This window comes from Zea mays, chromosome 9, assembly GCF_902167145.1.
Source record: "Zea mays cultivar B73 chromosome 9, Zm-B73-REFERENCE-NAM-5.0, whole genome shotgun sequence".
NCBI classification, from domain to species: Eukaryota; Viridiplantae; Streptophyta; class Magnoliopsida; order Poales; family Poaceae; genus Zea; species Zea mays.
Window position 1 is genome coordinate 121,153,143 of NC_050104.1, and position 72,089 is coordinate 121,225,231.

General features: G+C 44.4%; 3 protein-coding genes across 3 annotated transcripts; all 3 read left to right on the plus strand.

Moving 5' to 3' along the window:
- The first annotated feature begins 15,406 nt into the window (after positions 1-15,406).
- On the plus strand, positions 15,407-17,206 carry LOC100281278 (uncharacterized). The gene is made up of 2 exons (NM_001154197.3): positions 15,407-16,049; positions 16,235-17,206. The coding sequence occupies exons 1-2, from the start codon at positions 15,660-15,662 to the stop codon at positions 16,964-16,966; spliced, it is 1,122 nt and encodes a 373-aa protein (NP_001147669.1). The 5' UTR covers positions 15,407-15,659; the 3' UTR covers positions 16,967-17,206.
- Positions 17,207-28,079: 10,873 nt separating this feature from the next.
- Positions 28,080-42,063, plus strand: LOC103640234 (uncharacterized). The gene is made up of 7 exons (XM_008662855.2): positions 28,080-28,485; positions 28,877-29,001; positions 29,082-29,196; positions 29,547-29,629; positions 29,734-29,794; positions 31,600-31,685; positions 41,869-42,063. Exons 1-7 carry the CDS (start codon positions 28,080-28,082, stop codon positions 42,061-42,063), a joined length of 1,071 nt encoding a protein of 356 aa, XP_008661077.2.
- Positions 42,064-42,518: 455 nt separating this feature from the next.
- LOC103638939 (glycine cleavage system H protein 2, mitochondrial) lies at positions 42,519-43,705 on the plus strand. The gene is made up of 3 exons (XM_008661731.3): positions 42,519-42,623; positions 43,080-43,250; positions 43,338-43,705. Exons 1-3 carry the CDS (start codon positions 42,534-42,536, stop codon positions 43,455-43,457), a joined length of 381 nt encoding a protein of 126 aa, XP_008659953.2. The 5' UTR covers positions 42,519-42,533; the 3' UTR covers positions 43,458-43,705.
- The last annotated feature ends 28,384 nt before the right edge of the window (positions 43,706-72,089 follow it).

Genomic DNA, 72,089 nt, shown 5'->3' on the forward strand with positions numbered 1-72,089 from the left:
AACACAACAAAACTCTCTCTTCTAGTCACTAATGCTTTGAGTGGAATTGGGACTTGGAGAGATTTTGATTCACTCTATTTGTGTCTTGTATTGAATGCACTAGCTCTTGTATTGAATGTGTTGGCTGAAAACTTGGATGCCATGAAGTGTTAGTGGTTGGGGGTATTTATAGCCCCAACCACCAAAGTGGCCGTTGGGGAAGGCTGCAATTGAAGGGCGCATCGGACAGTCTGGTGCGCCACCGGACACTGTTCGGTGCGCCAGTCACATCACCCAACCGTTAGGGTTCGACTGTTGGAGCTTCTGACATGTGGGCCACCGGACAGTCCGGTGGTGCACCGGATAGGTCCTGTTCACTGTCCGGTGCGTCATCTGCGCCTGCTTTGACTTCTGCGCGCGCAGTCCGCACACTGTAGCTTCACTGTACACTTTTGTAGACGACCATTAGCGTTGTTAGCCGTTACTCCGCTGGCACACCGGACAGTTCGGTGCTACACCGGACAGTCTGGTGAATTATAGCGGAGAGCATTCCCAGAAACCCGAAAATGGCAAGTTCGGAGTTGATCTCCCTGGTGAACCGGACACTGTCCGGTGGCACACCGGACAGTCCGGTGCGCCAGACCAGGGCTGCCTTCGGTTGTCTTTTGCTCTTTTATTTGAACCCTTTCTTGGACTTTTTATTGGTTTGTGTTGAACCTTTGGCACCTGTAGAACTTATAATCTAGAGCAAACTAGTTAGTTCAATTATTTGTGTTGGGCAATTCAACCACCAAAATCATTTAGGAAAAGGTGTAAGCCTATTTCCCTTTCAATCTCTCTCTCTCTCTGGCTAGAACACGCATCTACACTTGATTATAGAGAGAAATACACAAGAGAGGGGTAGAGAATGAATATGCAATAGTGCTACACTTGCTTGCTGCCTTAGACAACTCCTCAGGGTTATCAGAGGCTCCTTTATATAGTCCCAAGCCCATTGTAGTAGTTGGAAACCAAACCAGGAAACTGATCTACGCAGAGGGCACTAGACCGGTTCGGTGCACCACCGGACCGAGTCCTGTATCCTTGAGCCTGGGATCCTGATTGTCAGCTTCCTCCTCTAGTGATCACGACACCGATCTGGTGCACCCTCAGACCGACGTCCACGTCAGCTAGTCATTGAGCTAGCCATCGTGCCTTGAACTAGTCGTTATTGGGCGGTCTGGTGCACCACCGAATCAACATTGTAGATGGTTTTGTGAATTATAAAATATAATTCCTAAGACAGCGAAGTTCCTCCATATAGGTGGTCCGGTGCACCCGGACCACTACTGTAGACGGTTCGGTGCACTAGGGCGCCCAACCCTCCTTCTGACTTCTCTGCAGAGCTGGTCCAGTGCTCCAAGACAAGCTGCAATGAAGTCCTTTATTCTCTATTTCTTCTCCACTCAACTTGGACTTCTTGGAGAAGTTCCCTGTGGCTTAGACACACGTGATTAGGGTATAATCCAATTGGCGAAATCACGAAAACTCATCACTTTCTTATCTCCTCCATTTCTTTGTTTCCCCACAAACATGAACCAAAATGGTACTTTTGCTACAAAACAAGTTAGAGTGCAAACCAAATTGCTAAACACATATTAAAAGGTGTATGAAATATGTTTGTATACTCAAACCTCTCATACTTAACCTTTTCTATTGTTTTGCCTTTTTGGCCTGCTTGAGCTTGGGGTTGGACTCAAAAAACCTCAAGTCGACATAACTTGATCTTATTGGGCATCTATGAGGTCCAACACCCTGCAATGGTCAACAAGAACATTTCCATACATAGGAATGACCCAAACTATAAGTCAAAGTATACTTAGCTCTTTTGGGCTCTTTCAGGTTCTAATTCTGATACTTCTGCATTTTTTGTGACCATGACTCTACTCTAGCTAGGATCTTGAGCGTTATGACTTGAACCATACAACCATAGGCATTACCTCAATGTCTCCAAGTCATGTCCTTATGTTATGATCCTCAATGCACAAAAACCTTTCTCAACTGGATCAACCTCGACTTTGCAAGAGCCTCTTCTTCACCTTGGCTATAGGTACAACATTCTCCCTTGCTCTAGTACCTCAAAGACCATCTTTGCTTGTCCTTGGTTCGACCAGCTGTCTTTAAGTCATGTACATCGAGTGCCACTTAATCAATGTCCATCCTTCACTTTGACTTGTGATATCCATAATCCATATCCAGCTCAGCTTATATGGTATTGTCTCCATGTGTTGAACCTTATAAGCTTTCACTAAGTACCTGCTCAATACTTGAAACCCTGATTAGATCTTCAATTGTGTTGTCATCTAAAACACCAAAACTCATAAGAGACCTTTCAATCTCCCCCTTTTTGGCGATTGATGGCAACACAATTAAAGCTTACAAAAGATAGAATTAAAGCACAATTTTGAATCCTAAGCTATAGAATGCTCCCCTATAAATATGCGCTTGCTCAGAAATCTCAACCTTGGCCTCAAATGCCAATTTGCACATACTTAGGCTAAAATGCAAAGCATTTTTACATCTTAGCATCCGTGGGGGTGCATAGTGTCATAAATCGAACCATGATGCTCATGACACACATATGCACACATTACAACACAAAATCAATGTTTTGCATAATAATAGAACATTACACACATTATCAAAGCTTTGCACATCATCACTTAGATACCAATTAAACAATATACACCACATAAACATGAATCAGAGCAATATCATCAAGATAAGCAAAATCAACAACATCTGATCATCATAATACCAACAAATCACTATATATCACAATATATCATCATGATTAAGCAATATTCAACATAGATACCAATTAAACATATAGATACCAATTTAAAGTGATGCTACACCATGTTAATATCAATTAAAAAAAATAGCATCACAATAACACCATTATCAACACATTCTTAGCATTATCACCACAATATCATAGTTATCCATATGATAAACAATATACACTAATTTAGCATAATATCATCCATAATTAAAGCAACCTCCCACATCTACAAGAGATCCCAAGGCAGAGCACCACTTGCACGCGGAGAGGACCAGCCCTCTTGTGAGCTTTCCTTTGAGCAGGGACACCAACGAATATTAGTAAGAACCTTAAGTCGTTCTTGATACCTTGGTAAAAATATAGGCACATCTATGATAGTTTGTTTTTCTATCACATTTAAGCTTCCACATGTATATTGCTTTCTTTGGTTGTGCACTTTACCTTTCCTAGTTTAGTTATATGTTAGTTGGTAAGACGGGAACCTAGGTTGCATAACTCTATTTTGCATAAGTGTGATGAATGGTTTGATCCTAACGGAACTTTAGTTATCATTTTTCTTATAAATACTATGCGAACTAAGTAAATTTATTGGCATGTCACAAGTTTAAATAAGAATGAAACTCATGTGAAACTTTAGTTGAGATTGGCTTAAGAAACAAAAATATGGTGCCATTTATTAGGCGAGTGTTAGATTTGAGTTTCAGTGTGTTTCAATGTAGTTACCAGTTAGTAAATTAGATTGTGGAAAAAATGGACAAAAGATTGTTCGTATGGCAGGACAAAAGTGCAGTTAGCTATGATTGTGACCCTAAAAGGAGTTCTCACCCTAGGAATAAACTATTGACAGTGTTGAGCACCATATTTGGTATCTGGGCACAATCGGATGGTCCGGCTCTATGGTCCAGACGGTCCACGCCCCCGCGATCAGATTAACACGAGCAAGAGTACTTATCCCATGTGTAGTTATCCTAACCTATCCATGGGAATCTGTTGGATCTTGACTAGGAACAGGTCCAGACCCCCTCCCTATAAATATAAAGGGTACAAATGATTGAGAACTCTAAACACATTTCAATCGAATCAATCTATTTACCTTCATTTATCATTCATGCCTTAGGAGTAGACATAGCATAGCCCTAGTCGTAGTTTTCTGTATCTCAATCTTCACCACGCTTTGACTCCATGTTGGTTGGAAACGTCTTGGGTGGCATGTCGATCCCAAGAAAACCCTAGATCCTTCCTCTCTGGTGAGGTCCCTCCCAGGGCAAGATCTAGGTTCTAGAGGAACTCATCGCAAAATTCATGATAACTATCTTTAGTTATCTGCTGGTGAATGTCTTTAGGTACATCGAGTTAGGGTCATTACCCTAGCTCTTTGCCCTGAAGGAAGTCCTCTTCCTCGACCTGATTTCTTAATCTCTAGGCAACTCTACGACGTCTGTGGTGCCCTAGGTGACCTACTGATCTCGGAGCACCCTAAGATCTCCCTCTAAGGGATAAGATCTAGATTCCCACGAGAAAGAAGAAGGCTTTGCGCCCTTCCAGACCATCCGGCCCATAGTGCATACTGTCCAGAGCGACGCAGAGAACGCCAGCATATTCAGAGGAGCCCAAAAGCAATCAAAACTGTTTCGTTCTCTCTCTTTTTTGTATGAACTCACATCATCCTGGGCAGAAAGAAAATATCCAAGTTTCCTCTCGTCCCGTTTAAATTTGTACGTACGGCGGTGGAGAGAGAGAGAGAGAGTTGCGACCACAACAGCAGTACTACCGGCCGGGCTCCATGCAGACAACGTACTGGTGGGGAGCTTGTTGCCGGGGAACAGGAGCAGGGCCACATCAACTGGAGAGGTGAGGCGGAGCGAGAGCGAAACGAGGGCAAAAACTAGGACCAGCCATCCTCGCCTGCTGGGCGCTGGCCACGTGATGGTGGCCCTACGCTCGCTGTAAGCGAGTGGAGTAATTATTGGCTGCACCTGCACTGCCCTGAAATCAACTCCTTTTCCATCCCGAATCATTCACGGCCGCCGCCAACACCAACACCAACACCAACAACCAGCGCCTGCAGAGCGAGCGGCATCATGTCAGTGCCATCAGTTGTGCAGTGCGCGGTTGTTTAATTTGCAGGGAAGGATCATGCAGGGCGCCTATCGGATTACTCCACTTTTAACCTGACCATGCAATTGCATCATATGCCGAGCTGCGCCGGGAAGCTGGTCGGCCGGGCGGGGGGATCAGTCAGGCTCACATCGACGGGAAAAAGAAGGAACTGCGTAAAGCACGATTGGGCACGTGCCGCGGGGATTCCGGCGACCCCCACCCCACCCGCCCGCGCCTCGGGATCCTCATCTCCATCACATGATTCCATCCATGTCGTCGTTGCCGTGCCGCAGCACGCCCCACGGGCACGCTCTCGCATGCTCCACCTCCACCACACACGGAGCGTCGTCTCACTCGCTGTTTGGCTCTTGCTGCTGCGACGTCGCTCGATCGCATGCGTCGCGCGCGCTGCGTGTGGCCCGGACCAATCGCTTTCCGTTGGCATCTTTGGTTGCTCGGTGGCGAGCAGCCACCAAATTTAATATTATGCATCATATGTTATGACTCCTCGAGATATTATTGCAGCATACACTACTACAATTTAGCTTTTTATCGAGTGCTAAATAATTTACGCCGAGCATTTTCTTTTGGACACTCAACAAAGAATCCTTCCAGCGTATATACTACTGTCCGTAGTCCTGTGCTGCACTGCATACAGACAAGGCCGGGCCTTAGGCACGTGCGAGCCGTGCGCTCGCACAGGGCCTCAAAAAGTTAAGGGCTCCAAAACTTAGCAGATATATATATTCTAGTTTTATGATCTTCTACACGTATTAATATGTAGCACATATTTTTCTTTCTAGCGTACTGCTGCGCTGAAGTAAAACTATCGAATGCTGCACTAAAGAATAAATCTTCGTAGAATCTTAACATATTTGTCCGCGTGAACGAAGTTCTCTAAATTAAAGCTACTAAATTCATATTTGTGTTCTACTATGATAAAAAAGACGTATTATTTAGCCACAATAACACTCGAGAGTGAAGCTTTGGAGAAGATCAAATATAAGCATATTGTACAAGATTTTCTTTAAAACCCACAGAACGATGTTATTCAAATAAAATAGAAATGTTTCTTTAGATATTAATGTAGCTTGTAAATTGTTATTACTGATTTTTAATAAAAACATACATTACACTATTTTAAATTTGGTACAGGGCCTCAAATTTCTTTGGCCCGGCCCTGCATACAGAGCCTCCTTCCAGCTTTTTATTTGTCTCCCGGTCTGCACAATATAATGCTCATTTTGTCTGACGGTGGGTGTAGGGCGCACGCAACGAGAGAGAAGGTGCACGCGGTCCTTCTAGTCGTAGTACACAAGCAAGTGAACGGAGGTGCAGTGACAGACAGACAGACAGACACAGCTACAAAGCAGCCATGCATCTAGAGTAGTAAATTTCCCGTGTCCATGACCATACCGCGTGTGGTCCTTCTTCATGTGGTCGCAAAACGGCAACCAGCAGCTAGCGCCCTCCATTATGAGCCCTGTGTATCAATGTTCTAGCTATAGCTAGTGTGCAATGCTTGGGATTCTAATTAGGTTTCCTCACATATATTCCTCATCATCATCACACGCACGGACAAAATCAGTTGTATCATTAACGACGACAGTCCTTGCGATCTCGTACACATGTTGGTTGAGATATATATAAGAGATATCCGACATGTCGCCCGTATATGCGCTAACTAACATGTCAAGACTTAATGCATGGTGCTACGCTTGTCGCTAGTACGTACTTGACACAGGGACCTCTCGCGACCACATTATATATATATATATATATATATATATATATATATATATATATATATATATATATATATATATGAAAAACTGTCACTAGTACAGATAAGCTCTATAGTAGCGGTCCTAAACATATTTACAGTGGCGTTTTTCGTAACCGCCACTAGAAATCGATTTTCACTAACGGTCGGCGTAATAAAACCGCCAGTGAAAATCGTTTCCAGGAAACATAAAACATATTTTAAAAATGATTTTATTAGGGAGACCTCGCGGCCCCCCACCCTTTTACAGGCGGGTAACTGAGAACCGCCAGTGGATCCAGGAAACATAAAATAGATTTTAAAAATATTTTTATTAGGGAGACCTCGCGGCCCCCCACCCACCTGTTCGTCTCCGTCAGGTCGCGGAATTTTTCGTGCACTACACAATTGCTAGGAATCGAACCCCTAACCTTAGCCTCACGCGTACCCTCCTCTACCACTCCGACTATGGCATACTTTGTGTTTAGTGTGTAGTTTTGTTGCCCACATATTACAATTAACTGAGTGTAAATTGCTTGTTTGAGACCGTAAACAAATTCAAATAAAACAGTTGTCAACTACAAAGCTGAATAATTTTTGAAGTTCTAAAACTTTCATTTTGACACTTTTTTCATCCGAGGTCGTTTGCAAAATTTGAATTTTAAATTTGACAAATTTAGATACAATTTTTGAGAGCCGAAATGATTTCAAATAAAAAAGTTATCAACTACAAAGTTTTATAATTTTTAGAGATCTACAACTTTTATTTTGATAGTTTCATCATACGAGGTCGTTTGAAAAACTCGAAAAATTAAGGATAAAAATGATTTCTAGTGGCGGCTTCTTAAGAAAACCGCCACTAGAAATCGTATTTCTAGAGGCGGTTCCTTATGAAAACCGCATGTAGAAATCTATGATTTCTAGTGGCGGTTTTCTTAAGAAACCGCCTGTAGAAATCGATTTCTAGTGGCGGTTTTCTTAAGGAACCGCCACTAAAAATAGCACAGACGGTTGATAACCGAATCCGCCTATAAAAATATAACGCACCGCAGGCTTTGAGTCTTTTTCTACTAGTGTGTTGTTTAGTGTATTTTGCTTTTAATTTCATATATATAGAATTTGGGTAGTGCTAATTATTTGTTTCAGCAAGGGATGCATATATAATGAGTTTTACTTGTGGAAGAAGTCCAATACGTAACTAATAGTTAGTTGGCTAAAAATTATTAGTACAATTAGCTAGCTAACAAATAACTACCCAACTATTAACTAATTTACCTAAAATAGCTAATAGTTGAACTATTAGTTAGGGTATTTGGATGTCTCAACTAATTTTAGCCACTAACTATTATCTCTAGTACATTCAAACACCCACTTATATCATCGAGTGCATGCATGCACGCACGCGATAATATATCACAATAGTAATCTTATTAATTTGCAGCACCCATAGGCCAATACGAAAACTACGCCCACAAAAAATAGCCTGTTTTTAGCATAGACAAACAAGCTAGACCCTTCGGTGTCAGTATCTCTAAGTGCTACGAATTATGGATGAGTCAAGAAACTTTACCTATTATTATAATTAGCTAAATTTGAGTTACATTACCTACAATAGTGAGATAGAGTCCAACTAAACTGATTAATATTGACTGCAATTTAAGCTAGATTATTAACTGAGTAATGCCGCTACAATAACTAAGTTTCGCTACAAAACTAGATTGATTATTTTTTTCTTAGAACTGAGCTGAGTTGGGCAATTTTGCTAAATTAAGTAGTTTAGATAGAATTGAGCTAAGTTGGCCTTTCTATATAATTAAGCTTAGTTAGCATTTTTTTATTACAGTTGAGCTACGTTTGCTAAAGATGTGATTACCTAAGGTTGAAGTATCGGTGGGGCGATGACAGCAACTGTGGCATCTAGAACATGGGAAAAGTGATGTTTATCCCCATCTGCCGCAATGCTGTCTGTGAACGAAATAGATGGAACACCATTAGTTATGTTAAAAATATGAAATGATAATAGAAGATCAGTCAAACTTAATTGAAGCATTGCCTCCTGCTATGATATGTAGTTGGAGAAATAGTCATCACGTTGTCATCAATCATAGTCCTAACGGCGCCGATCATACTCTTGACATTACATCTCTTGCTCATTGTGTTGTCTCATTGCTTCTTGAATCTGAACTAACCTCATAATCTTGCTTATCCATATTTTAAGCACTTCTTCTCATTACTACACTCCTTCGAAAATAACTTGTAATTGCGCTAGCACATATCAATCTTCTCATAATCCATACCAAGACCTAAAAGCAATTTCTTTATAGCAAGACCTAAAAGCACATTCTTTATAGCAATTTCTTGTGATTCGCTAGAAGGCCATGACTAATCAAGCTCACTAGCTCTTTATAGCAATTATTTGAGAATGCAAACTTGAACTTAATAACACATAAATTGGATCACAAAAGCAAGAATTCTAAATAACATATACCAACCAAAATAGGTGATGTATATGATTGTGAATCTATCAATATTTTACGTGCTTTTAAATTAAATTATTTTATACTACCATATTTTGTTTGAACACAGATGCTTATTACTAGTAAAATATTAAATTTACACGGTGCGGGCAAGCAGTGGTGGTGTCACCGTGAGAGGTGCGCAGAGTGAGAGGAGAGATGAGGACTAAGTCAGGGTGTAAATTATTTGTTTTCGCTGACATTTTGTTTTACGGAAGGCAGCAGAAATGACTGATTTTCGCTGGCTGCTCCGTGGCCGATGAAAATTATCCAGTTTTCGTCTATTTATTTAAAAGGCCATGGAAATTATTTTAGTCTATGGAAGTTTTTTGTTTCCCTATGGTGCATGATTATAGAAATATATTATTAACAGTTATGTCCCTAATAAATGTACTAAAAATATGTTTCACAATTCGATATCCGCAAATGTTAGTATTTTCTTTATCATCTTGGTAAAATTTAAAACTACCCGACTACTAAAAACAAAAAATATAAATATTTTTTTGGGAGGGGGGGTACGAGAGACAGAGAGTAGCACACACGCAAACCACAATGGATCAAGGACGAAGAGAGAAGAGAGAAACACGAGGTGGAAGTGGAACGGCCAAACGGTCCTTATTAGACTAGCTTCAACAAGGAGCTCTAAAGGGTCCTTTACCCTAAATTTAGAGGATGAGGACGTCCTCTATCCCTCCAGCAGCGTCCTCTAAACGGTCCTCTAAATTTAGAGGACGCTGCTGGATCCTCTATGTATAGAGTTCCTCTAAACGGTTCTTTATCTATTTGAATACTTTAAACAACCGTTTTAGTAAAACTAAAATATGTACAATACATTTGAGAGTATGACAAACACGTATGTACAAAAATTTAAAAATAAAAACGTCTTTAATATAGGTATTTACATATAGGGGACGTGATTTAGAGGACGTTGTTGGAGAGGAAATAGATATAAGGGGTAGAATCTTTTAGAGAAGACTGTAAAGGACGGATATAGAGGATGTATATAGAGGACGTTGCTGGAGACAGTCTTAGGAGAGGCTGGGGGCACGGGGCAGCGTTGCAGGGAAAATGATTGCGGTGGCGCCGGCTTTTCTAGGGCTGGGGGACGACTGGGAGAGAAGAAAGCGCGCTAGTGATGATCGATTGAGTGGGGAATTTTTCACCGTCTGCAGCCAAAGCCAAGCACAGCCAGGACGGGCAGCAAAAGTGGCCGCGCACTAGGAGAGTACGGAGCAGTGCAGTGCGGGCTGGTACCTCCTGTCGCTTTTACGGTTTTACATACCACGTACGCATGGCAACGGAGGACGTAGTAGTAGTACTGGGGCTCGGGCCGGCGGTGGAAGAGACGAAACAGCAAGGGGCTGGCTACTCATGTCTTGTAGTAGTACTCCACTACAACTTGTCGCCATGTGTGTGGACGGATAACGTGCGACACACATGCATGGCGTCCATACACACTACACACACATGGAGCTATCTATCATCTATGTTTTACTTCCCTCCACCGCTCGTGAACAAACGCGTGACCTCTCGTGGGATGGGACTATGGCAGCAATCAAGAGGAGCTGAGGGCTGGAGGGGAGAGAGGGTCGGTAGGAGGTGAAAGAAACGAGGTGAGCACGTCTCGTACTGGCCACCACTGGCAACGGTGAGAAATGGAAAGGGGACCGAGTAAACGCGAAGTGGTGGTGGGGACTGGCGCTGGCCGACACTCCACGTTGCCTTGACGTCAACCTGCGGTAACTACCTACAGTACTTGTACTACTACCCCGCCTGGCCCCACTCGACTTCGTTAAATTCCCTGCGCACACTCCCAAGTCCCACCTCACCTCACCTCATCATTGATTTTTTACTTTACTGCATGGAGGACGTAGTGCCTGCCAATGTGTCACACATCATGTCCGCGGCGGTGTACATACATATACAAGTACGGAGTACTGCTATGTTGCAGTAATATTATCTTTTATCTTATCTTATCCAATACTCTGAGCGTAACCGCCACTCCAGCGGCGACCTTCGTTCCCTGCACACGCATTGGTTCACCTCCTAGTCTCAAGTCTCAACTCAACAAGCCAATTTACTACTAACAGCTCGTCAGACCGGTAGCTGGCACTGACAAATGGTCCCCCCCTGGGCGATGGCTCCATGCATCATAATAACAAGTCCTAATACTCCACAGTTTCATTAAACGTGACTACAATTGGCTATCTCACTCTCTGTACGTGGACGGACGCACAACACAGGAGGAAAATATATATATAGGTTGGCTAGCGAAGCATGCCTTGTCTGCCTTTTGACCGGACCCAAGAGTGTCAGCTAAGCTAGCTGTGGTCAAGTCGAGACAGCTCACTTCGCTCGCTAGCGCTCTAGCTGTGATTTGGACCAGACCTTCCAGCACTACTACGAATTATGCGCTGCCCACACGCACTCGGTTTATGCAGAGTTTGACTAGCTAGCTGATTCCATAAACACCCTGTTAGCTTGCTGTGCGTGCAGCTAGCTAGTAACCGATTTTATAATTGACAACTCATGGTTCTCACTCTGTCTCAGGAGCACAGCAGCACCAGCGCACAAGTGGGTTCCGCGACTTTGGGCCGGCGGCCCAACTTCTCCTGCTGCTCTTGGGCGCGTGAAGATGACGCCTTTTCTTTAACTATATAGGTTAAAATTTGAACAGGCTCACGTACGTTATATTATATCCACATGTAGCTAGCTAGCGTACTAGCTAGTAGTACATGTTAAAATTCGAACAGGCTCTTTAACTAACTTCCAGTTACTTTACTCGTGAGAAATCAGAGCAGAGATCCTGTGCCTTCTGCAGGTAAATGTTTTACTAGCTCGTAGTAGTACTTTCCTCCTGCATGACACATGAGAGAGAGAGAGAGAGAGAGAGAGAGAGAGAGAGAGAGAGAGAGAGAGAGAGAGTGCTAGCTAGCTAGTTGCGCGTAAAAACGACAGCTTCGCATCATTAGCTCACGTATCAATATTCCGCGCGTGTGTCAGACGCACCATGTGTCAACATGTCCAGTGTCGGGCTTTGTCGCAGGAGTACTGCGGCTGGGCTACCGCGATGCGCATATATATATGCGTCGTCGTCGTCGATGGAAGCTTTTTTTTTCAACCTGCAGCAAGCTGGCGGCTACCCCACCCCCAGCCCCGGCCAAGTTATTTGGGGCAAACTGTGTTTGTTACAGCAACTAGTAATAATCAATGAGCCTGACCAGTTCACCGGCCGTAGAAAGAAGGTACCACACGGCCTCCGTCATCGTACGAACCGGCCGGCAGGGGTGTTGCATCGTTAACTGAAAGACAGCAGATCAACAGTTCGATCCACATTTAGTACTACCTCAGTCGTTCAAATGGCCTCCATTGTCTATCAGTTTTAACAGTTGTAGTTGTGCATGCCGTGGTTATTGATTGCTGCAATATTTCAGAGCCAACGATATTTATTTTATATTATAAATACTTGTATCTTCTATACTTTCACTTCAATAAGATAATATATTAGAACATATAACGAAATATATATGTTGTATGGTTATACAAGTATTTCTTTTTGTCATGGATGAAGGGATACTTTTTTTAACAATGGATACAAAATGATAATTTTGATGTAGATTTAAGAGGATGCACAAAATATATGCCATAATCATAGGCCAGTAATTTAGACTAGTATTTACTTTATATAGCAAAACATATGCATATCTTTGTTTATATATGCAAAAAATATATATGCCATAATCATAGGTCAGCACAGAATATATTTACATGTATATTTGAGATATATCTTTGTTTATATATTATAGCAACTGACATAAATAATTTAGACTAGTATTTACTTTATATAGCATCTTTCGTAATGGCTAAGTTAGCAAGTTACAAAAAAAAACATTAGGGGTTACTTAAATTAGACTTTTAAAATGAAATAGGTCAGTAATTTAAATACAAACTTAGGAAGCTATTTTTATAATAGTAGAGGTGGGTAATTTAGATAGAAAAACACAAAAAAAATCATAACATCAAATAGTTACAATATAAAAAAATATAATCAATAAAGGATCTAATGATACTAATTTGATATCATAAATGTTATTGTTTTATTATACAAATCCGGTCGAGCTTAAGATGCTTTGGGTCTTATTATCGTGAGAGTTTTTATAAATTCATATCTTTCTTCCAGCATATCTACTAGCGAGAATTGACGTGGTATAAGGAGCCTTTTAGTAATAACAGCAAGAGAGAATTTCTTTGATTTTTTCGAAAATAGGTAATTGCATACTAGTATTTCGTCAACCGCATACCGAAGCATGGACGCAACGCAGGCGCAGGGGCTGGCCGCTGGCCTCTGCTTCCTTGTCCGGATAAATTAAGAGAAGACACATTACACAGTGCAGTAAAAAAAAACTTTATAAACGAAGCGACTGAGAGAGCGAGGCGTATCCAATGCATGGATGGCTGGCAGGCCCAGCTTTGGTTGGAGTAGGTAGCTGCGGGTGCACGTCAGCAGGGCGGAGGCATGGAGCGCTGCCCGGCCGCCAACCGACACGTGGCAGAGTACGGCAGGGGTGGGGCCCTGCGAAAGCAACCGCCACGTGATGCCCAGCACGCCGGTGTCAGAGGAGAGGCCCGAGCCCGAAAGGGACGCGTCCGCCCCCATCCGTCTCCATCCCTCATAAAAAAAAACCCACAAGCAAGCCTGCCCGTGCCGCCTACTGCTGCGACGCACACGCTACCTCGCCGCCCGCCCGGCGCCCGCCCAGCCAGAGGCCCTTGCGAAGTTTCCAACCGACACATCGCTTCGCACGCAGTTGGCACCGCCACCGCATCCGCATGGGACGGGCCGTAGTCGGGTCGGAGAGGAGCCGCCCGGAACCCCGATCAAAGAACAGCGCCATGCATCACGGCCGGCAACACCACCCCAGTGCAGTGGTTTAATTTTGCAGGGACGAAGGATCGATCAGCGGGTTTACTTTATTAAACCTGAGCATGCATGGCGAGCTGGCGCCGGGAAGCTGGTTGGCCGGGGGATCAGTTTACTAATCAGGCTGGCTCGTGGATTCTGACGCGCTCTAGTTGGGGTGGGGTGGGCGTGGGCGGGCGTCACGTGGGCGGAGAGGACGGGAACTGCGTAAGCACGAGTGAGCACGTGCCGCGGGGATTCCGGGAGGCCCAGCTTTATTGCTCGCCGAGACCGGCAAAGACGAGCGGCCAGGCCCAGGCCGCCCTCTGGAAACGGCAGTCACTTCCGTCGAGTGGAGCTGGAGCTGGAGCTGGAGCCGGGACGAGACGAGACGACGGACATAGGAAATTGACCTATTAACCATTCTCGGTGCATGCGTGGCGGACTTTCCCTCCCCTGCCTGCCTGCCTTCGTACTAGTACGTATGCTCCTGCAAGGTGAGCAGCATTGATTTCCGCCCAGGATGCTTCGGCATCCACTTCCATGGACACTTGCGCAGGCTACAGCTCATGGAGTCACGTGGTCGCGTGCATGCAGCATGCATTGCGGTTAAAGTAAACAGGATTCTTTCTTCCATCTCTCGTTCTCCCATTTTTCCCACTTCTCTCTGTTTTTTTTATAAAAATACTGGACTGGTACAAGCAGTAGCTGCTAACGGAATTATGCCAAGGGGAGAGAGCACTGCGGTGCGCGTGAGACGTACGAGTGGTGGTGGAGCATATGAATGTGGGTGGACAGGCCAGGGAGAGGGAGTGGGGGACGGATGCAGTGCATGGGACGGGGTCACGTTGCCTCCTGCTGCCGTGCTGGGCTGCAGCTTCCGCGCCGCTCTCCACTCTAATTTAATTGTATTTGTATATACCCCTTAATCGCAAGCTTGTTCGGTTACATCTGGACCAAGAGAAATTAGATGAAATTAAGGGCATGTTTGGTTCATGACTAATTATATCATACTTTTTCTAAGTTCAGCCGTTCAAATTGAAGAACTAACCTCAGACAGAAAAATTAGACAAAATATGAAAAGTTAGTCAGCGAACCAAATAAACCCTAAATCTCTTTCTAATCAAAATTGAATATAAACTGACTCAATTCCCCTTAATTATTCCTTTAGAACAGACCCCTATTGGTACCTTATATGCACAAGCACAACTTTGTCAAACATAGTTTTGTGCCCCGGCCACGAGCCCCGTCTCTCTCCACCCATAACCTCTAGATATTAATTACTTCGCAACAACCCCCATCCTGGTGATCAAGTGACTGGAGCCCCGAGAGCCCAGCACTATTTCTTCCCCCGTCGTCACTCCTCTCCCTCTCTCGTCACTCCACTCCAGCCCCTCCTCTAGATCTCTCTCCCCCCCCTCCTCACACGCACTCACTCTCGTCACTGAGGCTAGCTACTAGCTGGTACTGGAAGCCTGGAACACGCACTGTCACTTGCTCGTTTCAAGGACCTGCCCTGTGCCAATTAAGTAGTACGCCGTCGTACGGTTTGCTCTGAGCTAGCTCTTCGTGTTCGCGATGGCGTCGGAGTGGGAAATGGCCATGGGGGTGGAGCTCGGCATGGGAATGGGCGGCACGTACCACCACAACGCCTCCAGCATCACCACCGCGCCGATGATGATGAGCAGCCATCCCCACAGCCACAGCGGCGGCGCCGCCAGCTACTCCACGCCGCACCACCACCATTACTACGGCGGGATGCCGCCCATGGGCGACGCCATGCGCGTCGACGACCTCCTCGACCTCTCCACCCCCGGCGCCGGCGCCCATGAGTTCTTCCCCACCGCGGCGCCGGCCACTGACAAGGGGCACCACTCGTCGGGGGCCATGGGTGAGCCCTCACCCACCGCCAACTCGTCGGATCACCGGACGTCGGCCCTCTCCTTCGCCGATGAGTTCTACATACCCGTGAGTACCAATAATTAAACAAATGATCACATCGCACAGCTATGATGAACAGAACACCTATGCCTATGCGTCGTCTATGCCACTTGCCACCATATATAAGAATGCGTTACCTACTGTACTTAGCTAGAGAGGTTTCTATATATGCACGAGATCGCTAATCAGTTGCGATACAATTAATGATCCAGACCGAGGAAGCTGCGGAGCTGGAGTGGCTATCCAAGTTCGTGGACGACTCCTATTCGGACATGCCGAATTACTCGTCCGCCACGCATGCGGCGATGGCGGCGGCGGCTGCTGCTGCTGCTAACGCGGCAGGCAACGGAGGAGGCACCACCTCGGCCGGTCAAGACAGCGGCGTCGCCGCGGCGCCTGGCCGCGGCGCGCGCAGCAGGCGGTCCCGCGCGACCGCCGCGGCTGCCGCGGTGTGGCACTCCCTCGTGCCGCGCCCGCCGTCTCAGTCGTCCCCTTCATCGTCGTCCTGCTCGTCCTCGGACTTCCCGTCGTCGAACAAGCCGGCGCGCCCGAACGGCGGCAGCCGCGGCAAGAAGGTCCCGGGTCCCCCCGGCGGCGGGCCCGCTGGCGGGGAGGCGGGCCTGGAGGGCGGCGGCGTGCGGCGGTGCACGCACTGCGCGTCGGAGAAGACGCCGCAGTGGAGGACGGGGCCGCTGGGCCCCAAGACCCTCTGCAACGCGTGCGGCGTGCGGTTCAAGTCCGGGCGGCTGATGCCCGAGTACCGGCCGGCGGCCAGCCCCACCTTCGTGCTCACGCAGCACTCCAACTCGCACCGCAAGGTCATGGAGCTGCGCCGCCAGAAGGAGCTCATCCTCATCCGCGGAAGCCACCGCGACGCCGCCGCAGGATCCGCCGCCGGCGGGCCGAGGCCGGAGCTCATGTTCCGTGACTACGGCGTGTGTTAGCCCGCTGCCCGGCAAACCGGCACCGAGGAGGCTCGCGTCGTGCGTTGCATGCATGGAGCTTTAGATCCTTTTGCGAAATTCTGCCGTTTCTGCCTTTTTTTTAATCTTTCCCTGCGCGTTCCAGATATTTCCGTTTCTTTCTCTTTTGTTAATTCTTAAATTGTTGGTACCTACCTACCTCATCCCTGCTTGAGAGATCAATGAATTCTGTTGGTATAAATCGTGATCGTTTGTGAGTAATCATGCTCCTAAAGCCGTCGTGTACCGAGTACACGAATGGTCATGACTCATGATTGTGATTTAGCAAGCATATTAGTTATGGCACGGGTTCCTTCTTCCGTACTACCCCAGTGGTACGACGTACGTACGTGAGCGCGTGCCGTCTTGGTTTTGAGTGACAACAATTTTCAGAGAAAAGTAGACCGTGCAAATACTTTGAAGGTTAATCAGTATTCATTTTTCTAAGAGGTTTCTATTTTTTCAAAGAAAAATAAACTAATTTTCTCTTCGAGAAAATAAAAAATCACTTAAAAAAATAGGGTTGTCAAACTAGCACTTAGAGTGTCTCAAGCTGCACGAAGTACTTTGCTCATTAGGTTGCAACAACTTAATTTCTTTGTGGGTTTTACTCCTACTACATGCTTCTTCTCCTTTTCGCTGGTAGGTAGAAGCTTTTCAACGGAGGAAACGAGAGTCGAGAATGGTGGGTGGGCCAGCACGTGACTTGGTCCTATGGTGGCCTTTTTGGCAGGGGAAAGAGTGGGCAAGGTTCCGGTCACGTGATAGTGCCTCACCTCACCTCACCTCCATATTATTATCATACCATCATCCGTCTTTTTCCTTCTCTCACTTATTAGCATCATGCAACCGTCTTTCTCCTCGACTTTTCTCGGCGTTTGTTTTTTTTTCTTCGTGGGGCTACACAAACGGCAGGCCGAGCAAAGCGGGCTCAGGGCCGACCTCTTGTGGCCATGGAGTGTGTGTGCATGCGACCTCTGCCGACTTCCATGTGCCGGTGGTCTCCGGGTGCCCGCATATTGTGCCGCGTTTGGTTGGCCTGCTGCTGTATGCCTGTACTGCCCGTACTGAACAATCATGTTCCGTGTGCGCACAAACTCGTAATTATATGTTCTTCTTTTACGGACACAGTATATAGGCACATTTGGGTAGCGTGTACCAATTGTGAGTTAGCTTAAATTATCTACATCTAAAAAAAGAATAATAGATGAGCTATTTTTTAGCTAAGTCTCTAACTAGTTATTAGGCAACTAGCTAAGCAACCATAACTGATTTAAAATAATTTTCAGTCTAACTACTAACTCCGTTCATAAATATATGTCACCGTTGACTTTTTCGAAAACTTTGGCCACTAACCTTATCCAAAATATTTATTTAAAAATGTGAAATTTTAAGTCTAACACAAACTACCTTAAGTGATAAAACAAATCACAAAAAAATAAATAATGACTCATTATTTTTTTGAATAAGACGATTGGTCAAAGTTTTTTTAAAAGTCAACGGTGTCAACGGAGGGAGTAGTAAATAGCCATGCCCATTGGTTACCATAGATGTGCTTGCATTGGTCCTTCCAATCAAACATGCTTAGGATGGATTTAATTGAGCTTTGTACAACCTTAAAACAAATAAATTTCAAGACCATAATAAATGCTAGTGCAATGTAAAGGACCAGTCAGTCCCCTATGAAAAAATGACAGGATATTAACTTTACTTACGTAGTTATTGTTGTAATAAAAATGGTACTTAGCTAAAGCCATAAGTGATTTATTGATTGAGTGACAATGTGTCACACCCGGATTTCGGGGCACCAAGACCCGGGCGCGAACATTATCACCAGATGTGCTGGGACCAAGTCTCACACATATGATGAATCATGGCACAGGATCGAATGTCACAACTTTACTATATAATAGGAGTTCTATACAAAATAAATAAATAAATACATTATAAGGAGACAACGGTCCAGCAACCCAAAGTTGACTGGGAGACGACGACCTAGGCCTCTCACGAACTCGTCACAGCATCCTCCACGCGCCTCATCCTGCGGTACCTGTTCTTGACCTGTGGGGGGGTGTGAGACAGCAAGAGTGAGCTCACATACGTTCATCGCTCAACAAGTTGTGGGGAATAATGTGCATGAACTCGCCAAAGGTGGGAGCTCACGTGAAGTGTAAGGCTTACCAAAGAGGATGGTTAGAGCTGAGCATTGCTTTTAAAGTTGGTCAAAATTTTATTAGCAGTTACTAAGTATAAGTAAATACCAACCCAATTAAGTAGTAGAACAAAAGTAACAACATCACCTGCGATGCAATGCATATGACAAATTGAGTTTAAGTTCCATAATTTAATCATCAGAGAGTCCTGAGCTGCTCATGACCGTGAGCTCGGCTAGTATACCAGTTTTACACTCTGCAGAGGTGGTACCCTTTACCCACAAGTCATGTTACCCATCTGCCAAGGGATCGCGACTTCCCATACACCTCTACCGAGGAGGCGAGGCAGGGTAACACTACGAGGCCTTTACAAAGTTCCACTAGCTTCAGAAAACCCGCTACAGTTTATAGGAAGCTCCAATGCAGGAATCCCTTGTAGGACCGCCATCGCAGCAAAATCCTCCCGAGGGCCTCCCTACACTGACCACTCCCCTACTGCCCTTGCCCCTTTCGGGTAAGGTAGTCCTCCACTAGCTTTCCTAATTAGTCAGCCAAGGGCGTCCCATTAAACCCTTGTGGTGGCACGTGGTTCTCAAGTTAAGCTCTATGTTCCAATTAACATTTAATGATCTTGTCATGAACATAAATAGAATAACAACATAATTGGAACATAGATGTAATGAAATATTAACCCAAAACCATATAAAGCAGTAGCAGAACTACCCAAGTGATTCAGGGGTAAACAAGGTATTCAGGATGAACAAACTAGGGTGACCTATTGGGTCCCATCAAAATTAACCTATGCAGATCATTATGATTAATCAGAACATGAGTAGGTAAAAGAAGTGATCAAGGGCACAACTTGCCTGGGACTTGAGATTCCAGGTACCAACTTGCTCTTCAGGTGACTCGTGTCCTCACCGCTAAACGTAGCAATACAGACAAACATGTATAGGCAAAATTAACATCACACCAAACATAAGAATAAACTATGTAATAATAATCTATGCATCGTAACGAGATCGTGGGAACAGGAACCACTAAATTCGGAGTTACGGTTAAGAAGTTATGGTTTTCCAAAGATCCACGGTTAAATACAGAATAGCCTAAGTGCAACATTTTAACCTCTATTCCATGACAAAACAAAGTTGTCAGATGATAATAAATATTATTGTGAGACTAATGCAACTGGAATGGATCAAAACGGACTTAATATGAATTTTCTAGGAATTAAACATTATCTAGGAATTATTTATACATTAAAAATCAATTTCTAAATTTATTTATTGAATTACTCGGGTCTCTGGTTCGCGCGCATAAAAACAGAAAACTAGAGGGGCCTCTGCGCAAATAAACCTAAGACTCAGAGCACAGTAGCGAGGGACGGCGGGTTTATTATGTCTTTCCCCGGGGTCTCTTTAGCAAAAAGCAACGACCGAAGGGGTAAGATGGAATCTGAGCCGCCCATCCAGAACTGAGGGCCCAGATCTACCCAGCTGAATCGGTATCCTCAGGATATAATCCCATCCATCCAACTCCGATCGGACGGTCACAACGCATCGCCGCGCACGATATGATCTTGGTCGTTCCCGATCGCGATCTACGGTGCGGATTCACAGCCAACGCAACTTAATCGTAACCGTTTATTCACGATCCGATGCCCCACCCCTCGTCACTTTCCTACCGCGCAGCAAGCGAGGACATGGCCCCTAGAGCGGCAGCGCCATGGGTGACCACTCTGTAGAAGAGACGCCCGAGTACGGATCTCGAATCCTATCGCTTGAAAACAAAGTTTGGGTTGCAGAGGAACATATGAGAGGGATCTCACCGGTGGTTGGGCATGCAAGCTAGCTGCCCACGCGGCATGGAGGGAGTACAGGGCGAAGGTGCCACCATCTCCGTGGTCATCTGCATGGAGCATGGCGAAGACATACTTGACGAGGCTGATCTGATGAGGGTGAGCGTCTAGAGGATGAGGCTGAGGATACCGAGGATGTCAGCGGCACCAGGGTTCGGCAGGGCGAAGGACGAGAAGGTGTAGAGCGGCGACGTCCCGATGTCGTCGTACTCCACGCCCTACGACTGGTAGTCTCGTATGCCAGCAGCACCAATTGCCATCCGGTGAACTCCATAGAATTGCGGTGTCTCGTCCTGTACGACTGGGCTGAGACTGGCTAAAGGTTCGATGGGCGAGCCAGCCGACGGGGACCTGCTCATGACCGATGATGCCGCCTTTCCCTTCGGTGGTCTGACACGTCGAGATCCGTTCGTCCATGGTTGCTACGGCGGAGGCGTTCACCTAGGTGATCACATCGTCCGACAAAGCCGCACGATACTTCGTTGCGCGTTAATTAGTAGGCAACGCTAATGTAGATAGGACTCTAGTGGAGTTGATGGGACGAGAGGTGCCAGGCATATATAGCCATGGGGAGAGATCCAATCCCCAACGGCAAAGGTGAAATCCTAACAAACCCCGGATTCCTAGGAGTTGGCTACGTTGAGGTATTGTGGTTTGTTGCGTTGGAGATGAAGGGTGCTGATAGTATGGACCCACTAGACAGTAGCCTAATGCGTGCGCCAGAGGTGAGCAGTTGACGCGGGGAAAGAGATGAATATGGCACTGACCGATGGGTCCCGCGTGGAAGTGGCTAGGAGTTGCATGAGGTGGGCTGGCGGGTGAAGGCACTAGCTGGGCTGCAGAGAAGCCGGCCCAGACAGTCCCCCATTTATTTTCCTGCTTTAGATTTCCATTTTATTCTCCTATTTTAAATTTTCAAGTTTAGTTAAGGTTCATATTTCAGTTTTAGTACAAATGCACAAGCACAAAACTCCAAGCATCAGTGCAAAGTTTTTATTTATTTATTTATTTATTTATATATTCATTACATTATTTATTTTAAGCAACTTCTTCCAAGTGCATATTTTATACCCACCGAATATATGTTGAAATAATTTCAAATTTATTAATAGTTATGTTAGATAATATCTCTAAATATTTTATCTAAAGAGAATAACTTAATTTATAGAGGATTCTTAAATCCTTTATTCTTAGCTATATTTATTTAAGATGTGACTTAAAAGGTGAGATAATTTGTATAAAAAAATATCATGGTTCAATTCTTCGTTTTATTCTGTCAAAAAAACCATAATAATATTTTTGGGTGTTACAAATCCTACCCCCCTTAACAGAAATCTCGTCCTCGAGATTTGTAAGAGAAGGGATATAAATGAATTGGTTTGTAGTTCAGTTTTTTTTTGGTCAATAATTGGTTCAAAAATCCAGAGTTTCATTTTTTGTCAATAGTGGGTGATTGGCAGAGCATAGGTATCCACCCACTTATTATGTAGGATCTAAGAGATGGATAGGTTTGAGCAAGAATAGCCAGGGGTAAGAAAGTTTATGGTGAGGAAGAACTCCGTGTCAGGTGGTAATGCATCTGAAGATTGAGTTTGACTTCTCTCCTTCCTTGACGAGGTTGATCTTTTATTTCTCGACCTTGAGCTCATTGATTCGCGGTGAGTGCATATCATCGGGGTGGGGGAATGTGGTTAACATAGATTTGGATGAGATAGGCTACATGATGTAGGTCTAAAGTTCATTTGATGTTAGGTGGGAATAGATAGATTATGCAATCCATCATGACACTATTGGTTGGGTTAGCTCTTATGTTCACGGTTGAGTTGGTCTAATGCACTAATTTTAGGTTTAAGTGCATGAGGAGAGAACAAGATTTATAGGAGTAGGGTCCAATTTATTTTACTTTCGTTAACTTGTTAAGGGACTGTCCTTAGGTTAGCTCAACTTAAGTTTAGACTTCATCAGGTTAGATTAACCTATTAGGTTGGATCAGATCTAGAATAAATCGATATGACTTTTAGTTTAGATAAGATCTAAATAAATTTTGGATTAGCTCATGGTTGTTATTCTAGAGTGGGATAAATATGCTACTTAGGGCAAGACGAATCCATAAGGATAAGGTAGAATCCTTTGAGGTTAGTTAGATCTATTAAGATGAGATAAAATCTTTTCAAGATAAGATGGATCTAGATACATTAGGATAAGTTAGGATCTTTTGAGATAAGATAGATCTATGAGTGTAAGATAGAATCTTTTAAGATGGGATGAATCTATCAAGCTAGATACATTTTTTTAATGGGGGATAATCTAATTTGTCTAGTTACTTTTATAATCATTTTTTTCCTATATGTGTATGCAGATGTAATTACTCCACAACCCATCACACTCAATCAAAGATCCAAATCAGACAAGTATCATAAGGACAAACACTCAAGCATACCAATACCTACAAAAATAGTTTTTCTTTTGTTCCTAAGATTAGGTCTCCTATTCCTAAAGGTCACTTTAGGTACAAGATTTCAAAGTGTGAAATCCACATTTGTCTTGTAGAAAGAAAAGATAAGAATAATTAGAGTAAAGCGGAAATAGATGAGAAAGGATTAAGAAAAGTTTTGGAAAGAATCAGAGTAGTAAAGATAAGTAGATAAGGATTATCCAGTTCTATCTAGGTTTCGTCCTACAGTCAACATTCCTCTGATACCACTTCTGTCACACCCGGATTTCGGGGCACCAAGACCCGGGCGCGAACATTATCACCAGGTGTGCTGGGACCAAGTCTCACACATATGATGAATCATGGCACAGGATCGAATGTCACAACTTTACTATATAATAGGAGTTCTATACAAAATAAATAAATAAATACATTATAAGGAGACAACGGTCCAGCAACCCAAAGTTGACTGGGAGACGACGACCTAGGCCTCTCACGAACTCGTCGCAGCATCCTCCACGCGCCTCATCCTGCGGTACCTGTTCTTGACCTGTGGGGGGGTGTGAGACAGCAAGAGTGAGCTCACATACGTTCATCGCTCAACAAGTTGTGGGGAATAATGTGCATGAACTCGCCAAAGGTGGGAGCTCACGTGAAGTGTAAGGCTTACCAAAGAGGATGGTTAGAGCTGAGCATTGCTTTTAAAGTTGGTCAAAATTTTATTAGCAGTTACTAAGTATAAGTAAATACCAACCCAATTAAGTAGTAGAACAAAAGTAACAACATCACCTGCGATGCAATGCATATGACAAATTGAGTTTAAGTTCCATAATTTAATCATCAGAGAGTCCTGAGCTGCTCATGACCGTGAGCTCGGCTAGTATACCAGTTTTACACTCTGCAGAGGTGGTACCCTTTACCCACAAGTCATGTTACCCATCTGCCAAGGGATCGCGACTTCCCATACACCTCTACCGAGGAGGCGAGGCAGGGTAACACTACGAGGCCTTTACAAAGTTCCACTAGCTTCAGAAAACCCGCTACAGTTTATAGGAAGCTCCAATGCAGGAATCCCTTGTAGGACCGCCATCGCAGCAAAATCCTCCCGAGGGCCTCCCTACACTGACCACTCCCCTACTGCCCTTGCCCCTTTCGGGTAAGGTAGTCCTCCACTAGCTTTCCTAATTAGTCAGCCAAGGGCGTCCCATTAAACCCTTGTGGTGGCACGTGGTTCTCAAGTTAAGCTCTATGTTCCAATTAACATTTAATGATCTTGTCATGAACATAAATAGAATAACAACATAATTGGAACATAGATGTAATGAAATATTAACCCAAAACCATATAAAGCAGTAGCAGAACTACCCAAGTGATTCAGGGGTAAACAAGGTATTCAGGATGAACAAACTAGGGTGACCTATTGGGTCCCATCAAAATTAACCTATGCAGATCATTATGATTAATCAGAACATGAGTAGGTAAAAGAAGTGATCAAGGGCACAACTTGCCTGGGACTTGAGATTCCAGGTACCAACTTGCTCTTCAGGTGACTCGTGTCCTCACCGCTAAACGTAGCAATACAGACAAACATGTATAGGCAAAATTAACATCACACCAAACATAAGAATAAACTATGTAATAATAATCTATGCATCGTAACGAGATCGTGGGAACAGGAACCACTAAATTCGGAGTTACGGTTAAGAAGTTATGGTTTTCCAAAGATCCACGGTTAAATACAGAATAGCCTAAGTGCAACATTTTAACCTCTATTCCATGACAAAACAAAGTTGTCAGATGATAATAAATATTATTGTGAGACTAATGCAACTGGAATGGATCAAAACGGACTTAATATGAATTTTCTAGGAATTAAACATTATCTAGGAATTATTTATACATTAAAAATCAATTTCTAAATTTATTTATTGAATTACTCGGGTCTCTGGTTCGCGCGCATAAAAACAGAAAACTAGAGGGGCCTCTGCGCAAATAAACCTAAGACTCAGAGCACAGTAGCGAGGGACGGCGGGTTTATTATGTCTTTCCCCGGGGTCTCTTTAGCAAAAAGCAACGGCCGAAGGGGTAAGATGGAATCTGAGCCGCCCATCCAGAACTGAGGGCCCAGATCTACCCAGCTGAATCGGTATCCTCAGGATATAATCCCATCCATCCAACTCCGATCGGACGGTCACAACGCATCGCCGCGCACGATATGATCTTGGTCGTTCCCGATCGCGATCTACGGTGCGGATTCACAGCCAACGCAACTTAATCGTAACCGTTTATTCACGATCCGATGCCCCACCCCTCGTCACTTTCCTACCGCGCAGCAAGCGAGGACATGGCCCCTAGAGCGGCAGCGCCATGGGTGACCACTCTGTAGAAGAGACGCCCGAGTACGGATCTCGAATCCTATCGCTTGAAAACAAAGTTTGGGTTGCAGAGGAACATATGAGAGGGATCTCACCGGTGGTTGGGCATGCAAGCTAGCTGCCCACGCGGCATGGAGGGAGTACAGGGCGAAGGTGCCACCATCTCCGTGGTCATCTGCATGGAGCATGGCGAAGACATACTTGATGAGGCTGATCTGATGAGGGTGAGCGTCTAGAGGATGAGGCTGAGGATACCGAGGATGTCAGCGGCACCAGGGTTCGGCAGGGCGAAGGACGAGAAGGTGTAGAGCGGCGACGTCCCGATGTCGTCGTACTCCACGCCCTACGACTGGTAGTCTCGTATGCCAGCAGCACCAATTGCCATCCGGTGAACTCCATAGAATTGCGGTGTCTCGTCCTGTACGACTGGGCTGAGACTGGCTAAAGGTTCGATGGGCGAGCCAGCCGACGGGGACCTGCTCATGACCGATGATGCCGCCTTTCCCTTCGGTGGTCTGACACGTCGAGATCCGTTCGTCCATGGTTGCTACGGCGGAGGCGTTCACCTAGGTGATCACATCGTCCGACAAAGCCGCACGATACTTCGTTGCGCGTTAATTAGTAGGCAACGCTAATGTAGATAGGACTCTAGTGGAGTTGATGGGACGAGAGGTGCCAGGCATATATAGCCATGGGGAGAGATCCAATCCCCAACGGCAAAGGTGAAATCCTAACAAACCCCGGATTCCTAGGAGTTGGCTACGTTGAGGTATTGTGGTTTGTTGCGTTGGAGACGAAGGGTGCTGATAGTATGGACCCACTAGACAGTAGCCTAATGCGTGCGCCAGAGGTGAGCAGTTGACGCGGGGAAAGAGATGAATATGGCACTGACCGATGGGTCCCGCGTGGAAGTGGCTAGGAGTTGCATGAGGTGGGCTGGCGGGTGAAGGCACTAGCTGGGCTGCAGAGAAGCCGGCCCAGACAGTCCCCCATTTATTTTCCTGCTTTAGATTTCCATTTTATTCTCCTATTTTAAATTTTCAAGTTTAGTTAAGGTTCATATTTCAGTTTTAGTACAAATGCACAAGCACAAAACTCCAAGCATCAGTGCAAAGTTTTTATTTATTTATTTATTTATTTATATATTCATTACATTATTTATTTTAAGCAACTTCTTCCAAGTGCATATTTTATACCCACCGAATATATGTTGAAATAATTTCAAATTTATTAATAGTTATGTTAGATAATATCTCTAAATATTTTATCTAAAGAGAATAACTTAATTTATAAAGGATTCTTAAATCCTTTATTCTTAGCTATATTTATTTAAGATGTGACTTAAAAGGTGAGATAATTTGTATAAAAAAATATCATGGTTCAATTCTTCGTTTTATTCTGTCAAAAAAACCATAATAATATTTTTGGGTGTTACACAATGTTGGACTAATGGTGTGTGTTTTTTCTATGAATGCATGTATGTACTTGAGCAAAGGAACAGTAAAGATCAAGTGGTCAACATCTCAAAGGAGCTATTTTGAAGACCCTAGAAGACAAGCAAGGAGCTATTTCGAATACCCTAGAAGACAAGCAATAACAAATCTAAGAAATTAAGTACAAGAAGCTCGGACAAAAAGACACAAGAAATTAAAGCCAAGACAAATAAATGGATGAACAGATCATATCTCATGATCTTGTATCTGCTCAAATCGATATAATATTAGTTCAGAGTTCTAGAGCTCTTCATTAGTTCTCCAACAAGTATAAAACCAACTATCGAGGATAAGATCTCCGGTTCCTCGGACCCATCGTCAGTAAGCGCGCTGAGGAAAAACCTCTGTCAACTGTGGCCCGACGGCCAGCTGGAGGAAATAGGTAATGTCCACCTCAAAAGCACTTGCCCCAAGACGAGCCCCGTGGCACCGAGCCCGAGGTCGGACGTGGCAGAGCTTGATAGGGGAGATATTATAAATATATATACTAATAATTTAAAAGTAAAAATATATAATCATGTTTAAATAAAAATAGTAAGGTCTACCTATCTCTACTACTTATTAAGTAAGCAATAGTAGTCTGCCTCTGACGTGTTCTGCCTCTGACATGTTCTGCCGTTCTGCCATCTACGTGCGGCCCCCCAACAGGGCCAGCAAAAAATTACACGTACTCACGAGTTGAATCTGGACAGTTCAGCCACTAAACACACAACAACAGAGTTCTTACTGTTGGGTCCGAGCCAACGCTTATAAGCCACTCTATGTCTCCTTTACTAGCCAGTATGGTACTAATTTTTTTGCAAGACACAACACCACAGCAGTACCGGCGTTCTGGGCTGAATTTTTGGTGCGGCCCATACGTTTGGGGCGGCCCATACTCCAGCGACCGCAGCAGTCTTGTTCGGCAACCTCCGTCCGCACGACGTCGCGCCCAACCGCTCGGTCAGCTCCACTACGCAATTCGCTACCTCGGCTTCGACATCCGCGACGTGCAGAGCCCGGAGGACATCGTCGCCGCGGAACGGCTCGTTTTTCCCGGTGTCGGCGCCTTCGGCTCCGCCATGGACGTCCTCAACAGGACGGGCATGGCCGACGCACTCCGTGAGTACATCCAAAGGGACCGCCCCTTCCTAGGCATCTGCCTCGGTCTCCAGCTGCTCTTCGATTCCAGCGAGGAGAACGGCCCGGGTAAGCTCTTCTCAACCCCACTTCGTCTGCGACTTGCATACTAGCTGAGCGAAATGGATGAATGGTAGCTGAAAATTTTAGCCACGCGCACGCCTGCCAGACGGCCAGCCCGGCCAGCGCGCGCCTCCGCCCCTCGATCTAGCACAGCTAGCGCAGCGGCGCCGTACCGCGTCGTTGCACACCCGATCGAAACCCTAGCCAAGAAGTTGCCAGGCCTTATCAGATGACGCTGGCTGGGTGGAGGAGAAGCCAAGCCACCAGGTGCTGATGAATGATGATATGCCTGCCTGCCTGCCTGCACAACGCGACGTTCTGGTCTGAAGCCGACGTCACAACAAACTTGCTGCTCGCAGTCGCGTACTGCGTGTTGATTTTGCATTTACTGTCACAGTGAGCGGCCTCGGTGTGATACCACATATTGGCTGGAACGCTCTCCAAATCACCAAGGACACACCACTGTTGCAGGGAGCTGATGGCCAGCATGTGTACTTTGTTCACTCCTACCGCGTACTGCCTGTAAGCAACGAGCCATTTAGATTACCGTACTTTGGTTGACTGATGAGGTGTGACTTGTTCTTTTCTTTCTTCATGCTTAGTCAGATGCTAATAGAGACTGGATTTCCTCGATATGCAACTATGGTGACAACTTTATATCCTCCATCTCAATGGGCAACATTCAGGCAGTTCAATTTCACCCAGAAAAGAGTGGAGGTGAATATTTACTCCATCTGATAGTCAATATAGGTCAATTATGATGTCAACACAGTATCCAATACATCACCTTGACTAGCAATATCTATGGACATATTATTTCAAATAGAAAGAGTTTTATATTATGGTCTATGGAAGTATTTTTTTTCTTGATGGATCTGGTGTGTTAATACTGTGATGTCCACCTTTATGACCTTTTAGATATTGATAGTCAAAGCTAAAAAGAGTTTCCCTACAACAATCCTGATTAATGAATAAACTTGTATTTGTGATCAGAGGTAGTAGTTGACACTTGGATTTCCTAAGTTTAAACTTACCAATTGTATCAACATTCTTTTTCCTTTGCGCAGCTACCGGACTTTCTATTCTAAAAGAATTTCTCAGACCTAACTCTCTTGGGACCAAGGTAATACAAAGGAGACCAAGATCACTGGTGCCAATGCTTCCCTGAAATCACATGCACATTATGTTTTTTATTATGATTTGGTATCTTCTCCGTGTCTGTGAACAAGAAAGATTATGTTCCCCTGAATATAGATCACTGAGAGTTTATTGTTCCTGGCGACGCAGGCGCGTGAACTCTTCTACTACCTCAAGGGTGAGTAGGTGGACTATGGCGAGTAAAGTCAAGGACGACAGTGTTCTCAGGTGTGTTTCTTACGCTTACTGTACAATTGATTACTAGATGGACCTTATGCCACCTAATATGCTAATTTGAGTTGTTATTGTTTCTAAAGAATTTTGCGCGTGTAGGTATCAGTTGATACTTCTCATTTTCCTAAATATAAGTGGAAATTTTACACGTGTAGCTGCCAGTTGATACTCGTCTACCTTGCATAAGTTGGGAGCACTTCATCATCCAATTAAACCAGGTCAACTGATGCTCTGATATGTAATGTTTCTTACTAATCACTTGATCTTTGACTTCTTTTCAGGGTTTTTTCATGGATCTTTAACCATCTAAAGAAGAGGTAGGCCTTGACATCCGGCATCGTCCCCTCCAGATCTCCTTTGCCTGCCCAGGTGAGCATCCATGGCTCGTTCATCGATGTGCTCGTTTCGATTCTATTCGTTTGTGTTTGGGAATACCATAATTTAAGTTGTTATTACATAATAGTCATGTGATTTGCCATTATTTAAAAAAACAGTTCTAGCGCTTTGTCATTACCAGTTAGTTATAACACTGCTTTAGTCTGTGGAAACATAGCCTTTGGTGCAAATGACAGAATCGACATGTTCTCTAGACTATATTTGTTATCTTATTCATTTTCCTCTGTGGGATAATACTTTTATCAATATGATAGCTATGCATGAGCTTGTCGCTGCTCAACAATGTAATTTATAGGGTCTTATTACTGAAGTAGCAATCATCAGTACATCTATGGATGAAGTTCAACTCTGATCTATATATCAGTTGAACTGTCTTCGTCTCCTGCTTGATCAGAACACAAGCAACCAAAAATCAATACTTGAGATCCTTTTTCCTCCGAGTTATTACCTATTAGCAAGTAGCAGCTAGCATCACCTACAAAGACAATGTAGAGATGCCAAAAATACATCATTTTCCTCTTGCACGCCTACTGCCATTAGAAGGCACAATTTAGTGCAAGCATGTAGGATGTCATGTTTAATTCCCAGCAGCAGTTGGCCATGTGCTCCTAGCCGCACACTGCCGCTGCTCTCTGCTTGGCGCTCTCCTCTCCCGACCACAGCTACACCACACGACTGTGAGCTCGTGAAGGTGAGCTCCAATTTCCCGCCGTAATTCACAAGATTCTAATTTCCTAATCCATCATATATGCATTTAATATGTCAATGGCATATGGACTACAGACCCGCATGACTAACATTTAAGGAAATTTCTAAATTCCTCGCCACATAAGAGAAATTAGCTCTTGTTCATCCAAGCAAAAAAAGAGAACACATCCAAGTGTATAAAGAACAACTTCCACAATTTTTATATATGAATATAATTGGTTCGTAATGATTTTTTTGTTTGTTGTTGGTCTGCCGTGTGATGCATCCAGTATCACAACAACTTCATTAACGAAGTGTCGGGTATCCTGTCCATTCATAAAAGAATATCTGCATTTTATTCAACATTGGTGTGCAATCTGTCATCTTTTGTTTTCTGTTTGTTCTTTGATCCTTTTCACACTTAGGGACTTTGTAGTCTGAAATTTCTTTTTCCTGCACACTAATGTCAGTTAGGCCATCAATGAAGTTATAGAAGTCACTGATGTCATAAGTTAGGCCATTTGGTTGATATCCCTAATTTTTCTTTCATAAAGCCCACAAATCCCTACCATTTCTGTTTACTATAAAAAGTAACTTGTGTACTTTAGAAGGGAAATAAATCAAGAAGCACTGCTAACTAGAAGTTCTGTTTAAATTTTTCTGAAGCGGAAAAACTCAGGGAGAAGCTGAGGCAGGAGTGCCTGCGGAAGGGGACGGAACTGGCGCATGGGGTGGCTGACGCCCTCTTCGCTGTACCACACACCGAGGATAAAGGCATTGAAGAGCACTAAGGGGACATGTCTAGCCTATATTGAGCGCTACACTACATAAACCATATCTTCTATCTATAATTTATTTACCTTTCCTATAAATAAGTTTTTTTATTTATTTCAGCTTGCTCATCCTCATGTAGCTCCAATCCATCTGTCATAGGTCTCCAGCAAGCAACTTCGTGATGATTTGATGACCATGCTCATTGCCTGGTCATGAGACTTCTGTAGCAATCTTGGCATGGGCATTTTATCTTCTATCCAAAGCATGCTATATTAGTATCCAAAGCTCGCTCTGTAGTAACTTATAATATCCAATGCAGTGGTGTTTTTTATATTGTCTTCGTAACTTACATGTAGCTTAATATTTGTGTATTTGATTTGATCTCACCATCTTATAGTAGATGATGATGAGAAACCTCAGCATATAGACACACTTCCTAGATTAATATTGAGTTTTATGGTTAGTTGTAGTAACCTTTTAAACCATAGTTCCTAGACTTATCTTGATCAATACTTGTAACTTATAATATCCAATGCAGTGGTGTTTTTTCATTTTCAGTGTTTCCATTTTCTCTCGCTACTACTTCAGCCACCTTTCCTACCCATCTCATACCAGCTTTACATTACTACAATTTTTTCTTCATCAAATCCTTTTTGGGAGGCTTGGAAAGGTAATTTAGTACATAAATGTTGTGCTTTTAAAATGATTGATGCATATTTCTGTTGTGGTTTTTTTTTCTAGACTTCAGTTGATCATTTTATATGAGTCATTTAAAAGCATAGTAAAAGCTTCCATAGGTTTAATCCTATGAAACAATCTATTTTAGACTAGCATCTTACTTCCTTTGATAATTAAAGAAGGGACAAAAAAATCCTGCTCATCTCATCCTTAAGTTTGATGTTTGCTATTAGTGTTGAACATAGTTCTACTATGCAAGTAATTCACCTACATTGCACTCCTTTATGCCCATTTTTTGGGAACACTAGGATGGTTATTGAGAATAGTCTAGAACAAAGGACACTTCAATTTTGAATGTATGTGTCAATTTTGAATCTCCATTTGCAGGGAAGGGTGCTCCCAGCCCCCGTCGTGCCCCTCGGCCCCTCCCAACCCTCGTCGTCGTAACGGAGGTATATTTTGCCCTGAATAAAATGATTTCTGCTGTATTGTACTTACTGAAAGTCGCCTAGAGGGGGGGGGTGAATAGGCGGAACCTGAAAATTAAAACTTTATCCCCCAACTAGATCCCTTGATTAGTGGTTAGAACAAGATATACAAATATCGGAGAATAGAAACTATGTTCTTGCTTGAAAAGAGTATTGCTAAATAATGCGGGAGTGATAAATCAATACAACTAATAAGTTATAGAATAACAAAACAAGAAGCCTTTAGATGAGAAGAGCACTAGGACAAGTTCTTTCTTGCAACGTGTTGCTTCACTAAATGGGAATTTAACTTGAAGCAACACCAAATGATATTAGCAAATAATGGTGCAAGAAAACTTAGAGCAAGGGAAAACAAACAAATCACAAGCAATAAACACAAAGGACACGGGTGATTTGTTTTACCGAGGTTCGGCCCTCGAAGGCCTAGTCCCCGTTGAAGAGTCCACTTAAGGACGGGTCTTTTTCAACCCTTTCCCTCTCTCCCCCGATCACACAAGGATCGGCGAGCTCTTCTTCTTCTCAAGGATCACTCTCGATCCCACAAGGACCACCACACTCTTTGGTGTCTCTTGCTAGCTTTTACAAGCCTCCAAAACTTTGGAGGAAGTTCGATGGGAGTCAATACTCCACGCACAAATGAACACAAGGATGTAGCACACACTATCTCTCAATGAATCTCACAAGGCGCTAGGGCTAAACTCAATTGCTTGCTCTCTCTTTTGTGGCACTTGTGTTGGTTGTGGTGGACTAAATCTTGTGTATAGGATGGATCAATGAATATATGTGGTTGGGAGGGCTTGAGTATGTCAACTAGATGACTTGGAATGTTGCTTAGGCTCCCACACATGAAGTGGCCGGTTGGGGTGGTATTTATAGCCACCATCCAATTTTGTAGCCGTTGGAGAAGCTGCTGGCAATGGGCGCACCGGACAGTCCGGTGCACACCGGACATGTCCGGTGCGCCAGCCACGTCATCCTATCCGTTGAGATTGGAGCTGGTCGACCGTTGGAGGCTTTGTCCTCATGTGGCACCGGACAGTCCGGTGCAGCACCGGACAGTCCGGTGCCCCTCTGACTTCTGCTCTGACACTCTGAATTCAACTGTACACTTTGCAGAGTCGACCGTTGCGCGCAGATGACCGTTGCTCCGCTGGCACACCGGACAGTCCGGTGTACACCGGACGGTCCGGTGAATTTTAGCGGAGCGACCTCCCACTTTCCCGAAGCTGGCCAGTTCAGAGCCGCTTCACTCTGGAGCACCGGACACTGTCCGGTGGTGCACCGGACACTGTCCGGTGGTGCACCGGACAGTCCGATGAATTATAGTGGGCTGCGCCTGAGAAACCCGAAGGTGAAGAGTTTGAAGGCAATCCTCCCTGGTGCACCGGACAGTCCGGTGCGCCATACCAGGGAGCACTTCGGTTTCTCTTTGCTCCTTTCTTTTGAACCTTGTCTTGTTCTTTTTATTGGTTTTGAGTTGAATCTTTGGCACCTGTATAGGGGTGGTAATGGATCACGATCCAATTGTCCCTTCATAAAAAGTTAAGGCCCTTTAATAGTTTTAGTTCAAAAATGAATAAGAATAGGGCCCGATCCTAATCCGATTCGATCCTTAAAGTTTGTAGTATAAAATCTAGGGCCCATTACCACCCCTACACCTATAGAACATGTAATCTAGAGCAAACTAATTAGTCCAATTGTTTGTGTTGGACATTCAACCACCAAAATCATTTAGGAAAAGGTTTAAAGCCTATTTCCCTTTCAATCTCCCCCTTTTTGGTGATTGATGCCAACACAAACCAAAGCAAATATATAAGAGAATAATTGAACTAGTTTGCATAGGATAGGTGCAAAGATTGCTTGGAATTAAACCAATATTTATTTCATAAAATATGCATGGATGCTTTTCTTTGTTTTTAACATTTTGGACCATGCTTGCACCTCAAGTTTTGTTTTTGCAAATGTTTTGGAAATTCTTTTTCAAAGTCTTTTGTAAATAGTCAAGGTAAATGAATCATAAGATTTGGAAATTTCTCCCCCTGTTTCAAATGCTTTTCCTTTGACTAAACAAAACTCCTCCTAGATTAAATCCTCCTCTTAGAGTTCAAGAGGGTTTTAAGATATTGATTTTTGAAATACTACTTTCTCCCCCTTTTGAACACAATAAGATACCAATTTGAAATTTTCAATTGAACTCATTTTAAAATTAGGGTGGTGGTGCGGTCCTTTTGCTTTGGGCTAATACTCTCTCCCCCTTTGGCATGAATCACCAAAAACGGAGTCATCAGAGCCCATTCTATAAGTTGTCTCCCCCTTTGGTAAATAATATATGAGTGAAAGATTATACCAATATGGAGAGATAGTATGGAGTGATGGCGAAGGGTAGATAATACCAATAGAGTTGAGTGGAAGCCTTGTCTTCGCCGAAGACTACATTTCCCTTTCAATCTACGACTTAGCATAGTAATATACTTGGAAACATATTAGTCGTAGTCATGGTACGGGAATAATAGGATATATGCATTTGTACCAAAATGAAAGAGATATGATCAAGAGATATGTCAATTAAGCATGATCATAGTTCTATATAATATAGATTTCTCCCCCTAAATATGTGCCTTGAGAGGAATACATATTTTGGCCTTAAATGCCAAGTGCACATAATTAGGTTAATGAGAACAAGTCTATATCATAGAGAAAGTGAAGTGCATTGTGTCATAGTATATGTGTGATGCTCAAGACAGTTTATGCACTTATGAAAGCATGTTGCAAACATTTTAAGCATTTTCCTTTAAAGATTTCAAAGAGACTTAAGGACCATCCACCTTTGGAACAAAGGTAGCTTATCCTCGTTACAAGGTTAAGCTTTAAGCTCTTTGACAATAGAACCACTTCATCTAGTTTTAGCAAAGATGCAATAATGCATGAGTGAAATTTTTAAGAGGTTAAACTAGGTATGAAGCAGGGATAAATGCAAAGGACATGCTTTCTCTTCCTTTTATACAAGATATGCAAAGAGTCTATATAAGAGGAAGATTTTAGGTACATATGTAAATGATAGGAATAAGTTTTACCCGTTTTGTACCTTTACTTGTAGACGCTCTCTTCATTGTGCTTTTGTCCTTAGTCTTGTTTGCTTAAGACCTATGCTCAATGACAATGTGTGAAAATATTTTGCACAAGAGAGAGTTCTTACAACTAGTGATCCTTTTCCAAGTCATGGTTAACATATATTAAGTGGATCACAAATTGTATAAATGAATCATGAATTCTCCTTTTAACTTAGTGCATATCAAGAGAGGTACCGATTGGAAAGAATATGAGGCACTAAGTGTCATTTGATGTTATTCTATGATCAAACAAACAATGGATGCGATCAAGAGAGTAACATATTGGAATAGGAATTAAGCTTAAAAAGGAGAATCCAATAAGCATGCTACTTTAGTAATGAGAGCAACAATCCTTGATAAAAGCAACATTATTTTAACAAGATGGATTGATGTGTAGTAGCATACTTCATGAGAAACACAATTCTCATGCAAGAGACTATATGAAATTACTAAGATAAAGCAATAGTCTCAACATAATCAAAATATAAGAATGAACTCCCCCTAAAGATATGCATCAAGAAATTGAAAGAATTGATTTTGATGCATTCACCTTTAAAGACACAAAGGGAGACCCATTACACACCTTGATCGAGGCTTATAAAATTTGCAATAATCAACTTAAGCCTGGTAATTCCATAATGAAAAGGATTTGGAATGCTTACAACCACACCATCGATTGTTGTGAAGACCTTATTGTCCAAGTAGGTGTCATTGTCCTTGATGTTCTTCCTTTTTCATTTGAGTGTCCTCCCTTTGTAGTTGTCTCTTTTTCCTTCCAAGCTTATTGAAAATACTCAAGAGAGATGTTAATAGCGCAAGGGAGTATATGGTGAAAGATGATTACTTTAGATAATTAACATACATGATTCATCATCCACAAATCACACAGACATGAAGTAAAATCCTTAACATTTGTGCTTATTACTAAAAAGGAATATGCACTATTTAACTATTTGATCAAACATAGGATTTTGCTTCTTCATATTGAATTTTATTAATTATTACTTAAAAGCAAGTCAATATGAGAACATTTATAGCAAAGGTATGAAATAGATTCTAATGGATAAGTGCATTTATGAGAATGTGATTGAATGCACATCAAGACAAATTTAGTCCTCCAAAGAATCTATTCTTCAAGAATGATAATTTAGAGAGAATAACCATTGAAGGGAACTATATTAAAGAGATGAGTTCCCATACCTTTGCTTTTACCTTTCTTCCTTTTTGGTGAAGAGTACCCTTTGAGGCTTGTGGCTTTAACCTTGCACTTACTCTCTTGTAGATTTTCATAAGTAGACTCAAGAGAAATGTTAAAAGCAGCATAGGCACTAGTTTCCCTTTTTGTAATCATTTTGATAAGGAATGAAAAGAGGATTACTAAAGCATGAAAACTTTATAATATGAACTAGATTATTCCAATAAGTATGTTAAGTTTTAACTCATAAAACAAGCATGGTTAAATTCTTGATACTATGGGAATAAATCTAATCCATAACATGGAGAGCGATAAATGAAGAAGAATCATATCCAATTTAAGCAATAAAACATACAACATAAATTATTGGATTGATTTTTCTTGACATGATAAATTACGCATCCCCAAAGAGAAATTTATTCCTATAAGTGAGACTACTTAAATTACTTAGATAAAAACATTAGTCTCACTTTTCTAGCTATAGAGAGAATTTTCCTTTTATAAGTGTCCTAAGTATTTGAATTCCTTACATGACACTTTATTCTTTTAAGAATATGAAATATCTCTCTATATCTAGAGCAAGGCAATAATAGAATAATTAGTGTAAACCTTGCCATGGAAAATAGCAACAATTTTAAAGCATGTAGATTGTCATAATATAGAAATGAAGAATATGCAGTCTACCATATGGGAGGAATTTCTTCAAAGAATGGTGACATAAATTTAAAAATATCTTAAGTGCTTCCTTTTTCTATGTGACTATACAAGACACATGAGAAATGATAAGTTAAGATACTTACACTTAAAAGCATAGATGTTACCATCCTTTGGCATTCCTCCATATTGTAGGCTTTGACTTTTCGGCATAGGATAATTCTTTATTTCCTACAATATCAACAACTTCCCTCGAGATGATATGAGTTTAAGGTATAACAATTTAAAATAACCTTGGGTCAATCTTGGATATCGGTAGCTTGAGTCAACAAAAATTGAATTGACTCTCTTAAGCACCCCAAGGCTTCATACCATCTCCTTCTCCTACAAAGCTTGTCAAGCGCATTTTGGTACCCATCGCTTGATGGGTCCGTTAAGGTTAGTCGACAAAGATCTAGGAACCCAAAAGTCCTTTGTGTTAGCACTAGGTAAACTCATTACCTTTCTAGCACAAGTTGCAATTTTGGGTTGCCTAGTTACATGAAAATCAATTGACAAGTTAGGAGTGGAATTGTTACCAATTGGACAATCCTTGCATTGATGTCCCTTCTTTCGGCATGTATAGCATAGGCGTTTTTCAAGTTTTGAAGTTTTCTTCTTTCCTTGTTTGTTGCTTGCTACATGGTTAGTAAAAACTTTCTTTTCTAACCCTATGCCTTTTTGTTTTAAATGGGGACAAGATCTAAGCAAGTGTCCCTTCTTGGAGCATTTAAAACAAAGTCTATCATCCTTGTTAATAATCAAGCCATTTTTAATGTAGGGACATGACCTAATCAAGTGCCCCTCTTCAAAGCATTCACTACACCTCTTAATGTGAAGTGTGGCTTGATCATTACCTTGGATGTTACCTTTTGTGGAGGCGTGGTTGAGGCTTTTGGAGGAGGTGTTGAATTTCTTCTTTTGTTTCTTCCTCTTGGCAATCCTCAAATCCTTGACATTTTCTTCAAGGGATGTAGTGCATGCCACGATTGTTCCCGTCTCAAGCTTCTTCACCATGTGATCACGGTTATCTTGAGAAGGTTGAGCAATGCACTTCCCTTTTAGTTGTGTCAAGCTCATTTTTAGCCTCTCATTTTCTTCCTTGAGCTTTTGATATGTATCATCATTTGTTCCTGCAAGTTCTAGCTCAAAAGAAGATTTGCTTGTCGACGGACAACAAGCATTAGCACATGGTAATATAGTATCAATTTGAATACATGTGCACGAGTGAGGTTGTTGGGATTTTAAATTTTCTATCACAACCTCATGAGTAATGTTTAATATGATATGATCATCTCTAAGATTTTCATGAGAGCATAGGAGCATATCATATTTTTCTTGAAAAGCTAGATTTTCAATGTTTAGCTTTTCTACTTGGTCCTTAAGCAAGGTATTCTTATTTACTAATTGAGCGATACAATGTAAAGCGTTATCTTGCTCAATTGAAATAGTTTCATACCTTTGGACCAAATCAACATGAGAGCACTTTAGCTCCTCGTGTTCTTTAGTCAACTCGTCAAAGCATTGCATCTTCATGGAGAGAATACTTTCTAGCCTTTGACGAGCTTCGCCTTGCTCTCTCGCTCTTTCTAGAAGTTTGAGCATGACCGCCTTATCTTCTTGGCTTAGGCGAGCGTAGAGTTGCACAAAGCTTCTTTCTTCCTCCTCATCCTTATTTGTGCTTCCGCTATCGTTTTCATTAGCCACACAACATATGTGGGAATCGAAATGGGAAGACAAACCTCTTGGAGAGGTGGATTCATCGTTTGGTCTCCTCCGTTCATTTTCTTCTTCTTCCTTGCAAGGGTTAGTATCACAAATACCAAAGGAAGTAGAAGCACAAAATGAACTATCATGTTTGGACTCATTAAATTTCCTTTTAATTCTAGTCCAAATATCATGCGCATCATGGATTGATTCGTCATAATTCGATATGAAGGCACGATAATCTTCTTTGCTAAGAGAATTGCTTAAGATGTCAAAAGCTAGGTAGTTTAAGCGAAAACATCTTTGATCCTCCTCGGAGACAATTTTTTCGTTATAACTAGGAGGGAAGATACTCTTGTCTAAAATTTGTTCCAATTGTGGATCTACCGTTCTAAAAGCATTTATTACTCTAGTAGACCATGAATCATAATTAGAACAATTGGAAAGTAATATCTCAAGAGTTACCTCCTTGTTCTCTTGGGTCTTCTTGTTCTTTTGGGATCTTTTACGAGCCATCACTTCGAGTTGTTAGACTCAAGATGAAGTGCCTAGTTCTGATACCAATTGAAAGTCGCCTAGAGGGGGGGTGAATAGGCGGAACCTGAAAATTAAAACTTTATCCCCCAACTAGATCCCTTGATTAGTGGTTAGAACAAGATATACAAATATCGGAGAATAGAAACTATGTTCTTGCTTGAAAAGAGTATTGCTAAATAATGCGGGAGTGATAAATCAATACAACTAATAAGTTATAGAATAACAAAACAAGAAGCCTTTAGATGAGAAGAGCACTAGGACAAGTTCTTTCTTGCAACGTGTTGCTTCACTAAATGGGAATTTAACTTGAAGCAACACCAAATGATATTAGCAAATAATGGTGCAAGAAAACTTAGAGCAAGGGAAAACAAACAAATCACAAGCAATAAACACAAAGGACACGGGTGATTTGTTTTACCGAGGTTCGGCCCTCGAAGGCCTAGTCCCCGTTGAGGAGTCCACTTAAGGACGGGTCTTTTTCAACCCTTTCCCTCTCTCCCCCGATCACACAAGGATCGGCGAGCTCTTCTTCTTCTCAAGGATCACTCTCGATCCCACAAGGACCACCACACTCTTTGGTGTCTCTTGCTAGCTTTTACAAGCCTCCAAAACTTTGGAGGAAGTTCGATGGGAGTCAATACTCCACGCACAAATGAACACAAGGATGTAGCACACACTATCTCTCAATGAATCTCACAAGGCGCTAGGGCTAAACTCAATTGCTTGCTCTCTCTTTTGTGGCACTTGTGTTGGTTGTGGTGGACTAAATCTTGTGTATAGGATGGATCAATGAATATATGTGGTTGGGAGGGCTTGAGTATGTCAACTAGATGACTTGGAATGTTGCTTAGGCTCCCACACATGAAGTGGCCGGTTGGGGTGGTATTTATAGCCACCATCCAATTTTGTAGCCGTTGGAGAAGCTGCTGGCAATGGGCGCACCGGACAGTCCGGTGCACACCGGACATGTCCGGTGCGCCAGCCACGTCATCCTATCCGTTGAGATTGGAGCTGGTCGACCGTTGGAGTCTTTGTCCTCATGTGGCACCGGACAGTCCGGTGCAGCACCGGACAGTCCGGTGCCCCTCTGACTTCTGCTCTGACACTCTGAATTCAACTGTACACTTTGCAGAGTCGACCGTTGCGCGCAGATGACCGTTGCTCCGCTGGCACACCGGACAGTCCGGTGTACACCGGACGGTCCGGTGAATTTTAGCGGAGCGACCTCCCACTTTCCCGAAGCTGGCCAGTTCAGAGCCGCTTCACTCTGGAGCACCGGACACTGTCCGGTGGTGCACCGGACATTGTCCGGTGGTGCACCGGACAGTCCGGTGAATTATAGTGGGCTGCGCCTGAGAAACCCGAAGGTGAAGAGTTTGAAGGCAATCCTCCCTGGTGCACCGGACACGGTCCGGTGGTGCACCGCACAGTCCGGTGCGCCATACCAGGGAGCACTTCGGTTTCTCTTTGCTCCTTTCTTTTGAACCTTGTCTTGTTCTTTTTATTGGTTTTGAGTTGAATCTTTGGCACCTGTAGAACATGTAATCTAGAGCAAACTAATTAGTCCAATTGTTTGTGTTGGACATTCAACCACCAAAATCATTTAGGAAAAGGTTTAAAGCCTATTTCCCCTTCACTTACACATGTTTTTATAAGGATGTAAGGAGGGCCCAAAACCTCGCCCCAAATCGACGCAGACCTACCATCGATGCGCATTTGGGTGTTCGCTTAATCATCCTATTTAAATCAGCAGGGTGCTGCGACAAGCCAGCAGATGAGCGTGGCGATCTCGCTGGAGCAGTCCATCACGCCGGTGCTTCAGGACTTTATGAATCTCAACATATTCTATCTACCAGTGTATTACTGTGGAGGTGAGGAGTATAGCTCAAAGTATGATCTGCTCCTCTTCTCTGCTATCCTTCTCCGCTCCCCTCATGCTCCACCTTGACTTGTATGTGCTAGCCGAAGATAGTTGTGAACTGAGCACTCAAGCCAAACCAGGTTGTAGCAACCTGGCCTTTGGATTGAATCTTCTGCTCAACTGAAATTTCTTGCAAATTGCTATTGTTCTCAGCCAATAGAAGGTTCGTAAGATGTCTGGTTAACTGGTGTAATGATGTTCATGCTCCCTTTTAATGCGTTCACCTATATTTCTATATTTGTGTTCGATGTTACATGGCCTTTGGTAAAACTGTGCTTCAGTACAGTTTTTTTGTTGTGGGGTTTGTTCTGCAACTATAAAATGTGGCTGAGAAAAAAATGACATTTGTTTTTTTGTATCAAATAGACTGGTGGTTTCAAAAAGTCACTGGTTTGGGTTGGTGTACTACTTTCTGTGTGCATTGTTGCCCCCCACAATGCCACTTCAATACATACAATACAACTGATGATGCGCCACACGTTACCCCCTTTTTTTCAATGCCGAAGGATCTGAAGTATGCTGACTCTCATGAATGGGTGAAAGTGGAGGGTGATTCAGCAACCGTGGGGATTACTGACTATGCCCAGGTTAGCACGTTCATATTTCTATTGCTGTGAGTTTAGAGTGTGAGGCAATACTAGGTGTTAGTGTTAGGCCCTCCATATGTTAGGTTGTCTGGTGCTGTAGTTCTCATCTACACTGATATGCATACTGCATCCAATCTGTTGCCAAGACATCAAGTTCTAATATATTTTATCATGTTCAGTATGCATATGTTAGTGAAGGGCAAGCTTATAGTGTAGTAGTGAAAGCTGAGAGCTGCCTTACTGAGTCACCAGGTCGCTGGTTTCAAGTGGCCTCTCTGCATTTGTGCCTCCTCCAGCACTAGGTCTCGTCTTTTCAGTATATATATATGTGAGGCTTGCCTCGGTTTATCGCTTCCCTAGACTCCACTCATGTGGGAGCCCTCATCACTAGGTCTGTCCAGTATACAACATTAGGGTTTGCATTGCTTAAAATTGTTTATTGCTTTTGGCGTCCAGCGTGCTTTGGGTGAGCTTGTTTATGTGGAGCTACCAGAAGTTGGCATCAGTGTATCCCAGGGAAAGACCTTTGCTGCTCTTGAGAGTGTGAAGGCAGCCAGCGATACCTATTCACCAGTGTCTGGAGAGGTGGTTGAAGTGAACGAGAAACTAAGTGACTTGCCTGGATTGGTAAGTGTTGCAACTCATATTAGCCAGAACTTATCTGAACATAAACTTCCGTGGGTACATTAGTCAATGATTATCATTTCTGGTTAGGTGAATACAAGTCCATATGAGAAGGGATGGCTTATCAAGGTCAAGCTCAGCAATTCAGGTGAGCTCAATTCGCTCATGGATGATGATAAGTACTCGAAATTCTGCGAAGGCAACCATTGAAGAAATCAGAGTGTCTTCTGAAGACCAGGACCTGTTTTTCAAGCTTTATCACTGGTTATGGTCTGGAGACCAGCTGTGACAAATTGGCAAGGTTCATCACAAGGAATAAATGTTAGGATTTGCCAATCCTACAAGGGCATGGGAAATCCAAGTTTGTGTTGTCAATGACGTGGTCATATTTGATATTTCTTTGTAGTTGTAATCTCGTGAATTCCTTCTTTTTTCTTAAAAATGACTCTTTTTGATTCCTCTATGCAAATTTCTTGGTGCTTTTGCGAATGGTTCAGATTCTTCAGCATTATTACCGCGCACAGTGAGCAAACATGGGACTCATGCGTTTATACATAGAGATTGCACCATCAGATATCCTGATTCGCTAAAATGGTATTTCCAATGTCAAAAAATTTGCAAGAAATACCAAACTCTTCCAAGTGGGAATTCAAAGATCAAAAGAATATTTAAATTATACATTGACTGATAAATGCACGCAGTGTTTAGTGAATCTTATGACAATTCAATTCTTGATTTGGATTGGAACATCTTTTGAATGTGGGAATTCAACCTTAGTTTGTATATGTTGTGAAAAAGCTACTGAGATGTTTGATGTAAAAAAGAGCTACTAAGATGTTTGGTTCAAACTATTGTGAGTTGACCACTTAAACAAACTATATATTATGTATTTTGTTTATCTATATCTCTTAATCAATATATCTAATTTAAAAACCGATTTCTCGTATAGGTTAATTTTTTTAAATTTTTTTATTAAAAATATTTTTATTTCATTTATTATAACATTTATTTAATTTTAGTTTCTATTTGCCATCTCTGTTTATTAATATAACGAATTTGAATAAGCAACAAAAATAAGGTCTTAAGTTGTTTTAAAATTTGTACTTAAAAAGTTGTTTTTTTTAAATAGCTGTAGAAAAGTTAAGTTTCTTTGGTTTAGCTTCTGCTTTTTCAAGGAAGAAGATTTCAAAATTTAAATCAAACACACTCTTTATGTCGATAGTTCTGGAACAAGCAGAAATCAAAGCCAATCAATGGCATTTGGAGCACTGCACCTTCAGCTAATATGTTAGACGAAAAATATCTAGAACCGTGAAAGAATTTCTACAAATTTGTCTGTTGATTTGTTGAATTATGATACACTCAGAACTCCGCATCACATCCCAATAATCTCTACTACTTACCCCGCAAAGTCCATTCTCATTCTCATTCCTCCGTACAACCCACGTATAGCTAAAATTAAAAAAAACACACATGTCCAAAGCCAATCAATGGCATTTGCAGCACTGCACCTTCAGCTAATATGTTAGATGAAAAATATCTAGAACCGTGAAAGAATTTCTACAAATTTGTCTGTTGATTTGTTGAATTATGATACACTCAGAACTCCGCATCACATCCCAATAATCTCTACTACTTAGAGCAACTCCAAAACGATGTTAAAATTTTTACCCCAAAAACTGATTATTAAGAGTAATCTAAAAAGTTTTAAAACTGAATAATGATGGGTACTCCAACAGTTACTCTAAATGTGACATGTGGCGCAATCTGTACAGTTGTCGGGAGGTTGTGGATGATCCGATACGTTGATGAATGGATTGGGGAGGGATGAAACACACCAAAATATGAGGGAGAGGAGGTTGTGGATGCGAGATACCAATTTTTTGAGGAAAGAATGAGGGAGCTGTTGAGCAAGAAAAACCACTGTTCTTAACTAATATCTATTTTGGGGTTAGTTTACACATTCTTTTGGAGTTGCTCTTACCCCGCAAAGCCCATTCCCATTCTCATTCCCACATACAGCCCACGTATAGCTAAAATTAAAAAAAACTTAAAAAATGAACCAACGAGCAACAAATATTAGAGAACAGTGATAGTAGCTAGCTAATTTGCTAAAAATAGCTAATGGTTGAACTATTAAATAGATTGTTTGGATGGCTTCAACTAATTTTAGTAGCTAAGTATTAGCTTTGTGTTTTGGCCATAGATGACTTGTTGAGGGATGATCCCATGGTCATTTATATGTTTCCAATTTGTGTTTTTATTAAATCATTGTCTAATTGGTGTCAGGTCTTCTTCCATGGGCGGTGCTCTGGAGCACCTGATTGTCTCACGTATTTGACCAGCAACAGGGGACGAAGATTGTCGACTGGTGGTCTCACGTCGATAGATCATAACTTAAGTTTTTTTTGTAGATCTTGGTGCTATTTCATCTGATACGTCATGTTTCAGTGATTAATTTATAGTGAACCTGTAAGATGTAAAATGACCTTTATGACAGAACCAGCTGCAAGAACAGAGTATTCTGAGGAACCTTTGTTGAAGTAAATGTAATCGAGTTTCCTAGCAATCTTGTTCCTGCTGGTATCATATTTCTTTGAGCTAATCTTGTTCATCAGTTTTATATGGCTCTTGCTATGAACAGAAGCTATGTACTTGTCCGGATTTTGTATATTATAGTGATGTTTGCACTCTCCATCCGTTTTCAGTTCTATTGTTACTTCCGTTGCAACGCACAGGCACTCACCTAGTATATATAGAAGCAATGTACGAACAACTATGTAGTCACGCTTAAACCTCACCATTTAGGTGAGGCTACCAACGAGTCGGCCACTTGTACTACCAGCTTGAGGACACATGGTGACGCGAGACAAGAGGAAGGGGCGAAGAGGATAGTGAGATAGGCTACGAAAGTGTAAAGGGAGGTTAGAGGTGACAGAAATAGCGGAGGAGGAGGTACTATACGCCGCAGGGACCAAGCTAACCACGCGCGCCAGCCCTGCCATTGACACCCTCGATGTAGCCCACACCTGCTGCGGAGCACGGGCCAGGACCAGGAGACAGGCGTGTGGAGGGGCAGTGCAAGTGCAAGGCGGAGGGAGACGAGGATCTCAGCGACAATTTGGTGGCGGTCAGTTTATATGGCTTGGCAGGGTGATAGACCCATAATGACCCCAATCGAACGGTTGATATTGCAAGCTTGCGGAAACTAACGATTAGCATACTAACGGACTATTATGTTGCCTGATCAGTTGCCAGCGGTTTCTCCTGCAGATTTTGTGTTAGACATAGAGATGGGCTAAACTTCCAGCATAGCACAGGTTCATCTTCATTCCGAGCAAACCACGCAGACCTACTCTAACTATACCATATCAGCAAAACTACATCTCATGTTTTTGGAATTCATTCGATGCTAGACATTTTTTCCCTAGTGGGCTCCGTCCGCTAGACCCAATCCATCGTCTGCCCCTTTCCCCTCCGTAGGACCTTGCAACCGACTGGATAAGCTTCTCTATCTCAGGAGCACAGTGCGTAAAAGAACGAGTCCAGAAGCTGTAGCGTGGGTTATGCACAAACACACTCCGTTTTCTTCAAGTCACTTATGTTTATGCGTTTCAAATAGTCAAGGTAGCATACCTTTATCAGTTCCCCGAGGATGAGGCCGGTTGACAATTAACTTTTCCAGAAGAACCCTTGTTATCTGCTCTTGGCCAATTTCCTCTGTTCCAATTGAGTACGTAGTCAAAAAGAGATTTCATGGATGCAAATGACGCTGAAATTTCAAATGATAAGGGCTAGTTTGTGAACCCTATTTTTCAAGTGATTTTTATTTTACTAAGGGCTAGTTTATCCCTTAAAAAAATGAGGTTCCCAAACTAACGTTAAAAGAAATTAATTCATTTTTCCTTAGGAAAATAAAAATCCCTTTGGGAAATAAAGGGAGTGTTTGGTTTAAGGAATCCCTCAATCCAAAATGAGGTAGAGCATTATAGGTCAATTCTTCAAATTTGGTGTAATGATATCATTCCTCACATTAGTACTAACTAACTATAGGGAATGAGATGGTGATGGATCAACTTATTCAATTCCACAAATCAAACAAAAAAATGAGGAGTTAGAAGATGATGGACTAGTTAATTTCTAAAATCAAACACCCTAAAAATTAACAAACTAGCTCTAAAGGAGCGAAGTGTCTGGAGGGCCTAAATACCTGGGTTGCCTCGGCAAACAGGTACAGAATGATGTAGTGGGTATGGCTATTTGGATAGCGAAGCTGGTTAGCAATCGCATTGAGAATAATGTAGCGGCCTTTTGTGTCCATAGCCATTACAAGGTTTCTGAACATCTAAGTAGCTGTTCCACTTTTGAATATCTCCATTTGACTTTAGTTAATTTGTGCTGGTGCTGATGCATTCCCTATTGCTAATCAATTTCTGAATAAGACTTCGAAGATTAGATAACAAAGCAACACGAAGAAGCTCCTGCAACAGAAACAAAAGAATTGAATAATCCTTTGTAGATGATATCCAACCAGAACATACAAATCAAGTTGAAAATTCAACGAAAAGAGTTGAACTAACGCATGGCTTGGATGTCCTATTATTCTAATAAAATATGTGGTAGGGTTCTACCAGAGATCTCTCTCAATCGGTTGGGGTGAATGAGGGAAGAGTGAAGACATGGCAGTGCTGGGGCGCCATCGATGTGAGGAGGAGGCGCGATACTGTTCACCCGCGGATGAACAGTGCGTAGAGAGAGAGAGGGGGAGAGAGAGATTAGGTCACGGTGATCTCAGCTCCCTCAAGAAGCTAGAAACTAGATATGTTTCTGCTTGCTTATAGGAGAGCCCTTTACAGATTACTTGTGGCAACAACTAATATACAATCAGTCCTTATGTGCAAACGTGCAAACGAGTTTCTTATTCCATTAGACCATGATCTAATTGTAGATATAATCGTGATTTGTTAGGGATTTTCTATAAATATATATGAGCTGGTGGTGGAAGGGTTTTAAGTGTTAAATGTGATACATGGTTCAATCATAATCTAACGGACCAGGAACCTCGCTTGCACGTTTGCGCCCATGAAGAGCTCGGCCTTCTGGACAGCGTCAAGATTGCACGCGTGGCAGAGAACGACATTGAACCTGTTTGGGGTAATTGATTGATCCCTCAGGCTAACCCTAATGGGTAGCTATATGGTGATGTACATGGCCACATGGGCCTAGACACATGGCATATACTCTAACACCCCCGCAGTCTGAACATCCGTCGCAGCGGAGTTCACAGACTGGACTCAAAAGGAAGACAAAGGAAGACGTACACCACACCGTACATCACGCTATAGGATCCCCCCACAGCCGCAACTAGCCACTACTGATGTTGAGGCTGGAGCGAAACTCGGCGAAGGTCGAGGACGGAAGGCCCTTGGTGAAGATATCAACAAACTGGGAGGTGGTCGGGACGTGAAGGACCCGAACAGCACCGGCGGCGACATAATCGCGGACGAAGTGTAGATCGATCTCTACATGCTTGGTCCGCTGATGCTGCACCGGGTTGGTGGAGAGGTAGACGGCGCTGACGTTGTCGCAGTAGACCAATGTGCTCCTGGAGAGGGGACTGTGGAGCTCGGCGAGGAGCTACCGGAGCCACGCAGCCTCCGCCACGCCGTTGGCCACAACACGGTACTCCGCCTCGGCACTCGAGCGGGAGACGACTGGCTGGCGCTTCGACGACCAGGACACCAGGTTGCCACCAAAGAAGACGGCGAAGCCAGAGGTGGAGCGCCGAGTGTCCGGGCACCCGACCCAGTCAGCGTCGGTGTAGACGACCAGCTCGGAGGAGGTAGACCGGTGGAGAAGTAGCCCGTAGTCGACGGTGCCCCGGAGGTAGCGGAGGAGGCGTTTGAGAGCCGCGAGGTGGGGCTCTCGGGGGTCGTGCATATGGAGACAGACCTGCTGCACGGCGTAGGAGATGTCCGGCCTAGTGAAGGTGAGGTACTGAAGGGCACCGACAAGGCTCCTGTACCCGGTAGGGTCCTCGACTGAGTCACCCGTGTCCTCAGATAGCTTCGCCTGCGTGTCGACTGGGGTAGAGCAGGGCTTGCAGTCAATCATCTTGGCCCGTTCCAGAATGTCAAGAGTGTACTACCGCTGGTGAAGTAGGAGTCCTGAGGGCTGAGGCTCAGCAGTGACCCCCAGGAAATGGTGAAGCACGCCCAGATCCTTGACCGGAAACTCCCGTTGGAGCGCGTCGACGAGGCGGCGAAGAAGTGACTGACTGGAGGCAGTGAGGACAATGTCATCCACGTAGAGGAGCAAGTAGGCAGTCTCTGCTCCATGATGGTGGACAAACAGAGACGTGTCGGACTTGGCCTCCACGAAGCCCAGTGTCACGAGGTACGTAGCCAGTTTGGAGTGCCACGCCCGAGGGGCCTGCTTGAGGCCGTAGAGGGACCTGTTGAGCCGGCAGACCATGTCAGGGCGAGAGGAGTCCACGAATCCCGCCGGCTGACAGCAGTAGACGGTCTCGGTGAGGGCGCCGTGCAGGAAGGCGTTCTTGACGTCGAGCTGGTGAACTGGCCAGGAGCGAGCAAGGGCCAGCGAGAGCATCGTGTGAACGGTGGTCGGCTTCACAACCGAGCTGAAGGTCTCATCGTAGTCGACTCTGGGCGCTGAGTGAAGCCCCGAAGGACCCAGCGAGCCTTGTACAGCTCCAGGGAACCATAGGCCCGCCGCTTGTGCGTCCAGATCCACTTGCCGGTGACGACGTTGGTGTCGGGCGGACGGGGCACCAGATCCCATGTCTGGTTGGCGACGAGCGCCGCGTACTCCTCCTCCATCGCTCGACGCCAGTGGGGGTCCAGCAGGGCGGTGCGGACGGAGGAGGGTACCGGAGAAACCTGCGAGTCTCCGGTCGTGGCCGCCAGGACTCAGGGCCGTAGGGTACCAGCCGCGTGCCGCGTCACCATCGGGTGGACGTGCTGCGGGTCGCGGTGAAGGAGCGGTGGGTGGTACACCGGCGTCCCGACACGTGCCGCGGGTGGCTGCGGCGGAGGTGTAGGTGTCCCTGGCGGGGACTGGGCCACCGACGGTGACGGCGACGGCGGCGGCTGAGGGGCGAACCCCGGCGGCGGCAATCGGCACTGGTAGACCCGCACCGGCTGGGCGAAGCGAGCCGGAGGGGTTGGTACCAACGGCCCCGTAGGCGGTGCAGTCCCACCACCCCCGCTCGGCCCGGGGGCGATCGAAGACGGGGCGCCGCGTAGAGGCGACACCACCGTAGGCGACACCACCGGACCCGGGCAAGGCACCGGCCCGAGAGTAGGACCGACAGGTGGTGAGCGAGGACCTGCAGACAGTGAAGAGGTCAAGGTCAGGGTCGGAGGAGGGTGGTGTGGTGGTGGAGTAGGGAAATGCGGACTCATCAAACACCACATGACGAGAGATGAGGATCCGGCGAGAGGAGAGGTCAAGGCAGCGGTAGCCCTTGTGGTCCGGGGAGTACCCGAGAAACACACAGAGGGTGGAACGGGGTGCTAGCTTGTGAGGAGCAGTGGCAGCGGTGTTCGGGTAGCAAACACACCCGAAGACACGGAGGTGGTCATAGCGCGGAGGGGAACCGAAGAGTGCCCGGTGAGGAGTGGGGGCCGGGCACGCAGTAGAAGGGAGACGGTTGAGGAGGTAAGTAGATGTGTGGAGGGCCTCGGCCCACAAACGTACCGGGAGGTGCGCCTGGAGAAGAAGAGTGCGGATGGTGTCGTTGGTCGTGCGGATCATGCGCTCAGCCTTACCGTTCTGGGAGGAGGTATACGGGCAAGACATCCGCAACTGCATCCCATGGGAGAGAAAGAAGTCACGGGAGGCAGAGTTATCGAACTCACGACCGTTGTCACACTGAACGGCCTTAATGGTGAGGCCGAACTGAGTGGACACCCAGGCGAAGAAGTGACGGAGGGTGGGGAAAGTCTCAGACTTGGCACGCAACGGAAACGTCCACACATAATGAGAAAAATCATCAAGCACGACAAGATAGTATTTGTAACCCGACATACTAGTAATGGGAGAAGTCCACAAATCGCAGCGTACAAGATCAAAAGCATGAGTAGCATGCGAGGAAGAAGAGGAAAATGGAAGACGAACAAGGCGGCCTAACTGGCACGCATGACATAAATGCTCCTCAGGGGATCGAGTACATGGGATAGTGGCACTACGAGTAAGCTGCATCAAGGCATCGCGTCCGAGGTGACCAAGGCGACGATGCCAGGTGGTAGAAGACGTGGTGGCAGCAAAAACAGCAGCTGTGTCCGGTGGCGACGACGAAGAAGATGTGGCGTGCGGAAGTCGAATGGTGTAGAGGGGGCCGGTGCTCTCACATCGGAGGAGGGGGCGCCGAGTTGCCGAGTCCTTCACAGTAAGACCAGAGGAGTCAAACTCAACAGAACAAGAATTATCAGTAGTAAACCGACGAATAGAAAGTAGATTGTGGACCAAAGAAGGAGCGACAAGAACATCGGGCATGCGAAAAGAGCCAGGAGGGCCGACGGCACCCACAGATGTGACAGGGAGACACGAGCCATTCGCCACCATGATGGACGAAAGGAGAGAGGAAGGAGGAGGGCGCACAAAGGTGAGTATACCAGGGTCCGGAGTGGTGTGGTAGGTAGCACCGGTGTCCGCGATCCACTCGGGACCCAGTGGTGGAGTCAGAGTGGGAGTCTGGAAGGCAACCAGGGCGGTCGCGTCCCAACCAACCAGCCCAGACGGTGGAGTAGCTGGCGGCGTGGGCCACGATGAAGCGGCAGGCGACGGAGTCCAGGGTGACGGAGAGGCGACGGCCAACCCCGGCGGCGAGGTGAACCCCGGCTGTGCACCAGCGAACATGGCCACCGAGGGACGAGCCTCAGAAACAGGCCCCTGGAACGGCCACATGGAGATGCGCCCTGACCACGGTTGGTGGAAAGTGGGCCAAGGTGCACCCTGCTGGGGTCCCGGTGTCGGTGCACTGCCACGGGCACCACCGCCGGGACCAGCACCACCCCCACCACCGCGGCGACGACCACCACCGCCCCCCCCCCCCCCGCCGCCACCGCGACCCCCGCCACCCATGTTCGGCCCGGGGGGACGATGGCCTGACGGAGCAGGAGGACGGGTCGGGGTGAGAGCCGCCAGAGCTGTCGAGGAGGACGAGGACCCTGGGCCAGAGATCAAGGTAGCCTGAGCACCCAGAGTGATCTCCAGGGCGAGGTCGTCACGGACCTAGAGAAAGGTAGGGAAGGGGCGCTCGCGCATGAGCAACGACCGGAGGTGGGTGTAGCGATCACTGAGGCCGCGGAGGACGTTGAGGACTAGGTTGCGGTCCTCCACGGGGCAGCTCAGATCGCCAAGTGAGTCCGCCATGATCTTCATCTTGCGGCAGTACTCACTGACGCTAAGGCCCCCTGGACGAAGGTGCGGAAGGCTGCGTCAAGACGGAGAGCCCGGGCCTCGGCGTTGCCCAGAAACTGGCCCTCGATGGCAAGCCAAACAGCCCGAGCGTGAGGGAGGTTCCGGAGGAGGCTGTGGAGGTCAACAGAGATCGTCCGCACGATCCAAGTGAGCACGATGCTGTCAAGGCGCACCCACGCGGCGGTCGGCGCCAGCGCTGGCGGGGTCGCAGAGGACGTGGTCATCCAGAGCGTAGCGGCGAAGGGTGAGGAGTAGTAAGTCCCGCCAGCGTGCGTAGGACGACGACTCTAGCTCGAGGACGACAGGAACCATGAGGCGGATGTTCTGGACACTTCCAGCCTGAAGGTGGAGCTGAGCCACGAGCGGGTCAGCCGGGTCATGCCACAGCACCGTGGGGATGGTGCGGGGTCCGGTTCCGACGATCGGTGCGGTCGGGACGCCGTACATTCCGCCCACGGTGTCAGAGGAGGTGACCCCGCCGTCGTGGGTCGCAGGCGAGGCGAGGAGCTGTTCCGCCGCGGCAATCTGAGCAACGATAGCATCGGCGGCCTCACGCTCGCGCTCCCACACGAGAGCTGCTTCCCGCAAACGGGCCTGTCGCGCCGCGTGCTCCGCACGGGCAACAGTCAGGGCGGCGACGGTGTATCCCTGGTGGGCGACCGGTGGAGGAGGCGGCGGATCGACGACAGGCGGTGGATCGACGACCAGCGACAGGGGGATTGGCGGGGGAGGGTCCTCCGGACCGGCAACCCCCGCGGGAGGCACATCCGCCACAACCGCAAGGACCGATGCAGGGCCCGTCGCGGTGAGGGACCCACCGGCGACGATGGGCTCTGTCCCCCACAGTGGCCTGAGCACAGCAGCGGCGACAGGAGGGACGGCAGCGGGTCTGCCAGGAGATGCAGCCTGTACCCAGGAAGAGAGGGGAGGGAACTCGACATCCATGGGAGCAGGGCGTGGACGTCGGGGTCTTCGGTCGGTCCTGGGCGTTGCGCGCGGTCGCAGGGCGTCAATCTGCGCGGGCTCCTGGCTTCGGGCGCGGCAGGGGCGCGTCGGGGAGGCTGCAGGGGGCGCGGGCGAGGTGGAGCGTGTGCGCGCTCAGGGGCGTCGTGGGCGCACCTGGCGCGGCGCGGCTCCTGGCGGGGCCGGGCGGGCAGAGCGGCGCGCTGGCGGCGCTCGCCTGGGCGCGGCCCCTGACGGGGGACAGAAGTAGGGCGGCACGGTGCTCTCACGGCTGGGTGAGGGAGAAGGGAGGTGGCGGCTGGAGGGGAGGGAGGGAGGAAACCCTAGATTGATACCATGTTTGGGGTAATTGATTGATCCCTCAGGCTAACCCTAATGGGTAGCTATATGGTGATGTACATGGGCCACATGGGCCTAGACACATGGCATATACTCTAACAGAACCATTCTGTGAAGTCCTGTACCGTGGAGCGGAACTGAAGCCGACCGAGTTTCGCAAGGCGAGAATCCCAGACAGGCGGCCTGAACTGAAGAAGACACAACTCCTTGAAGCGCTCCCATGACGACATCCCAGAGTCCTGCTCGATGGCGTAGACCACGTGTGCGCCGCGCCTCGGATGTGATAGGACGCGAGCCACGTCCGGTCGGAGGCCAATGTCTTCTGGCCGCGGAAGAACTGCTCACATTGATTGAGCCAGTTTACGGGGTCCGCCGAGCAGTCGTACGTCGTGAACTCGAGCATGTAGAATTTTGGTGGAAGCTGATCGCGGCCCAGCTCGGAGCCAGACTGGCCCTGGAACGCCTCATGTGTGGATCGCCTGGAGTAGGCGCCCCACGGGGCGGGGAACAGGGTCCCATCCACCCCTACGTACAGGAGGCCTGGGGCCGATGCTCCTCCAAAGGGCTCTAGGGTGGTAGTGGTTGCCGACGGCTGCGGCACTGCCGTGGTGATTTGCGTCGTAGAAGCGTAGACTGGTGGTGGTGCGGAGCCCAGTACCCATGCCGGAACTAGTGATGGTATTCACTTGTCTCAAATTATGTATGCTTCATATTTGCTTGGTAGAGTTGGAATGATGAATTGCAAGCCTGTTGCATCTCTGAAAGGGAAATGTGCTCTTGAGCCATTTCTATATTGTTTTGGTGATTAGATACACAACACACTAGGTGAGAACTAACAAATGTTGAGCAAAGGTATATCTAGATGGATCAAGGACAAAGATAAGTTCTAGACACTTAGTCAATTGTTTTATGTGCTAAACATGCTTGTATAAGTGCCAGGAACTCAATTAAGTCAAGTCCAAAAGGAGCAAAAGGAGTTCAGCTGAAACAACCAGTATTGCACTAGCTGCGGGTGCACAGGACACTGTCCAGTGCTTAGGCTGGCTCAGCAACGAACTCGCTGCTCTCGGGAATCGCCGAGGACGCTGTGACTAAAATGCACCGGACTATCCGGTGAGCCAACAGCGTCCGCGCCAACAGTCGGCAGCGAGACCAGCGCGCAATCAACGAGCGACGCGTGGCCAGAGACAAGGGTCACAAGGCCGCACCGGACAGTGTCCGGTGCGCCAAGGGGACCGCGGGTGCAACGGTCGACTTCGTCAAACAAGGAAAGAAATCGCGCACTGTTCATGTCCGGTGCGCCAACGGACAGAAGGCAAGAATTGCCTACCAAATGGAGCTCCAACGGCTCCTAGCTGCCTTGGGGCTATAAAAGAGACCCCTAGGCGCATGGAGCAGTAAACCAAGTCTCCATTGAACATCCTTAGACGCCTAGACTCCGCAAGCACGCATCCGGATCATTGTGTTTGAGATTTAAGCACTTGTTGAGTTGTGAACTCGCTACGCTGTGTTTGTGTGCTCGGTTCTTGACTTGTGTGCGTGTCGTTGCTGCGACTCTAGCTCTTGCGTGTGTTTCTATTCCCTCCCTTAGTCTTGTGGTTTTCATTGCGATCAATATTGTAATGGTGAGAGGCTTCAACTTGTGGAGATTCCTCACAAAGGGAAACATCTGCTATAAAGAAGAAAATTGTGTTATTCAACTGGATCATTGGATCACTTGAAAGGGGTTGAGTGCAACCCTCATCCATTGGGACGCCACAACGTGGAAATAGACAAGTTTTCTACTTGACCGAACCACGGGATAAAAATCACTGTGTCACCTAGTGTTATTCTTGTGCGATTCTCTCTACTTCTACTCACTTGATAATTGGTCTAAGTTCAATACTTATCTTGTGAAGAGCAATTAAGTGAATAAGTCATCTCTCTCTAGACATAGCTCCTTGGTTTTGATTCCACTAACAGTTTATAAACCAAGTTTGTGTTGTTTAGTGTAGATTTTTACAGGATCACCTATTCACCCCCTCTACGTGCTCTCAATTGGTATCAAAGCCGTACTCTTCAATCAGGGACTAACCGCCCGCAGAGATGGATTCTAAAGGTAAGGGGATGATGATCAACGACAAGGAGAAGGAGACACTCTACATTGACGAACCAAAAGGCGACAAGCCCACTAACTCAGGATCGAGTCACAAGAAAAGAGATAGGAAGAAGAGGCGCATAAAGAAGATCATTTACTATGACATCAACACCTCCTCTTCTTCACCAAGGGATGACCACGACGAAGACTCTTCGTCGAAAAAGAAAACAGTTAATCAAAACTATTCTTTTGATTATTCTCGCATGCCTTACAATTCGAATGCCCATTTATTATCTATTCCACTCAGAAAACCCCCACACTTTGATGGAGAAGATTATTCGTTTTGGAGTCATAAAATGTGTAGTCACTTATTTTCTCTCCGTCCTAGTATTTGGGAAATTGTTGAAAATGTAATGCATTTCGATAGCACTAACAATCCTATATTTATTAATGAGCAAATACATAAAAATATCCAAGCTACCACGTTTTGTTAGCATCTCCATGCATGGATGAATACAACAAAGTCAGCGGCTTGGACAATGCAAAGCAAATATGGGATACCCTCAAGATCTCTCACGAGGGTAATGACGCCACCATGATTTACAAGATGGAACTGGTAGAAGGCGAGCTGAAGAGGTTCGCCATGATAAGGGGAGAGGAGGCAACTCAAACTTACAACAGGCTCAAGACCTTGGTCAACAAGATTCGAAGCTATGGGAGTACAAGATGGACGGATCATGACGTCGTCCGACTCATGCTAAGGTCATTTATCGTTATTGATCCTCATCTTGTAAATCTTATTCGTGAGAACCCCAGGTACACCAAGATGACGCCCGAGGAAATTCTCGGAAAATTCGTGAGTGGGCGCATGATGGTGAAGGAAGCGAGCTATGTGGATGATCCTGCAAATGGACCGCTTCCTCTCTACGAGTCGCAGCCCGTTGCTCTAAAAGCAACAAGTTGTAAGGAGGCGCTACCTAGCAAGGTAGCACAAGTGGAGGCTGCCGGGCTCAACCAGGACGAAATGGCGCTTATAATCAAGCGCTTCAAGACCACTTTGAAGGAACGTAAGGAATATCCCAACAAGAGCAAGTCCAAGGTAAAACGCTCATGCTTCAAGTGCGGTAAGTCTGGTCATTTTATAGCACAATGTCCCGATAATGACAATGACCAGACACAAGAAAAGAAAGGGAAAAAAGAAAGGAAGAAGAACTACAAGAAAGCAAAGGGCGAGGCGCACATTGGAAAAGAATGAGACTCCGACTGTTCTTCATCCGACTCCGATGATGAAGGACTAGCTGTCTCAGCCTTCAGCAAGGCTTTCCTCTTCCCCAACGAACGCCAAATGTGCCTCATGGCTAAGTAAAAAAAAGGTACGTACACGAGACACACCTAACTACACTTCTTCTAGTGATGAGGAATTTTCTGATAATGAAGTAGATTATAAAGATCTATTTAAAGGATTAGATAGATTTAAGGTAGATAAAATAAATGAATTGATTGATGCTCTCAATGAAAAAGATAGGCTAATAGAAAAGCAAAAGGATATTCTTTATGAAGAACATGATAAATTCATTAATGATAAAAAATCTCTTGCTATAGAAATTAAGAAAAATGAACTATTGTCTTCTGAGATGTTTGCTTGCAATGTTTCTATCTCTAAGTTAGAAGAAGTCTGCCCTTGCCCCTATCGGGTAAGGTAGTCATCCACTAGCTTTCCTAGTTAATCAGTCAAAGGTGTCCCATACCACCCTTGTGGTAGCACTGTTTTCCCGGGTGGTTCTCCATGTTCCCATTAACACAATGATCTTATCATGAACAGTAATAATAAACTGATAATAAAAAGTGTAACAATGAGTGATGTATATCTCCATACCCAAAACCACATAAAGCAATAGCATATACTACCCAAAAATATTCAGTGATAAAACAAGGTATAAAGATAGCTAAAACTAGGGTAACCTATTGGATCCCATCAAAATTACCCTATGTAGATCATTATGATTAATAAGAACATGAATGGGTAAAAGGAAATGATCTAGGGCACAACTTGTCTTCAACGAGCTTCTGCTCAGCCGTCTCTACCAGCTGAAGCCCTAGATCCTCTGTGGCTTGCTCGTCTACTCGCATCAATACAAACATACATAGTATATAGAGGAAATTAACATCACACCAAACATGTAAACAAAATACATAATAATAATCTACACATTAAAATAAGATTCTAGGAACATGAATCATTAAATTTGGAGTTATAGATTTTAAGTTATGAATTTCCCAAGGTTTATGTATTTAATACAAGATTAAGTAAGAGATAAATTTTAACATGTCTTTCATGTCAAAACAGTGGCACTATTTGATAGACAATAATATTACAAAATTATAGTAACTGTAATGGATTAATTTGGACTTAGCATGAATTTTCTACAAATTAAACAAGTTCTAACATTTATTTATACATTAAAAATCAATTTCTGTTATTAATTTCTTATTTTCATTAGTCTTTGGATTGGGCGCCAATTTCTGGAAAACGTAGGGACTCAAGCGTAAAAGAAACTGAGACACAGACGACATACAGGGTGGACTGCGGGTTGGTTCTCTAAAAACCTAGGGTCTTTTATGTAAGACTGCTCGGCCGAAAGGGTACCGGGAGATCCTGACCGTCCGATCCGAAGTGAATGCGCCAGATTAGATCCAGGCGAGACACTCACTCGCGCTTCCCCTGACCGTCGGATCTGAGATCCGCAGCCGAAATCCGACCACGCCCTCAACTACTCTCCTCCATCCGATCAGATCTGAACGGTCAGATTGTTTTCCCCAGCGAAAGGTTATTACTGATCTAATTGCAGCCGTCGGTGTGTGGATCGACGGACACGGTTCATCCCTCCCATCGGTGGCGTCCTCACGGCGGTGCGCCCCGGACCACGATGGCAACTCGCCGGCGAGAGTCGCGCCCGTACCCCGGCGCTCTATTCCCAAATCCCGCTATCCTAAATGCACAGGAAGACAAGGCGAGCCGAATGGGGGGTTCTAACCGGTAATGGAGTGGCCGAATGTCTTGGCCACGACGTGGATGGCTTCACGGCGGCGACGAAGTCGTCGACGAGAAATTACGGTGCCCCTGAGTATCCTCCGCGCCCACCAGACGCAAGGACAGCTCCACCGTCGGTAGGACACATCGGTGTTGACAAGGGGATCACAGACGGCTTGTGAATCGCGGAATTGACCTCCAATGCCCACGGCGGCGCGCTCCCCTCCTCACTCGGTGCTACAATGGCGCAAGGCTTAACTTGGGGTGGCTTGGTCGGGAACGGAGATTAGGTGGTGCGGCTCGTCTTTTATGGGCGCGAGACGGTGCCCAGGTTTATGCAACGGAGCCCGAGTCTGTGCCCCGGAATTCCGCGGTGTCTGGTCAGAGCGGGTCCGAGTTTTTCGCGAGGAGGAAGAACCGGTCGTAGTGGATGGCAGAAGGGCCCCACCAGGCAGGGTGACAGCGTACGCCAGGAAGTGGCCAGGTCGCGCGGGCCCGCGAGGCAGTGAATACGGCGTGGCGAAGAAGGGGGAAGAGATAGAGCTGACGGATGGGTCCCACGATTCAGTGATTCAGGGTCGCGCATGAGAGAGACTGAGCAGTGGGGCCCGGTTGTCGGCGCCGCAGAGCGGGAGCGCAGGTTGGGCCACGCGCGCGTGAATGGGCCGAGTCGTCCAAAATCGGCCCGGGCGCCTGTTTCCCCTTTTATTCTTTTTCAGTTTATTTCCTATTTTCTTTTCCTCTCTTTCCAAATTCAATTTGAATTCAAATGTAAATTCAAAACTTGTGCCAATTTTATCCTTAAATTATGTTGTGACCTTAAAGGTACTAATTTTGGAAATATATAAATTTTCTTTATATTTTATATACTTTCTCTTTTTTCAAGTTCTGAAATTAGGTATTTAATCCTTAATTTTGACACTAATTTATTTCTATTAATGAGATTACTCTTTTCATTAAATGCACAAACAAACAAAAGCCAGTATGATGCACAATTTTAATAATGAGTCATTTGTTAATTGTTTATTTTTAGATATGAGTGTTTAACATGTGCTAATAAATAGTAGTCACAAAAATAGGGGATTACTCTATTCTCATTATTTGAAATTTGGGTATTACAACCAGGAAGAGTCGGCCATCTCCGTCTGCGCCGTCCGTCAGCATCATCGCGCAGCCCAGAATCCGCCTACCACTTGTGCCGATCTGCTGGGAGTTCGCACAGTTTTGTTCAGGCTACACGTTTCATCCGCGACACCTGCCAGGAAATTTGGTACCCTCAAGTCAGTCTTTCTCAGATCTGTTATTCTTCAGTGTTCTCTTGCTCTTCAATATGTCGGCCAACGCTATTGTTGTCAATATTATGCTTGATGGGCAGAATTACCGAGAATGGGCTTTTTGTGCTCAGACTGCATTAAGAGGTCACAGTTTACTGTTTCATTTGACTGAAGATTCACCAGTCTTAGCAGCCGATAGAAGGAATGCTGCTACAATCAAGACTTGTCAGATCAATGATAGCAAGGTAATGGTTGCAATGGTCAATAGCACTAAACCAACTATGATTATGAGTCTGTCCAAATTCACCACTGCTAAGGCTATCTAGTCACATCTGAAGGACCAGTTTGTTCAGGACAACAGTGCTCTTCTACATACCCTTATGCAACAGACTCATGTCATTGAGCAACATGATATGTTCATTGATGAATACTATTCCGCCTTTGATCGTCTTATGAGTGCATTGACCTCCATGGTGCCTGCTTGTACAGTTGTGCCTTGCCTAGCCCACAAGTTCATTGAGAAGTTTTTTACATACAGATTTGTTATGTGAGTTCGATCTGAATTTGATTCTCTTCGTGCAAGGCTAATTCACAGTTCTGATACTCTCACCATGGCTTAGGCGTTGTCTGAATTACTTGCTGAAGAGACTCGTCTTAAGTCTATGTCTTCTATTACTGGTGTGAGTTCTTACAGTGTGTTGGCTGCTGCTCAGAAGTCCAGAAACACCTCTTTTCAGCCTTGTGAACATTGCAAAAAGATCACTCATCGGTCTGAGAACTGCTTTGCTAAGTTTCCAGAGAAGCTAGCTGATTTTCGTGTCCGTCGTGCTACTCGTGGTCATGGTACAGGACCATCTCCTAGAGGCTCAGTTGTGCGATTGGTGCTACTTCATCTGCTGGTGCTTTGTCATCATCTTGGGTTCTTCATTCTGGAGCTTCATTTCATGTGACATCTGATCAGTCACGACTGGCATTTACTACACCTGCCACCGAGGGTACTTCTGTTCAGACTGTAGATGGTACATCATGTCATGTCACCCACAAGGGTTCTCTTTCTGATCCAAATTTTACTGTTGTAGGATCTAGAACACCGGCTAGAGGGGGGGTGAATAGGCGGTTTTGACTAAAATCAAAAAAACACTAGGTAAATTTAATCAATATAACAAGAGGAATAAATTCCCTAGTGACAATAAGTAAACAATGTATGAGAAACAACTACGGTGATTGAATACTTGAGGAACAATATGCAAAACACTAATTACTTGCAAGGCAATAAGTAATGCAAGAAGGTAGAGACATCGAAATTTATCCCGTGGTATCGGTGATTTGCCGATCACCCCTAATCCACGTTGAGGTGGACTTCAAGCTCTCACTTGCTCCTCTATCAAGTCACGGCTTGATCTTTGAGCCAAGTGGACAAGAAATCACTCAATACCTCGATTCCACTAATGTCACCTTTGCCGCTCCGGCGAGGTAGGCGCAAACCCCTCACAATCAACACCGCGGCTTCTCCACAATCTTCTTGGAGAGCTCGACGGAGACAATCACCCGAGCCGTCTAGGAGGCGGCAACCTCCAAGAGTAACAAGCCAATGACGCTTGCTCGGTGTACCACCTAGTGCCTCAAGAATCACCAAATGATGCAAATGCACTAGGAACCCTCAATCTCTCACTAGAATGCAATCTCAAGCAAAGAGTGTGAGAGAGTGAGTTGGAGGAACACAAATGAGCTCAATGTGTGCAAGGAATGGCCAAGAGAGCTCTCTCATACGAGCTACCCTTCTATTTATACCCCTCCATCAAAATCCAACCGTTATGTGCAAAAAGCACATGTTCTGCGCACACGCGGACGGTCCGCGCCCTACGGCCGGACGGTCCGCCGTACATATAACGGCTATAATTCCCGTTTGAAAACTGTCAGAACTGTCAGAAAAGGTGGGTCCGGACAGTCCGCTCTCCAAGGCCGGACCGTCCGCGACCTGGCAGCATGAGGCACCCGAGCCTCGGACCAAGAACAGTTAACACGCGCGGACCGTCCGCCTATAAATCCAGACGGTCCGAGACCTGAGGTAGTACTGTCCGGACTAGTCCCCCGGACAGTCCGTAGTACAAATCTACAAAATCACACAGTCCCTGTCCAAAACATGTTTGACACTTGCGGACGGTCCGCCCATCACAGCCGGAAGGTCCGCACTATAATTCAGGGACTGGCTCGAAACCTGCCTTCTCTGGTCATGACTGCGGACGGTCCGGCCCAAAGGCCCGAACGGTCCGCAGTGCAAGAGAACAAAGTGGCTGCCTAAGTGGTTAGACTTCGGACCCCTCTGGTGGATCGCGGACGGTCCGCCCTCAAGGCCCGGACGGTCCGCGCATCCAACACTTTGCAATTTTCAAACTTGCTTTTGAAAGAACTTTTAACTCACGAAATTTAAAGCGCTGTTAGTCCTCATGCAAATGCAACTACTTGATGCTCTATGAGGCACTAAGCATTACACAGATCAAAGACATTGACCCCTCTTAATAGTACGGCTATCTAGCCTACTAATCCGGTCAGGTATCTTCTCTAAACTCCTCAAGACCGGCAAAAACAAAACTTATATTATACCTTTGCTTCCATCTGATCCACAACCAATGCTTATGATTCTCCAACATTTGCTGTTCTATGTGGTCTAACCCTGCATTCTTATTTCTCCAAGAACCGTTAGTCCACAAGCAGTTATCATTAATTACCAAAACAAAACCAAAGGGGCCTAGATGATTCACAATCTCCCCCTTTTTGGTAATTGATGACAACACTACATAATATATTAAAGAGAAGTTTAGTTTTTCCAAATCTCTCTCATACCTAAGGTATAGGATAGATTTTTGGAGATGAGTTTCATAGGACTTATCTAGATTTGAAGTTCTGTCCGAGAGATAGATAAATCCCAATAAAAACTCAGTATGTAAGAAAGGCTCCCCCTTAGTGTGTGCAGGATTATTTGAAGCTGAAGATAAAACACACATAATATATCGGAGTTTGTTGGAGAGTTTCCTACAATCATGGTTATCAAAGCATACAAGAGATGATCCGTAGATTAAGCGCAGCAATATCCTCGATCAACCACACACAGAGTAATTTGAACTAAAACATAGTTCAACTCACAGAATATTACAGATAATAGTCCACAGACATACGACATAGAGTTAATAGTTCAAGTCAGTTCCAAATGCGTAAGACATAAACTAATGCATGCGACATAAAAAGGTAAATATGCATATGCATGGTCTTAATGTCCACATAGACCACCAACTCCCCCTGAAGGAGACACCTGACAACTTCTCTTCTCATCACTTCTCTCCCCCTTTGGCATCAATTGCCACAAAGGAGAGGCCTCACTCATCACTAGGCGGAGGATGCATGTTGTAGTAGTGAGTGCTGAAAGTGTCAAATAGAGAGGAGAACTGGCCAAAATCCTGCTGGAGTTGCTGTTGCCTCTGACTGATATCATGCATGCTGTCATTTGTAGAAAGATTGTCAAATTGGCTGGAGAGAGCGCCCATGTTATCTTGAAAACTCTGTTGCATATTATTCAGCTTGGTCATGATAGGATCAGTGACATTAGTGTGAATATGATCACGAAACTCAGAAAACTCAGAGTTGAGCGCATCCCAGTTACTGTCAAAGCGAGACTGCATGTCATCTAGGCGGTGATCCACATGTGTCATCATGCCCTCAAAGCGAGTATCAATATGAGTCTCAAGCCCCTGCTGCATATTGTGAAAATAAGGATCAAAGTAGCCTGGACCAGGCTCCCAATATTGATGAGGCCGAGGAGGACGTGGAGGAGGAGGCATCTGCGCGCCCTCAACATCAGGAGCTGCTCCACCCTCATAGCCAGGGTCTTCCTCATTATCTAGGAAGGGAGTGAGTGGCCTGGTGAGAAACCCTATCTCATTCTTAAAAGGTCTGAATGGTGTGTGAACAATCTCGCAGGGGCCCTCAAATCTTGTCTTGGATTTGATGAGAGCCATAATGTAAGGAGCATATGCTAAATTTTGATTCTTGTCCATTTTCAAATCATTAAGCTGTCTCATCATGAAAAGAACAATATTCATGACTTCACCATTCATGATGTGCTGGATAATATTCCAGAATTTATCTCGTATTTTACTCTTATCACCACTCTTGGGAAGAATGGTGACTCTGACAATCTTGTTGATTACAGCAGGATGATGCCTGAGTCCTGCTGTCTCTCCAAACCTCCTGGGTATTCCTAGCCTGGCTGACTCATAGAATTGCACAAAATCCTCAAAATTATCCTCAGTATAGAGATCCAGCACAGCAGAAATGGTGCCATAGTTCAGACTGTTGGCAGTGGCAAAGTCAGCAAATGAGGCAGAATAGCGCTTGAAGCCAGTCATCCAAGTGATAGATTCTTCTTCTATATCAATCTCTGAGGTAGTCAGGAATTGCTTAACAGCCATTTCATTGAAGTCTGTGCGTTGCCCCATAAACTGATACAGTTCACACGTTTCAAACTTAGGGATCAGACCCTCCATTACTGATTGACTTAGCAAGAAGGACCAATCAATCACCTGATGCTTATGAAAATTTGTATCCACCAAGGTGCCCCAAAAGACATCAAACTGCAGCTGAGTGTGGAAAAATTGAATATTGGTGTCAGATGGCAGAGTGTACTGGTTCACAGTCCGCCTTGAGCAGTACTCAGCCATAGAAAACCTTCGCTTTGGATAGGTCCATCTAGAGGTGTCAATGAAATAATCAGGATGGACATGGGGAAAGTCTTCAGTATCCATAGATTCAGTGCCCCCAGCTGAGGATTGGGCCTCTGAATCAGTGGTCGGTGTATAGTCATCATCATCTCCACGAGGGCGCTTTGATTTAAAGCGACCTTCAAGTTTCTTGCGGAGACCACCAAAACCACTGCAATAATGTGACAGACATCCATAGATAAATAGTTGATACAAATCACCACAATAGAAAGGAATAGAACTGCATTGCTCTGCCAGGGTCCGGACGGTCCGCGCCCACCAGGCGGACGGTCCGCGACCGACCAGGGGCGACTCCAAAGAACCCTAGCCGCCACAAATGTTGAAGTGAGGATTGTGCAGAGAATACCCATCCAACCGAGTTCAAAATTTTGCACAGCATTCATAGTGAGTAATACCAACAATCCCACCAATCAGATTTGTAAAACTACTGCTTAATTTCAGATCAGAGAGGAAACCCAAATAATCTCAAAACTTGAAGAAATTTGATGAAATCCACAAGATTTATGAAATACCGTGATGAAGACATGTTGATCGAACGTTGCCACAAGCTGTCGGACTGTCCGTGCGCAACGTCACTTCTCCGTCCGCGCACAATCGACAAAGGAGACTATTTGGCCAGTGGAGAGCAAGTGGGAAGGAGCAAGTAACACAAATGACAAGTCTGTGGTCTCTGCCTGTTTTTACTGCCTGTCGCGGACGGTCCGCGCAGGGGCGGCGGACGGTCCGCGCCCTGATGAGTTCAGACGGTCTGCATTGCTGATCGGACTGTCCAGTTCCTGATTACGCGGACGGTCCGCGGTCCATGGGCGGACGGTCCGCGGCCTGATACTCAGTTTTCCAATGTCTGTCCACTTTCTGATTTTGAATTTCAAATCCGAATTAGTGCTCATAAATGGACATTTCGACCAATCCAAGAGTTAGTGTGCATGCATATTCATATTATGTAATTGAGTTATGCAAATTTTTGCATTAAACTATCTAGAGCAAGTTAGAATGAAAAATGCATCAATAATATCAAACAAAAAGCATAAAGAGCATATGTAGAATCGAGATGCAACACGACACATGCGTAATCAACTTCAAGCCACATTTGAGAGATCGATCACATTCATTTCACTTCTTAGAGAATAAAATCTTGTTTCATCCAAAAGCTTTGTAAAAATGTCTGCTAATTGATCATCCGTGCCAATGAAATAAATAGAGATATCTCCCTTGCCAACATGATCTCTTAAGAAGTGATGCGGTATATCAATATGCTTAGTTCTTGAGTGTTGGACCAGATTGGTAGCCAATTTTACCGCACTCTCATTATCACACATGAGAGGCACATTCTTGAAAATAATTCCATAATCCAATAAGGTTTGTTTCATCCATAATAGTTGAGCACAACAATTTCCGGCCGATATATATTCCGCTTCGGCGGTAGAGAGAGCAACCGAATTTTGTTTTTTAGAAGACCATGAAACAAGAGATCTACCAAGAAATTGACAACAACCGGAGGTGCTTTTTCTATCAACTTTGCACCCCGCATAGTCCGAATCCGAATATCCAATTAATTCAAATTGAGCACCTTTGGGATACCATAGACCAATATTGGGAGTGTACTTCAAATATCTTAGAATTCTTTTAGCGGCTTTCAAGTGAATCTCTATAGGTGAAGCTTGAAATCGAGCACACATGCATACAATAAACATAACATCGGGCTTAGATGCGGTAATATAAAGCAAACTACCAATTATTGAACGATAAAGTTTTTGATCAACCATAGTACCTCCTTCATCTAAGTCTAGATGACCATTTGTTGCCATTGGAGTCTTGATAGGCTTTGCATTTTCTAATCCAAACTTCTTAAGCATGTCCTTCAAATATTTTGATTGACTTATAAAAATTCCATCTTTTAATTGTTTGATTTGAAGGCCAAGAAAGAAGCTCAATTCTCCTATCATAGACATTTTAAATTCTTTTGACATCATTTTTTCGAATTCCTCGCAAAATAATTCATTAGTAGATCCAAAAATAATATTATCAACATAGATTTGACAAACAAATAAGTCTTTGCCAATTCTTTTAGTGAATAGAGTAGTGTCAACCTTCCCAATTTTGAAGTCTTTGGAAAGCAAGAAATCCCTAAGCCTTTCATACCACGCGCGTGGAGCTTGATTAAGCCCATAAAGAGCTTTAGAAAGCTTGAACACATGGTTAGGTCTTTTGGGGTCCTCAAAACCGGGAGGTTGTTCAACATACACTAGTTCACTAATCTTACCATTTAGAAAAGCACTCTTTACATTCATTTGGTAGAGCTTGATATTATGTGCACAAGCATAAGCAAAAAGAATCCGGATTGCTTCTAATTTTGCCACGGGAGCAAATGTCTCCCCAAAATCCAATCCCTCAATTTGAGTATATCCTTGTGCAACTAATCTTGCCTTGTTTCTTACTACCACACCATCTTCATTGTGCTTGTTGCGAAACACCCATTTTGTACCAATAACATTGTGGTTCTTTGGTCTCTCAACAAGCTCCCAAACTTCATTTCGAGCGAAGTTATTTAATTCTTCATGCATTGCATTCACCCAATCAACATCAATCAGAGCTTCATCTACACGGTTAGGTTCCATACAAGATACAAAATAGAAATGTTCACAAAACGAAGCTATGCGAGAGCGAGTTTGAACACCCTTACTAATATCACCCACAATTTGATCAACCGGGTGATCCTTCACAATGGAATGATGAATTCTTGATACCGTTTGATAATTGCTAGTTGAAGCATTAGGAGGAACCGAAAGTCTTGAAGTACCTTGATCATGAGTATCCATGGTTTCATTATGTTGTTGGCTTTGGTGATCTTCCTCATTTAGAGTTGAGGATGAAGGAATGACAACTACACTAGTTTCATCATCATCTTCCTTTGGTTTTATTTCACCAATGACCATTGTTTTCATTGCATTTATCAATTGAGTTCCCCCAACATCATCGAGATTATCACTCTCATCTTGAGACCCATTTGTTTCATCGAATTCAACATCATATGCTTCCTCAATAATACCATGAGTTTTGTTGAAGACTCTATAAGCTTTACTATTTGATGAATATCCAAGAAGAAAACCCTCATCACATTTCTTCTCAAATTTAGAAAGGCGGCTTCCCTTTCTCAAAATATAACATTTGCAACCGAATACCCTAAAATATGAGATATTTGGCTTTCTACCAATGAGCAATTCATATGGAGTTTTCTTCAAAAGCTTGTGACAATATAGTCTATTTGATGAATGACAAGCGGTATTTATTGCCTCGGCCCAATAAGAATCCGATATACTATATTCCGCTAACATAGACTTAGCCATATCAATGAGAGTTCTATTCTTTCTTTCAACAATACCGTTTTGTTCCGGGGTATATTTGGAAGAGAATTCATGTTTAATACCCTTGTCATCACAATATTCATCAATTCTCGCATTTTTGAATTCCGACCCATTATCACTTCTAACCTTTTTGATGTCGAAATCAAATTGATTTTGAGCCAATATAGCAAATGACTTGAATGTTTCAAACACATTAGATTTGTCTCGAAGAAAATAAACCCAAGTAAATCTTGAATAATCATCCACAATCACAAGACAATAAGAATTACCACCAATACTTACAAAAGATGTGGGCCCAAATAAATCCATGTGAAGTAATTCCAAAGGTCGATGAGTGGACATTTGACTTTTATTTGGATGAGTGTTTGCCACTTGCTTCCCGGCTTGACAAGAGCTACACAATTTGTTCTTCTCAAACTTCACATCTTTTAAGCCGCGAACTAAGTCATGCTTGGTTAACCGATTGAGTTGCTTCATTCCAACATGACCAAGTCTTCTATGCCATAACCAACCTAGTGAAGCTTTTGAGAATAGGCAAGTTGTGAGCTTTGCCTCATTAGATGAGAAATCAACAAGATAAAGATTTTCATGTCTAAAACCTTTAAACTTAAGATTGCTACCATCAACACTAGAGATAATAACATCTTCAACCGTGAAATTGCAACAAAATCCTAAATCACATAATTGAGCTACGCGAAGTAAATTAAAATTCAAAGACTCAACCAATAGCACATTTGATATAGAATGATCATTTGAAATAGCAATTTTACCCAAACCTTTAACCTTTCCTTTGCGATTATCTCCAAATGTGATACTATCATAATTTGAGCAATCTTCCTCACTCATTTGGGTAAACATTTTCATATCTCCGGTCATGTGTTGAGTGCATCCACTATCTAACACCCAATGATTCCCTCCCGCATTATAGTTTACCTACAAAAGGAAATCAATCTCTTTTAGGTACCCAAACTTGCTTGGGTCCTTGGATGTTAGTGACCAAGGTCTTTGGCACCCAAATAGCTTTCTTTTTGTTTCCAACAATTGAAGTACCAACAAATTTAGCATGAACACCTTTTGCATTATGAGAAAGGACATAACAATGCTCAAAACAAGTTGAGGATACATTTTTGAACTTGGGACAATTTTTCCTAACATGTCCCTTTTTGTGACACTTGTGACACACTTTGTCACATTCTTTCACAAACAATGTCTTTTGCTTTACAAAAGCATTCTTTCCTTTCTTGGGAACATATCCAAGACCTTCACGATTAAGAGAGCATCGTTGATTTCCCAATATGAAATTCAATTTGGCCTTACCACCATATGCCTTTTCTAGGTCATGAGTTAGAGTGTTTACTCTATCTACTAACACTTCATTCTCAACAATAATTTTTGATTCATCAAGAGCAATGTTATCATTGAGAGAAATTTTGCATTTATCACAAATAGGGTTAGTAGATAGTGGTTCACTTGTAAGACTATCAAGTAAGTCACAAGTGACTCCAATATCCTTAGTGACCACCTTAACTTCATGCACAATAGATGATTTTTGAGCATCCGCAAGCTTCTCACAATTTTCTTTTAGGTCATTGTGAGAGGTCTTGAGCTCCTCAAAAGACACTTGGAGGTTTTTATACAATTCCTTCAAGGTCTTAAATTTTTCTTTTTCTTTGTGCATGTAGTCATCTGCCTCACCTAACATTCTAACAAGATCATCATATGAATAGCCATCATCATCAACATCATCGATATCATCATCATCTTTTATATCATTTAAATTGGTGATGATTTTTACCTTAGCATCTCCCTTTGCCATGAGACAATGGGGGGATGAGAAGAGTGAGGGAGCTTCCTTTATGGCAATTCCGGCATTAAGCTTGGATGAGGTGTCATCATCATCATCATCCGAGCTATCATCCGAGTCCCATTCAACTAAGTAGGTTTTGCCATCTTTCTTCTTGTTAAAGTATTTCTTTTTCTTCTTGTCACTTTCATCTTTGCCCTTCTTCTTGCTTGGGCAATTCATGGCAATGTGACCGGGTTTCCCACACTCAAAACACTTTCTATCATTGAAAGCATTTCTTCTAGATGTTTGACCTCTTCTAGGTTGACCTCTCTTCATCTTCATGAATTTATTGAATTTCCTTACAAATAGAGCCATGTCACCATCACTCTCACTTTCATTTTCTTCATCATTACTATCTTCCTTTTCAATTGCCTTTGAGGCCTTAGCTTTGAGAGCAATTGATTTATTTTTCACCTTCTTTGCCAAACTTAAAGCATCGGCTTGCGACTTCTTAAATATATCTTGAGTGAGAATTTCTCCCAATACTTCGGTTGAATAAGTTGTAGATAGATCACTCCTTACTAACATTGTCACAATGGTCTCATATTTCTCCGGAAGTGATCTAAGGAACTTGTGAGTGAAATCCACATCCGGTACATTAAAACCAAGTCCCTTGAGTTCATTTACTATCTCATTTAACCGATTGAATATATCGGATACACTCTCATCTTCTTTCATAATAAATTGCTCAAACTTCCCTTTGCACACATATAGTTTGGCACTCTTCACAGTTGTAGTTCTTTCATGAATTTCCATTAGCTTAATCCAAATCTCATGAGCGGTTGTGAGATTCTTGATACGATTGAACTCATTTATATCAAGAGCATCATAAAAGACATTCATGGCTTTATCATTTGTGAGGATATTCTCATTATCACTGACGGATGGTTCATCTTCTTTCAACACAACAAATCCATCCCTGACAATTGGCCAAATTTTTCCACCCATTGCTCTAAGATGCATTGACATTCTTATTTTCCAATAGTCATAATTATTCCCATCAAAATGCGATGGCTTCCCAATGTGCACATTGTTGTTACTAGCCATTTTGTTCCACTCCGGGATGATTAGATCCACAAACAATGGAGTCCTCGGCTTTGATACCACTTGTAGGATCTAGAACACCGGCTAGAGGGGGGGTGAATAGGCGGTTTTGACTAAAATAAAAAAACACTAGGTAAATTTAATCAATATAACAAGAGGAATAAATTCCCTAGTGACAATAAGTAAACAATGTATGAGAAACAACTACGGTGATTGAATACTTGAGGAACAATATGCAAAACACTAATTACTTGCAAGGCAATAAGTAATGCAAGAAGGTAGAGACATCGAAATTTATCCCGTGGTATCGGTGATTTGCCGATCACCCCTAATCCACGTTGAGGTGGACTTCAAGCTCTCACTTGCTCCTCTATCAAGTCACGGCTTGATCTTTGAGCCAAGTGGACAAGAAATCACTCAATACCTCGATTCCAATAATGTCACCTTTGCCGCTCCGGCGAGGTAGGCGCAAACCCCTCACAATCAACACCGTGGCTTCTCCACAATCTTCTTGGAGAGCTCGACGGAGACAATCACCCGAGCCGTCTAGGAGGCGGCAACCTCCAAGAGTAACAAGCCAATGACGCTTGCTCGGTGTACCACCTAGTGCCTCAAGAATCACCAAATGATGCAAATGCACTAGGAACCCTCAATCTCTCACTAGAATGCAATCTCAAGCAAAGA

What these genes read in the sequence shown, in the direction of transcription:
- LOC103638939 (XM_008661731.3), top strand. Translation starts at nt 42,534, where the DNA reads ATGCCGAAGGATCTGAAGTATGCTGACTCTCATGAATGGGTGAAAGTG. An exon ending in GGATTACTGACTATGCCCAG is followed by an intron (nt 42,624 to 43,079) that starts GTTAGCACGTTC and finishes TTTGGCGTCCAG; the next exon opens with CGTGCTTTGGGTGAGCTTGT. An exon ending in TAAGTGACTTGCCTGGATTG is followed by an intron (nt 43,251 to 43,337) that starts GTAAGTGTTGCA and finishes ATTTCTGGTTAG; the next exon opens with GTGAATACAAGTCCATATGA.
- LOC103640234 (XM_008662855.2), top strand. Translation starts at nt 28,080, where the DNA reads ATGGTACTAATTTTTTTGCAAGACACAACACCACAGCAGTACCGGCGT. An exon ending in TCACCCAGAAAAGAGTGGAG is followed by an intron (nt 29,197 to 29,546) that starts GTGAATATTTAC and finishes TCCTTTGCGCAG; the next exon opens with CTACCGGACTTTCTATTCTA. An exon ending in AAAGGAGACCAAGATCACTG is followed by an intron (nt 29,630 to 29,733) that starts GTGCCAATGCTT and finishes CCCTGAATATAG; the next exon opens with ATCACTGAGAGTTTATTGTT.
- LOC100281278 (NM_001154197.3), top strand. Translation starts at nt 15,660, where the DNA reads ATGGCGTCGGAGTGGGAAATGGCCATGGGGGTGGAGCTCGGCATGGGA. An exon ending in CCGATGAGTTCTACATACCC is followed by an intron (nt 16,050 to 16,234) that starts GTGAGTACCAAT and finishes TTAATGATCCAG; the next exon opens with ACCGAGGAAGCTGCGGAGCT.